This window comes from Dermacentor andersoni, chromosome 7 (assembly GCF_023375885.2).
Source record: "Dermacentor andersoni chromosome 7, qqDerAnde1_hic_scaffold, whole genome shotgun sequence".
Lineage (NCBI taxonomy): Eukaryota > Metazoa > Arthropoda > Arachnida > Ixodida > Ixodidae > Dermacentor > Dermacentor andersoni.
This window is the reverse complement of record NC_092820.1, coordinates 131,424,523-131,496,611: the sequence shown is the minus strand read 5'-3', so window position 1 is coordinate 131,496,611 and position 72,089 is coordinate 131,424,523. Positions and strand designations below refer to the sequence as shown.

The window sequence follows — 72,089 nt, the reverse complement described above, 5'->3', positions numbered from 1 at the left end:
GCGATTCTCAATTGTGAGGACAGCATGATGATGAAGAGATGAGGACGATTAGACGACCGTATGACGACGCTGGTGTGACAACGATGGTATGTCGACAAGCGGAAGAAGCGCGAGCGACGACGATGACGCGACCAAGATGGCATGACGACGATGCTATGGACCACAGATACATGATAGCGTCCGCGATGGCATGATCATGGCTGCACAATTGCGATTGAGGGACGAGAGCATGATTACGATAGAATTTCCAACCAGGAATGACGTTAACCGGCGAAGGTGGTTCGATGATGGCATGACGACAACGGCATGACGACAGTCGGCTGTCGCAGTATAGCGATGATGGTGGCATGACCATATCCTGACGGCGGCATAACAATGACTGTATGGTATGATGACGACAGCGTGACAACGACATGAGGACAACCGGATGACGACGAGTGTATGATGACAATGGCGTGACAATTACTGTATCACAAAATCTGTATGACGACGACCCCATGACGAAACGGAAGTGACGATGATGACACGGCTACGTCGGCATTAAGACGACGGTCTGTCGATGGAGGCATGGCAAGGGTGGCATATTCAAGATTGAATGACGATATTATGATTACAATCATCATCATCATCATCATCATCATCATCATCATCATCATCATCATCATCATCATCAGTCTGGTTACGTCCACTGCAGGGCAAAGGCCTCTCTCATACTTCTCTAACTACCCCGGTTGCGTATTTTGCTTTTCGCGAATGATTCCACAACCGAGAGAGAAAAAAAGGAGGGCAAGAAGGACGCCGCAACTAACGCCCTTGCACACTATTGGTTCTCGCCATGGAGGAAGGAAACTGAGGAGAGGCCCTACCCCCTCTGCGCGCTGGGAGAAAAGTGTGGAGAAAGTGACGTAGTAGGTTCTCCTCTTTTTTGCTGATTTTTAATTTTTTGCCGTAGCGGCCACGCCTTTCGGGCCACAATGGCGGCTCTGTTTTGGTTCTGTGCGCTCACACGTATTGCTCCGTAGGTTTCGTACCGTGGCAAAGGCGTCGTGCGGGCAGGTTTGCGTTGGTCTCCGTGTTTTGTTGCGCTGCGTTATCTGCACCGTGCTCTCCCGGATGTTGCTATGGCCAGGTGGGACAGGAGGAACTAAAGTTCGTGAAATGAACGCGCATGCAATGCTGTACGAAATGTACCGCGCCACGGCAATGGCAACGGACGAAGTAATATCCGCGGGAAATGTTGCCCTCTTTGGCGGAATCATGCTAACGTCCTAACGATTGTTTAGTATTGCTGCGGAGCGCGCGCGTCCGAGCAGCCCGGTTGCGCGCAGCGCGGCGTGGTTTCGCGAGAAATGTAAACAAGAGAGGAGAGCTGGCCCGATAGGCGGAGCAACGCCATGAGCAACGCCAACTTCCGGCTTCACATTAGCTTTACAAAGAGTGACGTCAGGGCCTCTCCTGAGTTTCCTTCCTCCGTTGTTCTCGCCATGAGGTCACGTGTTGCCTGCGCGGCTCTTCCCATGACTGCCGGCAACCCCCTACAAAGCAGCTGACGCGCGCACGTGGTTTTCGCCGACGGCTTCACGCGCGCGCGTTTTATTTGAGAGTGCGGATGCTGGATGCCTTGTTTCGACGCCACCTGTTTCATACGCGCTGCTAGTGGATCAATAATACTTGCAGAACCGAGAAGTACCTTCCGCGTTTTTGTGTTTTCAGTGGAAAGCATTAGAAATATATTCGTTTCTATGACCAACGTGGTTCCGTCTGGCATGGCTGGCACCAGGGCATTCACGAGCCAGCTGGATGCCAGTTAGAACAGCCCAGCGAGCGTCAAGTGACTCCGTGTTGACCTCTGCACGGCTGAAGACGCGTACGAGTGGATCTTCAGCTACAGTCAGACTTCCAGTACGACATGGATTGTTGATCGACTGGGAAGAATATGCTGAATGAAAGTGAATGTTTTATTTTCTTGAAAGTGAACTAAGGAAATTTGCTTGAAAGTTCGAATATTCAACCAGCTAGCATGTCAGGCGACGTAAGTGTCGCATGGGCATCTGCCGTACGACTTAAGCAATATACACAGAACTTTAGAAGCAGCATGCTAAACCCTAGGCTGGCAACGCTATTTCACGTACCTAAGCCGCTTGCGATCGCGATTTTAAAGGAACATTGGCTGGAAAATGTTCGTACGCTGATCCCATTTCGTTATCGATCCCATTTACGGATTTTCATTAAGAACCACGCTTTAATGTTGAATATTCTAATGAACTGGGGTATATTATTTTGATATCGCACATGTGAGGCTGACGGTGGAGCCGTGCGAGCTGATAATATGGAACAAGTTTTATTCTTCCTATTCATGCTCCGCAGCATTCACGATCAGACAAGGCTGATTATTCCCCAGTGGTCTTCTAGCAGCATGGAATTCTTATGAGTTATAGCAATACGTTCTCCTTTTTCAGTTGAATTTGGGCCCGTGATGGCCAAATCATAATGGCGCTACTACAAATCAATTCTTGGCCGTGCTAATTGCACAGCAGTGCCGTGCACTGTACTCGTCTGAGCGACGTCGTCTAGCATGATAGGCTCGTTTCGGTCGTCAACTACCGAATGCGAGGTATGATCGCAAAGCGTCAAATTTATTAAACCCCCAAACTTAAAAAAATAACAGATTCCTCTCAGTATTACTCCCAGTTTCTGAACGCGCCTCTGTTATATGCAATACTAGTACACTGTACCTCGACAATGCATCGCTTCTTCATTCGCCGGTGTTGTGGACTCGAGCATACTTGCAGGCCGCAAAGACTGCACCATTCACGCACGTGGTACGGTGGCGTCCTTTCTTCGTCGGCGCGAACGCAGTAAGAGTCATCCGAATCGTGGCGCCAGTCAATGTACGAGGAACGACGTCGACGAAGTGCGCATCAGCGATTGGGAGTTGCTCAGGAGTGAAAATCCTGAAAACCTTACGGCGTTAAAATCACAGCTAGCACTCGGAGCGGCGCGAAGGAACACCAGTGGAAGCCACATAGGCGAAACACGACTAAATTGTGAATTAGCCTGGAGCAAGGCATTCGTCAAACTGGAATATACACCACTCACGCGTCGCGTAACGTAGAGGGCACTTTTTGAAGAGTTGCATTCATCGCACACAAGAAGTAGCGAGAAGAGCGTACCTTAATGCGTTTTAAGACTGGTAGAGTGCAACACATAAGGGAAGAAACAAGCCGAGCCGGCGCTGTAAATCAGCTTTAGAATGCAATACCAACTCGCCCAATCCTCAACCCTAGGGAACTTCCCTAAGTGAAAGTTTATGCTGCTGCTATCGCGACTTCTTGCCTGCGACTTCTTGGACGTCAGTGCGCGGCGCGCCCTGACGTCCGCAAACCACGTGGGCGCGACAGCTACTTAGTAGAGGGGTGCCGACAGTATTGCGAAGAGCCGCGCAGGCAATACGTGACCCCATGGCGAGAACCAACAGCATGCAAGGGCGTGCGGCGGGAGTTGCGCCGTCCTCCTCACCCTCCTTTTTTTCTCTCTCGTGCGTGGAATCATCCGCGGAGAGCAAAATACGCACCCCGGTCATGTACTAATTGTGGCCATGTTGTCCCTGCAAACTTCCTAATCTCATCCGCCCCCCTAACTTTCTGCCGCCCTCTGCTACACTTCCCTTCCCTTGGAATCCAGTCCGTAACCCTTAATGACAATCGGTTATCTTTCCTCTTTATTACATGTCCTGCCCATGTCCATTTGTTTTTCTTGATTTCCCCTAAGATGTCATTAACTCGCGTTTGTTCCCTCACCCAATATGCTCTTTTCTTATCCCTTAACGTTATACCCATCATTCTTCTTTCCATAGCCCGTTGCGTCGCCCTCAATTTAAGTAGTACCCTTTTCGTAAGCCTCCAGGTTTCTGCCCCGTACGTGAGTACTGGTAAGACACAGCTGTTATACACTTTTCTCTTGAGGGATAATGGTAACCTGCTGTTCATGATCTGAGAATGCCTGCCAAACGCAACCCAGCCCATTGTTATTCTTCTGATTATTTCACTCTCATGATCCGGATCTGCGGTTACTACCTGTCCTAAGTAGATCTATTCCCTTAACACTTCCAGTGCTTCGCTACCTATCGTAAACTGCTGTTCTCTTCCGAGACTGTTAAACATTACTTTAGTTTTGTGCAGATTAATTTTTAGACCCACCCTTCTGCTTTGCCTCTCCAGGTCAGTGAGCATGCATTGCAATTGGTCCACTGAGTTACTAAGCAAGGCAATATCATCAGCGAATCGCAAGTTACTAAGGTATTCTCTATTAACTCTTATCACCAATTCTTCCCAATCCAGGTCTCTGAATACCTTCTGCAAACACGCTGTGAATAGCATTGGAGAGATCGTATCTCCCTCCCTACAAGAAACTTTAGTTGGTCCTAAGGTACTACGTTGTCGTAGTCGCGGGCCGCACCCGCGCCGGGAGCGGACGACCGTGATCTTCAGCCCTGTCGCAGGCCCTTTGGACAGCCCGAAGCTGGACTTGAAGGTCGTCGCTCTTGACGGCTTCATCCCAGTCTTCTTGTCTGTTGAAAGGTGAGTGGCGCAACGCAGAACATTGCCACAGCATGTGATTCAAGGTGAACCGTTCCTCGCCGCAGTCTGGGCAACGGGCATCCACATCCGGAGTGTAGTGGCTCAGCTTTGAGCGAGACGGAAGGGAGCGCGTCTGCAGCATGAACAAAAACATTTTACGGACATGCATAAGTCTTTTCCTGCTCTCTATCACGCATATAATCGCATATAAAGTGTTTGTCAGAACATAAACGTGATGCCTGTAAGTGCAAAGTCTAAGTATCTGTCCCGCTCAGACTCCGAAAGTGGTGGCGTACGCGCATGTACTTCGAAGGCCAGAACGAGCTATACTGTAATGGACGAAGATTACATTATGTAGCACGCATCGCATAGTCATTCTCCTCGACAGGAGGACGTTGCGTTGGCGTGCCATTCTTTTTTCGTCGTGCCGCCTTTCGAAACAGCGTCAGCGACACAAATGAAGCATACATGACGGACGCACAATAGAGGATCCCCCGAGAATCGGGCGGAGGGTGGAAAACAACTTCGAAAGCATCTATGGCGTCAGTGACCACAGCAACGTATAGAAGGCATAACGGCCCGTTGCTTATACATTAGACCAGAGGAATCACCTATGCCTAGGGCTACTACAAGTCCTCTCATATCGGACTCTCGGAGCCTGGAAAGCAAGAAGCTTTAAGCACGGCAACTATTTCATCCCCGATGGTTTGAGTCAGGCACGTACCCAGGATTTTTTTTCGGGGGGGGCCCACCACCTCCATCATCATCATCATCATCATCATCAGCCTGCTTTATGTCCACTGTACGACGAAGGCCTCTCCCTGCGATCTCCAATTACCCCTGTCCTGCACCAACCGATTCCAACTAGCGCCCGTGAATTTCCTAATTTCATCGCTCCACCTAGTGTTTTGTCGTCCTCGATTGCGTTTCCCTTCTCTTGGTACCCATTCTGTAACCCTAATGGTCCAACGGTTATCTAACCGGCGCATTACATGACCTGCCCAGCTACATTTTTTTTTCCTCTTGATGTCTATTAGAATATCGTCTATACCCGTTCGCTCTCTGATCCAAACCGCTCTCTTTCTCTCCTAACGTTATGCTTAGCAACCTTCGTTCGATCGCTCTTTGCGCGGTCCTTAACTTGCTCTCAAGTCCCTGCCCCATATGCCAGCACTGGCAAAATGCACTGATTGCACGCCTTACTTTTCAATAATAATGGTAAGCTTCCAGTCAGGAACTGGCAATGTCTGCCGTATGCGATCCAAGCTATTTTTATTCTTCTGTGAATTCCCTTCTCATGATCAGGGTTCCCTGTGATTAATTGACCTAGGTAAACGTACTCCTTCACAGTCTCTAGTGGCCGACTGGCGATCCTGATCTCTTGTTCCTTTGCCCGGCTATTTATCATTATCTTCATCTTCTGCATATTAATATTCTACCCCACTCTAACACTCTATCTGTTAAGGTCTCCAATCATTTGTTGTAACTGGTCTGCATTGTTGTTGAATAGAACAATGTCATCGGCAAACCGAAGGTTGCTGAGATATTTGCCGTCGATCTTTACTCCTAAGCCTTCCCAGTTTAATAGCTTGAATTCTTCTAAGCACGCAGTGAATAGCTTTGGAGAAATTGTGTCTCCCTGTCTGACCCCTTCCTCTATAGGTATCACCCTGCTTTTCTGATAACCTGATTGATGACATGGATGTGATCCATTGTAGAGCATCCCTTCCTGAAGCCAGCCTGTTCCCTTGGTTGACTAAAGTCCAGTGTTTGGAGATTATTTTGGTAAATATTTTATATAATACAGGGAGTAAGCTAATGGTCCCATAATTTTTCAATTCTTTAACGTCTCCTTTTTTGTGGATTAGTATAATGTCTGCTTTCTTCCAGTTTTCTGGGACCCTTGCAGTCGATAGACACTTCGTATAAAGAGCCGCCAGTTTTCCAAGCAATATGTCTCCTCCACCTTTGATTAAATCGACTGTTATTCCACCTTCTCCTCCCACTCTTCATCGTTTCATGTCTTGCAGGGCCCTTCTGACCTCATCGCTAGTTATAGGAGAGTTTCTGTATCCTGTTCATTACTGCTTCTAAGTGAGGTATCGTGACTCCTCTGGGTACTGTATACAGGTCAGCTTAGAATTTTTCCGCTGCTTTTACTATATCTTCGAGATTACTGATGATATTATTCTTCGTATCTTTTAGTGCATACATCATGGTTTGTCCTATGCCAGGTTTCTTTTTTATTGATTTCAGGCAGCGTTCATTTTTGCGGCTTCTTCAGTCTTTCTCATGTTATAGTTTCGAATATCAGTTACTTTTGCCTTGTTGATCAGTTTTTACAGTTCCGCGAATTGCGTAACGCTGTGCGGGCGCCAGTCCCATACAACCGCGTAGAGCGCAGGACTCTGCGATTCTAGACGTACTGCGCTCACCGCAAAAGGTTAGAAAAACACCCACATAAGCACAGCAGAGAAGTGGCTACGTGAGGCGGTTCGACCGATAACTGTAGAAGCGTCATTCAAAACAAGTATTGTTCTCCACTTCCGGCGGCGTTTTCTCTACTTCCTTTTTAAGTAAACAGATGTTGATCCATAAATATGCTCATAAACAACGGTTAACTTCTTTATTATTCGCTTTTGCGTGCAGTTTGGTTGTTGCCTTGGCTCTCTCCCTTAGTAGATCACTTAATTTCTCAACTCCTTGCGATTTTTGTTTCCAGTTGCCAATTTTGCACGAAAAGTGCTTTACAATTAGGGAAAAACAGACGAGGTAACGGGCGACAGTCATCTTGCTTATGGGTTTAAGGGTTATTGCAGGGTTTCATGATGGACGCTCTTTCACATTATTTTATTTCCCACCTTATCTAACCCATATCACGTGTATATGGTTCCGGGCATCTGCCAGCGTCGCGGCGAGCCGTAACTCAAGGAAATAATGAAGCAAAGGGATAATTTAAACGCAATTGGCGTTTTCTCCCGCCGCAACTTGTTCCATGAGAGTACAGACCAGCTGAGTAACAGCCGCATCCCTCTCCTGGTCCCAGGATCAGCCTAAACAAAGGAGGTTGAACTAACAAAAGCAACAGCTATGCGCGTGACGGTTGAATAGATGGTGACAACTGAACGCACCTCGAGTTAATCGCGCGGGTGCGGAATCTATGAGAAAACTGTCCTTCACATTACAAGAGATGCCGATAACTACCGCCATATAAAGGAGTGAAAAAGGCAGCATAATGCTGACCGATGAACAGCTGCCAACTCTCAACATTGATCTGGCGGCGTTTTAGGAATGTGTGAAAAGTGGTGGCGTGGGTGGGGGGGGGGGGGGAGGGGGTATGCCACTTGATTTCGGGGGGGGCCCGGGCCCCCCCGGGCCCCCCCTTGGGTACGTGCCTGGTTTGAGTATTGATTTATACAAACACTGTATCTCAATATGGTGTAAGGGAGGGTTATGCGTTAAAGGTCATCTCAATTTACGCGCCGCTGAAGCGTCGGACAGGTAGGTGATTGGACGTTTCCTTACTGCATGGTGGAAAGAGAGAGAGCACTCAACACAATTATTAAAAAATTTAACGCTGACCACAGCGCAACCTCTTCATAGCACACAAAGGAAACGAAAATAAGCACGACGAGCCAGGCTCATTCAGCCAGGAGCGGTGCATCAGCATAGAAGTGAAGGAGGCGAAAGGAAGTCCTTCGACCTTCGAACCGCATCGATGTGCCCTGGGAACTACGGCCAGCCGCTTGAATGACAGACCGCTCTCGGAGGAAAAGAAGTTGGGACCTTGGGCTTACGTATTCTCGCGTTCACAAGCCTACAGAAGCCGTATTGCATTTCTTGAAGGCGAACAGAATACACGGAGGTTTGTGAGTGTTAGTGAATTTCTGTCTGTGGATGCGTTCCCAATGACTGCCTCTTTATTGCTTGTCCTATCTTTCCAGCTATTTTATTCTTACCACTCCCCAAGTGTATTGTAGCCAACTATAGGCTCGTCATTGGTTAACTTCTCTGCCTTTCCCTCTTCAATTTTTTTCATCTCTCTCTACATCTGCTAAACATGTTTTAATGTCCAGACACACCTGAATTCTTTATAGTCTTTATATTCCTTTTTTATTTATTTTTCTATCTTTGAATTCCATTTGCAGAATGTCTTAAATGACTTACTGCCGAATTTGCCGCTGAAACGCTTTGAAGATGAGTAACATAGACGTGTTGCGAGGTAAGATGTGTGTAGTTTTATTTTTTCAGGGAAATGAAAAGAAAAAAGCGACGTCCAACGACCGCGTAATGGTGATGGCTACTGCTGTTCACATAATGATAGCAATAATGAAAAAAAAAATTCTAAAATAAGAAGAAACAACGCCATAGGTTGAAAAAAATTTAGAGGGTATAGTCCTGCAGACACATGACCATACAGAAACGAAAGACGAGGACGAGTCCCACCACAATGAGTCGCTACATATGAACGTACGCAGAGTTCCAAACAGAAGACCGCGATGCAGTTTTGAGATGAGCAGTTGCACAGATGAGAGAAATACAGATGTGAAATAATGCACGCAAAGATATACGACAGTCAAAATTGAGCTTCCTCACATAAGAAGACAAAAAAGGAGTATTGCATGCACAATACACAAACGCACTTAAATACATGCAATGAAAGCTGTTTGAGGTTACAGTGCAGACGCCATTCAGTGTAGCAGCTAATACACGTTAACTATGTCTGTGGCCTCCAAGAAATTTTCGAGCTCGCGTTCAATGCTTTACGCTGTGTTGTTTCGATTTTACTCTGTTTGACTCTGCTTTGTCCAGACGTAGATTTCCTATGTCTCGACGCATCTGGCCTTGTACAGTCGACCGATTACTTAACAGTATACCGCGCGGGCGGCGACTGGCCGTACTGTTAGCGCCTTCCAACGACGCGAAGCAACCAACGAGCTCATTAGCAAGTGTAGCGCATGCGCACCAACTTCACTGGAAGCCGTCATCTCCGATAAGCCAGGGAACTTGCACTGAGCTAATCGTGCCCGGGACTGTGTCGTGCTGGTGGAAGCATACGAAACTCGCACTTCTATAGTGAAGTTGGTACTTTCTTTGAGTACCCAATCCGTCCCTACTAAGTTTTACTGCGGCAGCTATCTAAGGCCTGCAAGCTGTGTTTCCCTCGTCTGGGCATTCCATAAGGCCGGCGACGGTCGTCACCCACGTCGACGTTACTTTTTCGTCGCGAGTCCTTCTCCATAAACCGGGCTTCACCCGTAGCCGTAGGGGCGAACAAAAAGAAAACCCTTTCCACAACCGTCGCTATACTGGGAATCAAGCTCATGCCACTGAAGCGACATCCAGTGAGAAAGAGGGGAGGGGGAAGCCTGATGGCCATAGAGTTTCTCACTATAACACCTAGAGGGTAATCTGGCGCCACCGTCTATGGGAGTTTCTCAAGGGGGCACCGTGCCGTCATGGGAATGACGGTATATGTGTCTGCGAGGCTCGTGTTGGCTGGTGTTGTAAGAGGCTTCGTCTAAAACGTGGATATGGCTACGCAAATAACGCGTTCTCAAAGTAAAATCTTCATAATATGTTTCCATTCACGCATATTACATCTTTACTCACCCACGATGCATGACCAAGCGAAGGAAAGCAAGAACAGAGGACCAACTGTTTCAAAGCGAGCGCGAACCTTGTCGTCTGTCCTCTAACTTTAGCGGCCCGCTGATACTTTTTACGTAACATGTAGTCGTACACACAATAACAAGTTCTTATAGTTAAACAAAACGCGTTTTCGTGTAATAATAAAGCTAAAACAGCTTTTCACGTGCTGTTTTAGTAGAAAATGAATTATTGTGACAGACGGAACGGTACTTGCAAAGCGCGTCTTCAAGGTGTCCTGTCTCTACGAGAACGATGCCAATCCGAATCCACAATATACCGGCATTCCCATGCATACCACAGCGCAGCAGCGCCAGATTTCCCTCTAGGTAATGTAGTGAGAAACTCTATGCTGATGGCCTTATAGCTGCGATGGTGCACAGTTCGGGAAATGGTTAACTGAGGCCATTTTCATATCTGCCATTAAAGATCGTGCCATCAGAATTTTGCGTACTTTTACTACAATACAACGTAGTGGTTCTGATGTGGTATGTTCTGGACGTTATATTTAATGGGCCCCTCACCAGGCCCCAGAGCAAATCTTGGTTATACGCTGTAAATTGTTACGCATCCTCTAGGGAGCGTTCTGCCGCAAAAATTTTTCAAATCGACTCATTAATAGCCGAGATAGAATATTTCAGTACCGCGAACCTATGATTTCAGCAGGCGGGCTCCACTGCCAAGCAAGACGCTCTCTCCACTCGCCCTGTTCAGCCTTCGCAAGTGGAATTCCTTCCCTGCGTTCTCCCATACCAGACCTCGAGGATCGCGTGACGCATACGTCTCAGGCCCCACATTCATTTTTTTTTCGCTTCGCTTTTTTTTCCGGCGCTACGAATTTTTGCTGACGGCGTCTCGCGCGAGCTGTTGTCCCGTTCGTGCAGCGCACGATGTCTAGCAGCATGTCTAGCAAACATGTCTAGCAGTATAATTGAGTGCTACACGAATACTGAGGCAGAACAAGCGGATCGCGGAGCGTGATCACGCGCTTGAGCACGGTAGAAAGTAGGATAGTTTCGGTATTTACACACGTGACCGCACAACCGTGGGAACAAGCAGACGAAGCGGAAGTACATCTCCCTTCCTTCGGTGCGAAAAAAAAAAAAAAAAAAAACGCGGACATTCCGTTTGCGTGTTTTATTATTTCTCTAAACTTCAATTCGTCAATTGAAGCAACAAATCGCGCAAATAACAGATGTCTGGAATAATTCATGAAGTGACTGTCACCACGAGCGACGTCACACTGCGGACACGACTACGTAGGCGCAGGGGCACGACTACGTGACCGTCCGGCTTGGAGCTGCTTTGAGAGCGGGGGCCGCGAGGAGGAGGAAAAACGACGTTCGGTTTGAAATTTCAGGTCTTTCCGCGGCGCGTAACGATGTAATACTTTGCAGGTACGATCGTTATCGCGCAATGTATGCTCTGCGCTTGTCAGCTCAAAATGGCCAAACCTCGTGAGGGGTCCTTTAAAGAGGCAGTGGTACATATCCCGCAGCCAAAGCTGTTCTGTTCATTTTTTTCTCTTGCAGTTTATCTAAAACAATTCCCACGATGCTCGCACATAGACGGAATTAGGTGCCTATAATTTTGCACACCTTTTCTTCTTTTCTTTTTAATGACCCTCTGAACGTTCTAGGCACATTGCATATATTTTCCCAGATATATATCGAAAGTTACGTCAGACGTATAAACGCAAACTTATTAACATGTGTCCAACGTACCGAGATGATCAATTCGCAGATAGGATGTGCCCGTAAGGAGAAAGCTTTTCCGTGAAGTCAAATACGACGAAGCTTCCTGCTTCCTTCCAAGGGTGGTCAGAAAGCGTGCAGAAGAGTCGATCATACACGTATACCTTGCCGAATCATGAACTTGCGCTCGGCAGAGTTTCGCACAAAGAGCACAATCTACGTGCAGTTGGTCACTTCAATGACATTCAGTGCGAGTGCGGCTAACGGCTTGCTTTCAGATAGAAATTGGCGTCGAAGAGTGGGTCCAGGCCTTAAATAAGTTATAAATAAAAGTTTGGAGTATAGTTACGCACTGCAACCAACATTTCGCGTTCGGAAACACCGAAACGAACAAATGTTAAGCGGCACAAACAGTTTACAATAATTGGTTGCGGCTGTCCGTATACTTCGCAATTACGAACATGTCGAAGTCCAAACTGCCATTTACAAGTCGCGATTACAATCCACAATCTGCGATCCACTTACCTTCCGCGGTATAGTTAGCCTGCAACAGGTAAGTGGAACTCTTCATCAAACACTGACCTCCACTGGCCGCTCTAAAGGATGCCTTCAGTTTTCGTTCGCGAACAGGCGCTAGTGACCCTTGTCGTACGTATTGCGTTGTCACTCACGACAGCTTCCTTCTTGACGCTTCTCTGGCAGAGTGTGTTTTAACCATGCCGCTATGCATACCGCTAATATTATGCTGGAAATTCGTAGCTCGTCGATTCGGGGGGCATGGTATTAGACGTGGTCCTTCTTCGTACGCTTGAAGGCATTCTCGGCTGTTTTCCGTACTCACTTGAACTTTCATGCTGTTTCGTCTACTTAAAGAAAGCGAATGCTCCAAGTCTGGTTTTGCGCGAACTATTTATTTATCTTCACTATTGCTGCCTTTACTTGAGAGCATAGCAGGTGGGCATACAATGTTATAAAAGGCGAAAATGTGTCACGAAGTGGTATCGTACATTCAAATAAAATCAAATGAAAAGAAAAGTTGAAAAAGAAATGGAAAAAGCTTTTGTCAGTTTTTAATGGGCAACATTTTCGGCCAACAAACATTGGATACCTCGTTAAAGACAATTCATTTCTACGCCTATCAATTTCGGCACAGCACACTTGAATTTGCCGAAGAAAGGTGGGCATTCAGTGACTCAAAAAGTGCAAAATGTGTCACTAAAGGGGGCAACGTACAACTAAACCAAGTCCAATGAACAAAACGCAAAAAAAAGTCTAAATCTTAAAGGAATCGCGAAACGTTTCAAGTGACAAACTTTGAAGACATAATTAAAGATATTACATTTTTATGCGAATCCAGTTTGGCGCTGTGCCCTTGCATTTACAGCACACAGGGTTTTATTGCAGTAAAGTACACTGAAACTCCACATTGCACAATTTAGCAAATCAAACCCAGGAATTACGGACATTGCCCCCTTCGGCAACTTGAACTTCTGCAATGGAAGATTCTGCAATGGAAGCCTATCGAAACGACGAAAATTTGTGCTCGATTTCCGAGACAAAAACGTCACCTGTGATAAAACTACGGCGTCTATCGTAAAAGTCACTGCAGCGTATGTAGTCCGGCGACTCAGCTTTCGATTGATGTCTGTCTGACTTTCTACACATGGCGCAACACTGTTCCCGAAAGCAATTTTTGAAATGCAGTCGTGCAAGTTCACGTGGTATCTATAAAAACCCGTCCGTATCATTCGCTGAAACGTTGGAAGCCGTGGCCGAGTCGTTTAATCGCTCGCACCTATCGTTCTGCGTCGTGCTGGCTGTGGTCCCGTGCCAAGCTGCGTGATACTCTCTTCCTTCAACGCCACGTAGGACTCAGTTCGACAGTCTTCCACCAGATGGCCGTAACACAAAATTGTGTGTGTGTGTGTGTGTGTGTGTGAGCACTTTCCCGCCTACGCCTACTCTCCGGGATGAATGGGATATGTTTATTTAAACCCGTATTTAAATCTACGAGACAAGAACGAATTACTCTACATTTATAGCACACTCTCTTTCTGAAAGCGAAATCAAGACAAAAAGGAAAAAAAAAAGACACCTGCGCCGTCGATATCGCCGCCCCAGATTTCGTCACGATGGCACCGTCCCCATTGGCACGGCTCCGTGAACCGCTACCTAGCTGCTCGCCTTCGTAATATTCCTTCCCACGGCGGCCGCTCACTGTCTTCAAGCCAGCGTCGCGCTAAACCTGCACCATCATTGCATCATGCGTCGCTTCTACGACCAAGCAAGCTTTCGGCGGTACACGTTCGCTGACATATTGATATTAAAACTGTGAACTGCTTGCCTTGGAACAAGCAGCGTTAAGAGGAAGCTTTTTAGCTCGGGTGCTCTATCCTAAATACATGTAAAAGGAGAACTCGTTTTTCTGGGCAACCACTGCACCGAATTTGCCGAGGTTTGTTGTATTTAAAAGGAAGATTTAAAATCTAATGGCTGTTGGTTTCGAACTTGCGATTTAGGCCGTCAATATTTTATTAAGAAGTGCCAAGAATCAGAAATTTTCAGAAAACGAAACTATGAAGTTTACAACGCTGTAACTCAGCAACGAGAAATGATTAACAATTATGTGAATTGCATCTAATAGTACATCTAAAGTGGAGAAAAATGATTTGTTACACTCGAATCTAAAAAAAAAAATTAATGACATGTAAATACAGCCTTTGCGGAACCCTTTTACACAACGTAAGAAATTCTCGTAAGATGTTAAATGACATATCAAATTTGTCCGCTTTAATTGACCTATAGTGGATACCGTTTTTAGAACCGCGATATCTGTTCTTGTCGCAGAGCCATTAATTAATAAAATTCGTGCTTCTAAGTTTTTCAAACTTTCGAAATTTTGAGAATTCTTTTCACAAAATTCAGGCCCTAAATCGAAATTCCGCTTCAAGCAGTCACTAGAATTTAACTTTCTCTCTAAAATGCAACAAATTTCATTAAAATTGGTCCAGGGGTTATCTCAGAAAAACGTTTTTGCGCTTTACATGTATCTGAAAAGGCCGCGTCGGAGTTGGGACCGAGCTAAAGCTTCCTCTTAATAAAGATCGAAAGCGAACTGTCCACCAGGGACACGCTTACGGAGCCATATTATTGGCATCACAAAGGCTACGTGCGGTCAGGTTGACTTTACAGACTTTCTTTATCTGCGTCAGTTACGTTTTCCGAGACCGCTTAATTGGAAAATTAATGCATTCTAAAACTTGCACAGCGCAACATAGAAAAGAAGAAACAGTCAGAAGTCAGCGCTCTGTTCCTGTATCTGGCCGGCTCGGCTTGTGTCTTGCTTTCTATGTTGCGCTATACAAGTTTTAGAGTGTGAAAGCATGGACAGGTTTTCTTGGCGCAAATCAAGTTCTTGAGCTTAAACGCACGTGTCCAGCCGTGCACTTCTGCCTTTACAATGGATTCTTCAACATTAAACAAAAAACTCCTTAGCGCTACGGCACATCACAGAAGATGTGCAAGAACATTATGTGCGCTCCCGATTACATTTCCGAGCGTTGCTGACATCAGGCTCGATTTCCTGGTGTCATTACGAATAAAAAGCTGGGGAACACTTTAGCTTTGCCTTTAAGAGTGGAACGCGATAGCATTCAAAGATCCGAGACTGCTTCTCACGCTTCCCGGCAACTGCAGCTTATGTAACAGTAATGTTTACCGGAAAACGCTGGCGGTAAACGCTATGAACGAAGGCGAGTGTTCTGGTAGAAACGCGGCCTCTTGCGTGGGCCGATCCCGGAGGTAGCGCACAGCCGCGCAAGGAAAATAGCATTATTTTGAGATTTTGAGGTTTTTAACGTTCTTTCGCACTTTTAATATTTCAGCTTTAGGAGAAAGGAAGGAAAAAAGGAAGCAGAAGGCAGGGAGGTTAACCGGAATAATGTCCGTTTGGCTATCCCACACCGGGGGAATCGGAAACGGTAAAACAAAGATGACAGGGAGCGAGACGAGGGAAGGAAAGAAGCAAATTAGCGGTGACTTCGCTGATGCGTGTGGTCAAATAGTAATTGCACTAATAGTCACAGAGGTTCACCCAAGCCCGTCGTCCTCAAGAAGCACAAAAGTGCCTTCACCGCTTTATGGGCCGATGAGCGCTGGGGGCGGTGTTCCACCAGCACTTGCACGGAAAGCGGCCGATTGTCCAGTTTTTGGAGAGCGTTAGCAAGTTCTTGTCTTTCTGAGGCATATCGTGGACAGTAGCACAGCAGGTAGTCGATGTTTTCTTCGGTGCCGCAGACCTCGCATGCTGCACTGTCGGTCACTCCAGTTAATGTAGACTTTGTGAAGGCAGCTCCTGACCAATGGCGTCAGAGAAGCATAGCTACACGTCGAGGAAGTCCGAGTGGAGGTCGGAGTTGCAGGGAGGGGTTTAGTCGATGCAGTCGTGTAAGTCTTAAGTTTGGCAAGTTCCACTCGGTGAGTGAGAGACTGCGTGCCAGGTGTAGAAGCTGCCTAGCAGCGTCTGTCCTCGAAAGCGGAATTGGAACGATGTGCTCTTCTTGAAATGATCTGCGAGCAGCGTTATCGGCGGAATCATTGCCACTGATTCCACAATGGCCAGGTACCCATTGAAAAACGACTTCGTGACCTTTTTGTTGGACGTGATGGTGAAGTTTCACGATTCCGTATGTCAGCTGTTCATGACAAGCGCGTCGGAGAACTGACTGCGTGCACTGTATGCCTGTTTTGAGTAAGAAAACACAGCCCGTTTTCTCAGTTTTAAAATATTTAACATAAAAGATATGCGCTGTTGATCTAGCAAGGCATATGGCATATACATATGACGAAATATGTGCGAAAATGTTTTCTCACTGACAACACGAGCCGACACGAGATTTTCTGAGACACGGGCTGCCTGGGAGAAAGTATTGTATATTTTCTTCAGTACTTTGCAACAGATGGAGCAGCGCGCACATGTACGTACGTTAGAATTAAAAGTACTAGTGTATTAGGATGAGTGTTTTCGGCATATATTTTGGATGTCTAATGTTAAGACCTAAAAAAGTAAATACCGTGATTTTGTGACAGTTATAGCTGACATATGTAAAGCAACGTGAAATATGAGCTCCGACACAGTGGCCGTTACGCAACTGGCTCCTGGACTACAGGGCTTCATTGACACGCGAAATACTGGGTTAATAACTACCAGTAATCTGAAAGTGTTTAGCTCTGGAATTTTCGGTATGTCTGCGCCGCTGTGCAGTCTTGGGGGCCCCTTTTACTACGCGTAATATATTTCAGCTAATATTTGAAGCAACAGTACATTATTATCTTTTTTTTTACGGGTGAACTTCCTTTAGCGTCTCAGCACCGTTCGAATGTTATCGCCTAGCTCAAGACGCGCCTGCATGTATTTCAAGTATCCAGAATGTCGTCACGGGATCAATAGCGAAATAGAGTTATCGAATCAGATTGCGCGTGTGAAGCGAATACTGGCGTCGTATACATTCTCGATCACATTTCAGCGCCCACGGTTGCTCTGTAATGTACGACCATTCCAATCTGATGAGCCGATGCCTTGATTCTTAGATAAAATTCAGAGGATGCACTATTTTGCGCACCATCGTTGTGCTTTGATTGTTATTTTCTGTTCCAGCGCAAGCTCGCCTTATAATGAGTTATATTCGTGACTCACTCTTTAGAAACAGCCTTGTTCTTCACATCCCTACAACTTCATAGTGTAGACGTGCTAAATCTTCTTTGAGTGAATACTGAGAAATGGACTAGCATTATTGTTGCGTGTGCGTTTACTCATTTGTACAAATAATTTATTATTTACAACGGACTTCTTAATCTGAGAAGTTATAAATGACAGCAACCTGGACGTCACAGAAGGTCTCAAAAATAAGAGAGAGAACTAAACTTTTATTTTCCGAAACGCGAAACCGAGTCAGAACCAGGTTCAATGATAACGAAAATTTAAATACTTCATAGTCTGATTTCGCTTGATGGCAAGGAAGGAAACTTCAATAAAAACATCCTTAGGACAATTAAAAGCCTATCCACTTGAACACGTTTCATCTGAGTTCCCCCTTTGTAAGCTGATACCCACTTGAATATGTTTCGTATTGTGGGTCCTTTACGTACGTCCAACCTTCGAACAAAGGGTGATTCCTAATTTTTCATTTCGGGAAGGCGTGTTACCCTCCTGCCTTTCACTCCGGTTCACAACCACGCAAAAGACAAAAGTTCTGCGGGAATAGCGTAACTCTCCTCGCTTGTATCGCTGTCATTTAGGCTTGGATATGAAACGTATATTTTAAATCGACGCATCAGGAATCCGAAAAAAGCTGCCCTCTACTAGCACAGCTAAGTTTCTTTCATTTTGTACTTCGTGCTGTAAGAGACGAGGCAGGCCACCGACAAAAGCAATGTGCAACATACTAAAGAAAAGGGCAAATAATGGAAGTGCGAAAGGCAAGGAGTTTAACCACGGACATGCCCGAGTGGCTACCGTACATATCAGAAGGGAAAAAAATGAATGGTAATTTTGCGGTAGGTACGAGAGAAATGAGGAAGGCATTGCGTCGCAGCTCTGTGAGGTCCCGGATGCATGATTTCTGCCAAGTTTACTGAATTGCAGTGTTGTTCAGTACCTCACCCGACACACCTCCTGTCTCTTCTAGGAGCGAAGTGTAACCGACGGTGGGGTCTTGAGCATACCACCATGCATATATATATATATATATATATATAGGAAAGGAGCGAGGTACAAAAAGAGAAAGAAAGATATAGATTCCAGGCTTACCAGTGCTCACGTACGGGGCAGAAACCTGGAGGCTTACGAAAAGGGTTCTACTTAAATTGAGGACGACGCAACGAGCTATGGAAAGAAGAATGATAGGTGTAACATTAAGGGATAAGAAAAGAGCAGATTGGGTGAGGGAACAAACGCGCGTTAATGACATCTTAGTTGAAATCAAGAAAAAGAAATGGGCATGGGCAGGACATGTAATGAGGAGGGAAGATAACCGATGGTCATTAAGGGTTACGGACTGGGTTCCGAGGGAAGGGAAGCGCAGCAGGGGGCGACAGAAAGTTAGGTGGGCAGATGAGATTAGGAAGTTTGGAGGGTCAACATGGCCACAATTAGTACATGACCGGGGCAGTTGGAGAAGTATGGGAGAGGCCTTTGCCCTGCAGTGGGCGTAACCAGGCTGCTGATGATGATGATGAGATTCCAGGCGGCAGGCGAAGTTGTAGTTAAGGGTCGAGAGAATATAAGCGGGAATTTCTGACACTAGTTTAATTTCAGTGTAGATGTGTGATGTAGCGAGCAAATGATTGGAGTCACCGTCCAGTATCCATCCTTTGCGGTAGTATAAGCACCCGCCGTTCTTGGTAATTAACGTTTACCAAATACAAATATTGGCAGTTACTTATTCATAGGCCATACCTCACCGTGTATCCCTTAGTGACAGGCTCTGTGAACTACAGCTGCGCTGTCGTGACCACTTACGACTATAGTGTGATTCTTGCGGTTACGGTTGCCATACTCGTGACCCTTGCGTTTGCAGGAATACTATAAACATCGGTTTACTGCACAGGTTAGAGATCAGACAGTTTAGAACAGCGTTTCTCGCCTTACATCCGCTCAACGTAAGCACCTTTGCAGTATATTCGGTGCGCGTCCCTTCAAGACAAAAGTGAGTTATAGCTCAGCGAGCCAGCATGCCAGCGTGCCTAGTGGGCTAGCGTAGACGCCAGTGCGCATGCGTGGTACAACATGCGCAGTGGCGTCTACGCTGGCCCGCTGTGCCCGGTGGATCAAAGACGCGAACGCAAACATAAGATCGCGTTAGAAGACAGGGTGCCGTCTTGGCCCTCATGCCAAACATATCCAAGCTAACAATCTATTAGCAACCATGCTGTCGTTTCTATGCAAGGAGATTATATACTTAAACTTCTGGAGTGTCAGTCCCAGCCGCCGCGTACGGGAGTGCGTGAAGCCGCCGGGGGCCATATTGCTAGAAAAAAAGCGCGGCTCCAGCATATATGTGGCCGCGGTGTAAGCGCGGCGCACACTGCACTTGCGGTTCCGCAATGAAAACTAAAATTAACCCTTTAAGAAGTATATAAGAAGTAGTCAAGAAGTATATGATCAATAAATATTAGTCCGCCGCTGTGCGTCGCCGTTGTAGAAAAAAAAGATGTGTCATGGTGGCGGGTGCATTGTGTTTGATAAGTTGCGAGAACTGAAAAGCAGTCATATTTTCGGTTTTCATCATTCAGTAAGCTGCTGCGTGCACCGGCAGTGGGATGCCTTTTCGTCGATACGTGGTGCCGGCCCGTATTGGCAGCGACAAGACCTCTATATATAGTATGCTTATCCCATTTCTTAAAAAAATCGCGATTTGTTTAAACGAGTGTTAAAGTCGCTGATTATGAAGCTGTTGCTCCTGTAAAGTTTGGAATGAGTGTTTTTGATTTGAACCTAGAAAATGAGCAAAAAAATCTATGGGCACCTTGCTGAGCTAAACTGCAATAGCTGAAAGCCTATCTATGACTGCCTCTGTTGCTACTGTCTGAACTGTTCTGCGAACGGACGCTGCCATGGCCGCGAGCATGGGACCGTGGTGGGAAACTCCCCGACTTCGGTGGCAGAGGTAATTGGCGTCATCTATGAGGAGGGCGAAGGGGGGGGGGGCGAAAATCTTTCCCTTGCATGGCCTCGTAGACCGTAGCGCACACGCGCGCCGATCCAGGTGACCGAGCCCTCACACCTCCCAACTCGTCTCCCCTCGCCCTCCCTCATAACTCCCTCGCAACTCCCTCAGCTTCGACATTCTCCGCGCGCGCGCCGTGCGGCCCCGCCGGCCCGGCGCCAGCTTAGCCCGCTGCATGAGGTTTCATGTTTCGTTATCTGCTGTTATCGGGAAGCGTGCGCTGCTGTGCGTTGACCGACGTGGGTAGTTTCGTCAGTTTCGTCGTCCTCGGTAGCTGTGCGCTTGGGCTCCGCGATGTTTCACCCGTTTCACAAGTCATACCGCTCGTGCATCGTGCAGTGGGGCACGAATACCTCAAAAACAAACCCTGCAAGGTTGTTCCGGGTGCCTAAAGACAACAGGTGGGCGCGCAGACCCAAGGTCATCAGAAGGCGCATGTACACGAACACAGCCCTGTCCATGTTTGTGCTCCATGAGCCTCCGGACGTCGTTGCGCCTCGATTGTGCTACACTTCCCTCTTTCTGGTAGAAAAGCTGACAAATTGATGTTCCTCCTCATTGTCACCTGATCTATGACGTTTTTTTCTGTGCCAAGCCTCATTCTGCGACTTCAGCAACTTGCCCAGCTTTCCATTCTGCCCTCAGCGCTTATTCTGTGTGTCACGTTCTACAAACGTACTAACAGGTGAAAAATTACTGTTCGTGTTTGTGTATTATCTCAGTAATCGCTGGTGGGAAAACTGCGCGAGAAACCTTCATGTCTAGGCATGATACGCTTTCTCTTTCTTTTGGAAAGCATAAGCATTGCAAGTGTCCTAGACGCACATTTTTGCAGTTCGTGTTTACTATACATAGGAGTGCCCAATAGGTACGACTTAGTGCCTTAAGTAACGTAATTTTACTGCTAAGCATTACATTCGGGGCGAAGGAAAAGTCGTGTTGTTGGCTTATTTTACCTGGTCTTTGATTGAGGAATAGGCCTTTCTGCCAATGTTTTCTATGTGCTGCTGCAACAGCCGATTACCTTCTGTTTCCCCTTGCCACCGTTACTCAAGTTGTGGGGAAATGCAAAATAATGTGCTAATGTGTATTTCAGTCTTTAGTACAATGGTATTTTTGTTCAGCAATGTCTTTTTTATTTTACTCAGTAGTAATCAACATGTCAGGCATTTCATATACTTTCGTGCAGGTTTATAGGTAAGCTCTTTTTTTATTTGGCTGTCAATCAAACCCATGTTAGCGTTTTATTCTCTCTTTTACGTATTTTGCGTGCCATTGTTTTTGTCATTACCGGTGAGTTTTCCCTTTCTATACTTGTCAATGACTATGTCATACACGTCGTCCAGTTTTGTGCAATATCTTAGTGCATATATCAGAAGCTCGTCTACATTTCGATCTTGAGGGCGTTATAGAAATATCTTTTTTTTTTAAATGTGTGCGTACGTGAAACGGCCTTCGCGTTTTCTAGCGCTTTTTTGTTATTTCGCCGTGAGTAAACTTTTGTGTTTAGCACTCTTGTATATGTCATGCACCTTTAACTTTCGCTCCTTTTTTAGCGTGTATCACCACCACGTTATAAGAAAAATCTTTGTTTTCGGAAACGAAGTTAATAAAGCGATCCCAAAGATGTGTTGTGTTGGAAGTGGAATTTTTTGTCCCGGCACATGCTGGTATAATATAATTATGGGCAAGACTGCGTGCGTGCCAACGTATAGCCCACGGCGCACCACGCGCCAGCTCGCGAGCAATGCCAATGCCCGGCGTAGCGCGTGCATTGCTGGCGAGCTGGCGAGAAAAAAAGTGCCGCGAACAGGTAAAAACAAAAAAAAGTAAGCGCGCGCGCGGCATGGGGGAAGTGGGAAAGAGGCGGAGCGGGTCGGCATAATAAAAAGAAAAGAAAAACGCTTGAAAGAGGAGGCGCCGCGCGGCTGCTGTTCCTGTTGCCATGACAACGTAAACAATCGTGTGCGCAGCCATTTTGCTTCTGCATCGCCCTGCTGTTAGGGCCGTAACTGAAGGGGACCTTGGCGCTAGCGTCGAAAGAGCGTCTGCTCGAAAACAGCCAATGGCAGCTATTCGGAGATTCACCCCTGTGCCTCGGCGGCCTTGGCAAACGAGTGCCACAGCCAAGTGGGACGATATCATAGCATGCGCCATATAGACGGAGCAACAAAGGTCTTGTTAAATGAACGTGATTTCCGTGATATGGTTGGTTGCTACATTGCTTGACTGCTATTCCCATTAGCGACTCCAGTCATCGTAAGATGAGCATATGAGGCAAGTGCAGGGTGCGTCAAATATTGAATACGCTTTGGTTAACATCTACACCTAGTGGCAACCTACAGTCCTACTCACCATTCTGTTGGTCGCAACGCACGAAGGTCCTCGCGTATGCGTGCGTCTCGTTCTGGAGATGTCAAATAATGTTGAATTTTATGGGCGTGACTTTTATGACTGATCCAACAACGATTAGTTGAAGGCTTATTCTACCGCAGAAAGTGTAAGGGGTACCTTTAGGTACTAGAGCAAAGACAGGCTAATTTGTCAATCGTATTGATGTACAGACAACCACAAATGTTTAAGGACCACAGGATCTCAGATAACGTCCAATTTTCGAGCAGGCTTTATTAGTAGTCAGTAAAACCGAACATCACAATGTTGTTCCCATATACTGATAGAGGCTGTAAATGAGAATACTAGGCTGCGCTGTGTGGCTGCGCATATATTCAGCTTTATCGCAGATCTCGTGTTCCTTAAAATTTTCTGGTTGACTGTACTTCCGCTTTTGGGCGTCGAATTATCAGTCCTTTATGTTAAGCCCAGATTACAGACAAAAACAAGAATCATGATGAGACTGGAATAAAAGAAGTATGGAGCATGCTGGAAGCTGCGAATTCGTCACATTCCGCTGTCCCTGCAGCCGCAGCACATGACCTCATCAACATATACTTTGCCTTGTTATATCCCGTCATAAAGTCACTTATGAACTCATGCTCTGCTATTTACATCACTCTCTAATGATAATGCTACGCCTTTCGCAAATGACGGCTTCATTTGGCAAAGGTTTTGTGTAGATCACTAGAAAAAATTTGTGCTAACACGCACATATCTTTCTGAAAACAAACACAAATAAACATCAAGATTCATTTGAAAAGAAACCGACACAAACAAAACCTTAAAAATTTATTCCGAAAATCTGTTTTCTGGGGATTGAGACTATACGCTTTGTACACTGTGTATTCAACCACATTTTTGCGAGAGAGCTGAATGTGTTAGAAGCTATGAAAAAGCTCTGAAATAACCGTTATCATTGCTCAGTATGCTACGTTGCGTTAAGCGTTGTTGAATGACTGTTCGGCTGTTGTTTTCACTTCCCACGAGAAGGCTGCGGATTTAGATGACTGCTGTACTTCAGGCCACCTCTAAATTTGATAATGAGAAATGACTTATGAGCACGACAATATAGATGAAATCACCACATTTCGGAGCGAATTAAAGAATGAGTGCCATTACACCAAAAGCACTATCACGTGTCGCTGAATGACTTTCGAGAGACTCTCTGAAATGGTCACACCAAGATCCCCCCATATTTCAAGCCAGGTGAGCGGCCGCGTTTGTGTGGCTGATCAGTGTAGCTTTCTTGGCGTTCCGGTAAAATCTCATGCCAAATTCTCAAACGGAGAAATGAAGTTCGTTTTATTCGTGAACATAGAGGAGGGTGGGGGGAGGGCTGGCGCCGGAGGTCGGTGGGCAGCGCCCGCCTCAGTGCCCGGCAGGAGGTCTGAATCGCTAAGTTGCTCTGAACATTTCGACAAATTGTGTGGCAGCATATCTAAGCTGGCGATTCCCATCAGAGAAAACCAGTGTCGTCCTTACTGCCTTCACCTGCACCATTAGAATGCATTATAAGGGCACTATTTTATTTACACTGCACCACTGGCGATGGTTTTGGCGATGGCAGGAGTCCCAGGAGCACCGTGACCAAACCGCGTACAGAGCAGCGGGCGTCCTAAGGCATCAGTATTGCCAGAAGTCCCCAACAAATCATGGCCAGGACCAAGTACCAGGACCAGCGCAGGACGTTGAGCCTGAGAAACATACAAATTTGCAATGTAGTATATCAATCATAAGCCAAAATTTTCTGCACTGTCTTGTCGCGCCATGGTGATTTCGACATCATCTTATGACTGTATAGCTAATTACAACGCTTCTACAACCATAATTCAAATGCAATTCCAATACAATTCAAAATGCGACCAGACTTCTTTGTGAATTGAATGTGTGATGTTTATTGGCGCAAGGGTCAGGAATGGCCAAAGAGCGCCATGCCAATGTTAAAGAGTTCGCAGTGGATTGATGAGTTCTGTGAAGTTGACGTGGCGTGGCTGTAAACGGGCCTAAAATAGTTGCTGTAAATTGCGTAAGATCTGCGATCGGATTATGGCAATGACTAATGACGTTTACTATGAGCATTAAAATTTATTGCGAAATAACGGTGTAATATACAAAACATATCTCATGCTAAAATTGGTCAGAGCACTACTGCCTCACCAGAGCTCTTGAAACACAAGGGCCTAGAGACATCTGCTATACAAAACAACCAGCATAGCGGCATCCTCTGGAAAGAGGATGCGCTACAAATTTGTTGCGCTTATAACATGTAGGACAACATCATTCAAGAAAGCGAGGACTGCTTTGGGGTCTTAAAAAGCGGTTCTTTGCCGGGAAACATAGCCGGATGAAGAGGGACACAATCGTGGTATGCAAGAGGAAAGTGCTTCTTCCTGCCTCTCTCAGCTTCCCGAGACTCCAGGAAGACGTGGAGGACGGTCACGTTGTCGCCACATCTACCATAGGTTGGAGGCTCGTTACCATTCGAGATAAAGTTACCAGTGCCAAATGGGTGTCCTGTTCTGAGTCTAGTGAATAGGACATCTGTTCTTCGTGTTTTCATAGTTCGGGGCCAAAACGCTAGCTTTGGCTTAATCACGCGAAGCTTAATGCTCGTTTCAGCATCCCACAAGCGTTGCAACGCTTGTGGCAATGCTTGTGGCAACGCGTGCCAAAAGCGCGCCTGACGGGATCTCCCGATACGGCACCAACAGCTGCGGCAGGAAAAAGAAAATTGTACCAGCCTAATAAATACAGCGCAAAAAATAACGTTTTATTCTTTAACCCTCATGTTTTCCCAAGAAAAGGGTAAGTCATTTATATGCTGAGAACCTTGTTTCAGATTATGTGTTTCATTCAGGGTGTGACGGCGAATAAACACGCTGTTCGCTCGGCTGCAGTCAAAGCCAACCGCAATATGCTACAGTGAGTGAAGTTCGCTTTCCCGCGGCGCGTCTCGGGCCGTCGGTCGCTGGCACCCCGCTCTTGCTTCTCTGCAAAGCAAGAGCGGACGCACTGGCGCCCCGCGGAGCGCGGCCACGGTGAGCCGTGTTCACCCTAAGAGTGGACGAGACGGTACATCCATCGTAACCACAGAGGGAACGGAAGCAGCTGAGGCAAGCAATGGACAGGTCACCACGTGGTCAAACATGGGAGCGCCCACGGCATCGCCGTGGAAAGGGTCAATACAGCTTCGCTGTAAAAATTTTTGGCGCCAACCGCGAAAATGAGCTAGTGCCACTGCTCGCACATTCGTCGTCCTCGCCTTCCACAGCTGGCTACGTTGTGCAAAAAACTATCATCATCAGCAATGCTCGAGCGTCGTCGTCATCCACAGCTGGTTCCGTTGCCGCTCATTATTCCGGCGCATAATTTTACTTCTGTCGTCGTAGTGGGGAGGCCGCTTTTACGGAGGTAGAGCCATTGCTTAATTGGGGTATGAGCTCAAGGCGGTTTCTTGTGGTCGGACCGCGAGTGTTTCGCCTACGCATCTATAGCTTCGCTGTAACAAAATGTATCGCAAATGTGTTCAGATTACCGCAAAGGCTCTTCACGGGTATGAAAAGATAACGTCCCCCTAAAAGGCAGTGAACAATGAAGAAACAGTACTACGGCCGCAATATTTTCGACCCACACGCGCTAGTAAGTGCAGCGTGTGCCGTACCTCCGGGACAAGCTGCCGCATGGCGTCGCCCTTTCGATGGCTTCACCTACGCCCAACCCGGGGAGCGGCAAAGCAGCACTCAGCAAAACGTACTAGGCGTCAGTGCTTGTAACACGGATGACGTGGTTTGAGCGAGGGCCTTAGCGTTGGACCCTGTGCTCTGACATTAGAATAACACAGAAATTCAAAATTGGCACCTAAACAAGAGCATCGCTGCATGTGTATTCCACCAAGGTGCGTTAAATCTGTCGCAATATCTTTATTATTACATATATGTCCCTGACATTTTCCTGGTTTGCAAAATTTTCTACCGCCGAGAGAGCGAGTCCTACATACAAACCAATGGACTACCGCGACGTGACGTCAGCGCAGGGGCGCGGCTGGGCCCTCGCCGAAATGGGCAGGGCCATGCGTATATCGTCGCCGGGGACGGGACAGAAAATCGCGTATAATTTACTCATAACTTATTTTTCATAAAAGTTACTCGCAGTTGGAATAAAGCAGTCGGCAAATCGTGTCTTTCGTGATATGCGGAGACAACTGTAAACGCTTTTATCACGTAGTACACAAGCTGCCGATGCGAGACATGTTCAACTCAGTACCAGAGTCGGGCCGCCGCACTGCCCTGGGAGATGGCTCGCTGCTTATGAGGCCGAGGATATCAACATGTCTTGCTTTACTATGTACAATTTTGATGAGGAGAAGGTTGAGCGATTTCAAATGCACGCCTTTTGGTACCGTCAGCGGTTGTCTCCGAAGCGCCGTTCACTATGTCTACAAAGCTAAAGTGACATAGGATTATAGGGCGCTGTCGGCCCCAAGACAGCCGGCCAGCCAAATACATCGCCAACGACAAAGACATCGCCTACAACTTATCTTGCAGGTGAATAATTCGTACACTCGCCCGAAGGCTCTTCTGTTGAAATTCAGAGGCCTATTTCTTCGCCATTCTGAGAGCTCGAATACGACTAAGCATGCAGTTAATATCATTAGGGAGATTGTCTCCATCCTTTGTCCCCCTTGTAATCGGTATCTTCGGCTTTTCTTTCGGAGGTTTGTAGAATAGGATAGTTAATAGCCGATAGTGGTAGAACTTTTAAATGTACTTGCTGAGACGATTCCGCATGTTTGCTCTGCGTCTTGATTGCGTAACGCCTCCATAAGTGCTCGTATGCAAATTTATTAAAAGCATTTTTCATCTGCGATAATTATAACTAGATGTTGTCGAAACTCTGCAGATTTCCCAAGTACCCACCTTGTGACACAGATGTGTTGTTGACTACTCATTCCTGAAGCTAGCTTGTCCTCCGAGTTTATTGAAATCAAGCGCCTTCCTGACGGAATTGACAATTACCTTAATGAATATATTGTACAATGCGGGAAGAACGCCAATGGCCCTATATTTGTTTTAGTTCTTTAACGCATCCGAACTATGTGTAAGTATGATGTTTGCGTTCTTGCGAGTCTATGGCAAACTTGATGTCACAAGTATTGATAATAGAGGGTCGCAAGCTTTTCGAGTGCAATATTCGCTCCATCTTTTGCGAAGTTGACAGTTATTGCTGTTTTTATCCTAATCATATCTGTTATGTGGTTGATGAGGCTTGTCAAGTTGTTAAAACTTCATTTTCCTCGCCGGTTTCTTTTGTAAAAAAACGAATTCTGCTGATTGATTGGCCTTGCGAGTTGCCCTTGTGATCGCTAGTTGTGCATGAAACTTCTATTTCCAGTTCATCATCACGTCCAGTCATAGTAACGTGGCAGTTCTCTGTTTTGGCGAAGCAGCGCACTTGAAAAAGCACGTTCACACAAACATTCAGGACGAGGGCATGCACAAGCACTGTGCACACGTATTGCACACGAGTATTGCACATTACAGTATAAAATTTTTTGCTGCCTTTGATATATTATCAGTATTGCCGCTGACATTGCCCTGCTTATTACCCGCCGTGGTTGCTCAGTGGCTATGGTGTATGTGTGCTGAGCACGAGGTCGTGGGATTGAATCCCGGCCATCGCGGCCGCATTTAGACGAAGGCGAAATGCGAAAACATCCGTGTACGTAGATTTAGGTGCACGTTAAAGATCGCCAGGTGGTAGAAATTTCCGGAGCCCTCCACTACGGCGTGCCTCATAATCAGAAAGTCGTTTTGGTACGTAAAATCCAGTAAATAAAATAATTGCCCTGCTTATCACTGACTACAATCATCGTGTTCCTTGCTACGTCAAGGTTCCTTATTCTCTGATTGATTTCACGTTCTCACTCTTTTTACTGGTACTACGTCTTCAGTATTTTCTATATCAATATTTAGAATATGACTTACTTTCTTCTTATCAATCAGCTTTCATTGTTCGGTCATTTTAATTTGCTATCTTGAGTTAGACATGTTCATGTTCGGTCATTTTGTTATTACATACTTTGTTACTAGGGAGAGCTTGCCTGTTTGGTGCCTTGTTGCCTTGCCTTGAACTTCGATTGTGATCTCTGAAATTATTTTAGTTAATGCTTCATTAATTCTTCTATGCTACTTCACTATCGTTTTTCAAAGCCTCCTAATTTTTGTGAGCAGAAGCTTGAATCCATCCGCTTTTCACCTGACTGGTGTTGGGCTGGCCCATTTCTTTCTAATTTTCCGATTTTTCCTGACAGCACAACCCTTGGCCGTCCAGCGAGCCGAGGGAGCCGCTTCGAGACAAGGTCTCGGAACCGCATCCGTAGTGGGTACCCAGACCCACTAAAGAGACCCCGGACTCGAATCTTGTTGATTTGAAAATAAAAGTTTACGCTCTCTCTTTTCCATTTCGGAGTAATTCTGTACCTTACCAATCCGTCATTTCTACCCTTCATCCTACCTAACACTTTTATATCGCTTACTATGGTGGGCTCAGCTGAAACAAGGTATACATTATTCTCAATCCTTTCTTTAACGCGATCCCTACCAACATATCTGCTTTACTATACTTCTACAGTCAATGCCAAAGCTGCTATATACCTCTTCCCCAGCCCGTGTTCTCCCCATATTCGCACTGAAGTAGCCCACGACTGTCGTCTTTCCCATCGCTCATTCAACATCTTCGTAGAACTCTGATACTTCGATCTTAATTATCACTAATGAGCGTTGAAGCGTGCATCATTACACAGTTTAATTATTAGCTCCTACTTAGCTTTATGTTAATGTCGGCTGCCCTTTCAATAAATTTGTAGAACTCGTCGCCGTTCCCGCATTATTTTGTTGAATGAGATATCCGGCCCCGTATTATCTCTTATGTATGGGAGAGCTCTGTAGGAGAGAACGTGCCCATTAGTCAGCACTGTATATGTCACAGCGGTTCTTTTGACCAAATTAAGCCCAGGGAAATCGTAGGCAATGTCTGACAATTCTGCAAGGAGCCCTCCTCAGTTAACATAACTTGAAAGGGTTCTCGTGTGGAACGTTGGCAGATGCAGTTTCCAATGGCGACCTATGCCAATTCAATTACTCTTAGCTAATGGTTACTATAGCCCACGTGTTGATTTCAATATTCGTTACGGAGATAGTGGGCCATATGTTGTGGCAGGAACGCCAATTTTTATTCTAGCAAGGGTGTGAGCCTTTCCTGAAGCGCATTGGGGCGTTTCTAATTTGGTTGCACCTCTATTAGCACAGCTGCACCGGCTCCCGACGGTCCTTTCTTTTTTTTTTTGCTTGATTTAGACGCCACTCTCAGCCCAGAAGGTGAAAATTGCCCTTCACCTTCATTCTATTCGTGTCAGGCAATTTTGCGAAAATGACACAGCTATTTTCCGAGTTGCCTAAACCACTTTTCTTTTTTCCCACCGACACCTACGAGACTTCATTCAGACTCCAGAAGGCATACTGGACATCCACAGCTTGCGTTTACAACTGGACTTACCGTCTAAGGCGTTTCCGTGCTTCGGGTAGTTCGGAATCTTCCGCTTTCAGCAGGTACTTGCGGATTCCCAACACGTAATTGCGTGAGTATTGATTTAAGTCGACACCCTGCAAGTAGAAGCTGAACAACTGCAAAGTAAAGAATCCCTGTTTACTGGCAATGTCAAGGCGCCCAGCTATGCTTTCTGCCACAGGTGATAAAATTCATATATGGCTTATCGACACCGCAATAGTGAAGTTCTGACATGATTTTATTGGTTAGGAAATTAACAAATGAAGCACTTTTATTTGAAAGATGGTAATGTCGTGCTTAAGAAGGGCACACAGAAATTGATCACTTTGAAGTTCGGTTTATTTGTAGCAATTTTAACTGCTTTCTATAGCAATAAAAAACACGAGGGGTAAGGTATGCTGCAACTTGAACCATACTTAATGATGAACCGTGCGTAACAAGACATCGACACTGGAAAGAGCTTTCATATCTTAGAAATTCTATACCGGGTATCCCAACTGACAATAGCAGATGGCATTTCTGATGCTTTGGAAGACAAAGAAGAAAAGAAATTGCCTTCCGGCCACAACTTACTATTAATTATTTTCCAACGTTTCGTTTAGGTCACCCAGTCAGAGGCGGTGGGCTGCTAGGAGCCGTTTTATCAAAATATGTGTCATAACGTAACTGTCACTTTTGAACACGCGGACTCAGACAGCAAAATTTCTGGATTAAATTTCGTACTACCTGGTTGGGCTACGTTTACAGCGGTGAATGCGTGCTTCCCGAATGGACTTAATTGCAATGATCACTTGGACTAATTCTGCCGAAACTGTTAAAATTCAATGCTCCTGGCAGGAGATTATAATTTTCGTCACACTTCTCGGGGAATTAAAACGGATGTTTGAGTAAAGAAGCTGTGACATTGGGTGCACGGCAACAACTTTTAATGTCACAATTCAGGTGGAATTACTTTTCTACGTGGGCTTTTCTCTTCTGCATTAGAGCTGACTTTTGCTTCTGCTCATATGACCATTTCAACTTGGGACACCTTTGATAATGGAAAAAAAAACAGCGATAACTTGCCTCTTACATTTGAAATTGTGCTTTCAGGTCAGGGTCCCCTTGTATGGCAAAGACGGCTCATTAATTATGAAACTTATAACTCAGCTACAAATTCAGGCTGAGCAGCGTTGGCCACTTGTGATGAATGAGGAACACTGCGATTTCGCTTTTAAATTCTGGTATCCACCCCGCTGGGTTTACGGTTACGTCTGGCAGCTCGCCGTCAGACTCATCTTGGTGGAATAGAGCATGCACACCGGATTATGGGCGAAGAAAAGCAGCGTGGAAAAGCCTCTACCATAATGATTCACCGAAAAAATTGGATAGAATATAAATTCCATGCGATAGCTAAAGACGAACAAAGATGGGCTGCATTTATTTTGTCAAAGCCTGAAAGAATATCGGCACATTTCTAGGTGTTATACGGAGCGAAAATTATTTTCAACAGTATGTATGGTCACATTCTGCTGCGAAGAAGCGCTGGATTAACTAAATGAGATTACGAAAGGGATTGAAGCCTGCTTTTCGTCGCAGGGTCCGAGACCTAGGAGGTTTAAATGTTCATGTGATTTTGTAGAAGTTACGAAGACAGACTTATCCAATGTCATAACTACACATGAGTCAGCTACTGGACCAGTCCGTATAAAAAGTGCTATGAATAGATCATTGTTTAACTATTTCCCAATTGAGCTCTTGAATATAGTGAAATATTCGCGACAATACACATGGGTCCGGACTTCTTACAAAATTGCAAAAATTGTAATTTCACTTAAATACCAGAACCGGCGACATGTCTTGGGCAACATTTGGCCAATTTCCGTCGCATCCAATCTAGTGAAAATTGCAGAAAACATAATTCATGGCCGGCTCTATGAATTCACTTCCTCTCAGGGTATTCTGCGCTCGATACAAATAGGATTTCGGCTTCGATGTTCCATACGGTCAGCTCACGTTGATATAGAAAGCCTGATTCTACTCGCAAGACTATCTGGAGATGTATCAGTGTTGGTAACATTAGATATTTCGAAATCATATGAGTGTCAAACATAGAATTTTAATTTTTAGATTAGCAAGCTCTACGGTTCCAGACTTTATAATGGCCTGGACACAAGAGTTCCTTTCTGATAGAGTCTGTGGTATAAAGTTTGTAAACAGGGATAATGCGCCTCAGAAAGGCTGGTCAACGTTTCAATAGGAGGACCTATCTTCGTGAAAGGCGGCTTCGTCATCCTCTGCATGCTAGTTTTAAAGGCTTAGTGCAGTGACGTTACGTGCGGTTGCTGTAGATGGTGGTTGGTTATAAATTGAGAGACTTCAGAGATAATGAGCGTTGTCGCCTGACGTATGAGAGCGTGGTTCCCAAGGCGAAGGGACAAGAGCGTGGAAAGGCCTTCTCACTCTCCCGTTCTTTTCCCCTAGTCTTGGGTACCGCGTTCACAGACGTCAGGTGACAGCGCTCATTATCTCTGAAGTCTCTCCGTTTATAACTAACCGCCACCCACAGCAACCACACGTGACGTCACTGAATCAACCCTTTAAAACTAACATGCCGAGGATTACGAGGCCGCCTTTGACGAAGATAGGTCCTCCTATCGAAACGTTGGCCAGCGTTTCTGAGGCACCTTATCCCTGTTTACAAACTTTATACCACAGTGTGCTATTCCATCTGTCAGCCCCTTTCTTGATTTTGGTTTCAAAGTCAGGGTGACATCGGGTACATATAAACAGACGAGAGGCGTACCACAGGGATCAGTTATTTCAGCACTTTTGTTTACTGTGTTCTAATTTTCTGTCCCAGTTCATCAGGATGTGCAACTTGATCTCTGTGCTGATGAAATTGCATTTTTCTCTTCATTACGGGATATCAATACGTTATACCAAATTCTGCAATCATATTTGTTTGAAGTCGAGTTCTCGCTTGACGGACTGTCTTTCTTGCTTAACGTCAAGAGATGCTCGTTACTTGCGTCTCCATTGTCACATCCCGTTTTTATTTCTCTTCATTATCGAAATGAGCTGATGCAGCAAATTGCATCTTTGAAGTACTTCGGGATAACTTATAATGGTAAGCTAATCCGGCAGTAGCAAATGGAATCAAATATTCGTAAAGGAGAACGTGCAATGGCATTTTTGCGCCAGTTCAGTATTAAGAACACAGGGGTGCGTACAGTTACGTTGCTAAACTTTACGTCCGCCCCTTCTGGAATTTGGCTCTGTTCTTTTTTGCCAGTTGCGCAGCATACAAGCTAAGACGCTTAATACATCAGGAAAGGCAAGCGCTGCGTCTCTGCCTTGGGCTGCCAAGTTTTGTCGCTAACAATGTTCTTTATCTGAAGACTGGACTCATTGCGCTTGAATTCAGACTTAAGCAACTTACTGTATTGACCTTTCAGAAGCTTTACGATCCATCCCTCTTCCATTTGCAAGGCGTTTTCGTCAATTCTCCCGAATAATTTTTCAGAACAGGTTGGCTGCTTTTCCGACGGCACAAATTGCTTTTGTTCAGGGGCTGTTATCAAAATTTGAAGTTCGTCTACCAAGCCTGATTCCTCCAAAACCTATTTAGTTCAAGGTAAAACTGATTCTTGTCGACATATTTCCAAAGCGCGCCAAAATTCCTGTGCGCATACTCCACAGTCGCCTTCAAGAACAACTTAGTCAATTTCCGTATCACTTGGTTATTTTGCGGACGCAGCACAAAATTCAGAGAAGGCCGGTGTTGGCACCTTTTGAAATCAGCTTCACTGGCCTATTGCTCTCCGTCTCCCTGACTACACCTCAGTGTTCCTTGCTGAATTTCGGGCAAATATTCCGGCCATCCGAAAATTGAGCCCACCGACATCTAAAGTAATAGTCATTACAGAGGCGCTTTCGTTCTGTACAAGTTTAACTTCTAATAAGCGGTCACACCGGTTGAGTATATTTTCGACTCTTGTCCCAGACTGTGTCCGCTTCGTCTGGGTGCTCGGACATAGTGGAATCTTTTTAAATGAAATCGCTGACTCGCTCGAATCGTCATGAGTAAATGGTCAGATCTTAAATGTTTTTCGTAGTTTCTCTTTTATAACAGCCGCTAGATTTAAACGCCTTTTATTGTTGAATCGTAATGAATCATCCATACTTCGCGCAGATAATTCTCGATATCTACAATTTTGGTGGAAAGCGAGCAAATGGCTTTCACGCCAGTGCGAGGTGACGTTATCAAGTTTCCGCTGTAGTGTTCCCCACCTAGATTTTTACCTCCATAGATTTGGTTTATCCATTAATAAACTCAGCTCTTTTTGTAATGAACTAGAAGCTATTGACCATTTCTTTATTTCTTGCCGCCGCTTCTCCTTTTTCCGCAGAATATTCTTCATATTTCCAACTGGCAAACTGGGATTAGCACTTACAACACGAAACATTTTGTCTTTTGGTTCCTGTCATTTAGGTACAATACATGGTTCGATGATTACTACTCCGCACAAGTTCATTGAAGCATCCGAAAGGTTAGGCTGCTAAGGTACCTGCTGTGGGATATTTTTTTAGTTTACTTTTATTTACGTTTTCTTTATTTACTTTATATATAGGCGCTCTCAAATTCAGTGTTATCAGTTATTTGCCGAACGCTTCGTTCTGAATGCTCGCCTTTACCCCCTTCTTATATGTTGTTGGATGTACGTTTAAATGCACCCAGTGTGGCTAATCCCCTTCGTGGGTACGAGCCGTGTTTTTGAGGCAACAGGAACAACAACTTGGAGGCAATTTTTGTTGTTCTTTCGTTGCTTAATGTTTTCTCTTGATTATTTGCCTCAACCCTCCTTTTCTTTTGTTCGGTGCACTTTTCATTAACTCCAGTGTGGCCAATCCCCCTTTTGGATAAGAACCATGTAGTTAGACAACTGCAACAAATTCAGAGAGGCCTTGGTGTGCCTGTCTGGGTCCTGCCTGCGCACCTCTTGCCACCCAAAGCGTCTCGCCCGAGCTCATGGCTCGGTGTAGTACCACCGTCAATATCCAGGACCACAGCTCTCGGCTCCCCGACGTCCACATCAAATAAACACCAAGTGCCAGAAGTTCGTAGGCCACATCATCGACCGTGTCATGCGCAAATATCGCGGACTCGCCACCGATAAATGTGTTTTGCTTGGTTCTCTGACAATACTGGAGACTGAATCATGTTAAAACACAGCCTGTTCTGCTCATGCATATAGTGCTTCAAGCTTCTGAGTGCATCTCCTGCGAGTATCTGGAACCTAGAAGGAACGTAACGATTTTTATGGTGACCTCTTCTGTCGTAGTTCTGTGCATCGAGTGCTCGTGCGTGTGTTATGCAATGAAGTTCATTAGTGTGGTTACAAACTCCTTGCGTCCGAAAGCTCATTCTCATGAGTGGAGCGACAGGCCAGACAGGATTGTTGAAATCAGACAGGATTGTTGAATGAAACGTTGAATTGCTTCCTTAAAAGCCGGTTATAATGATCTGCGCACAAGACAATTTCCAACTATGAGGTAAAGCTATGCTTTATCGCTGATAGGCTTAGACGTCGAGGTGTTCAAAAATGAACATGTTAGGCTCATTCGGCTCCAGGTCATTATTTTGATTGCGTGGTTAGCGTTCAGAAATACATTAGCGCGTTGATCAAGGAATCGAAGATTAACCATCGTTCCACAAACTATTGTTAGTGATCCTCTGTGCTTTTTGACATCCAACTTATTCCGTGTATGCAAAATGCATGTTATATCATTTTGAAGCAGACATACTTACGGGCCTCCCGAGGAAACCACGACAGTGACATTTTTTTTTCCCTGTTTCCGCTTCGTACAACAATATTTCCAAAGTGACTTGAAAACTTGGCCATGGTTTATTAATCCTTTCGACGCAGAAAATTCAAGCCACAAACTTAGATCAAATACTTTCCGCTAGCACGAAATGTCATAGCAGCGGCAGCACCATCACCCCTTCATGGCGCTGGTTTGTATATTATACTCGCCTGAGCATCCGTGGGAGAGAGTTCTTGGTGAAGTCGCAAGCCATTGTCGGGCCGGAACAGCCATTCGTGAGTCATGAAGTACTGAAGGCAATTCATTCCTTTGCAAATCTTCTGGTAGAGGTGTAAGAGCCTGTAATAAAGCATTTAAAGGTTGTTTCCAACAAAGTCTCCCGCCGCGTAAAAAGGCTGAGTTTCAGATATTTTAGGTAAGTTCAGACTCCGTGTAAAATAAATAACGTGTCAATTACGAGGAAAGCTTCGCAAAATTACACATTTCTGATACCAAAACTCAGACCTTAAAAAGAAAGCCGCCATTACCGCTTGCCTGAGGGCACGGATGACTCGCAACGCCCGGTTCTCCTGCAAGGCCTCCAAGATTATGCGGTGGCCCACGACTTGAGCAAGAATCTCCGAGGCTCATGTGCTGGGACTTGACACCTTTTGCGCGTACCACCAGATGAACGCGTCACCGGTTTAGACGTTATTTAGAAGCTTTTAATAATTAACTTACACAATTTCTTCCCTTGCTTATTTGCCAAGGTTCCTTCAGAAGCATGTCCTTCTAATTTATTGTGAATTTAAACGAATGGATGCGTCGTTACAGCTGGCCGTCAAAAAATGCAGAAAATTGATTATTTTATAGTAAATAGCCGCGTGCTCGTATTTAATCCGTGGGTTCAGGCCAGCTGTACTGCACTAAGTTAAAAAACATGGATTACAGGAAGGGATGTAATGACAGCGAATGGGGAGAGCATGACATACCGCAGCCAACGAGATCTAATCGCTGCATGCATCAAAAATTTTCAGACGTCTTTCCATACTCGATCCTTTCTGTATTCAGTGTGCCTTTTTAGAGCACACAGATTTTTTTTTCATAGAATAAGCTTGAGCGCTGCGAAGGTGGCATTTTTTAAATGTAGATTCTAGGCGAGGTTGCCACACGTTTCCGCTTAGGACCCCCAAGAGCTTCATAACACTTATTATGCAAAATATAGTTAATGACATCTTTGTTGTGCTTTGGGAGCAATTGTTGAAACGGCAAATCTGGAGGCCCTCACATATTCATTCACCTACATTTCTTAAATATCTTCAAACTCCCACCTAAGTAGAGATCATCATCGAATTTCAAAGCTCAATCGAGACAATATTTAAATGTAATGTATCTCGGTATCTCGCAGCTACGTCAGGTGAGAAAGCGCCATCAAGCAGTGCGTGACGGTATTTGAATGACGGCATGTCGCGACACATCGACACAGCACACAGCCACACAACTTTCGAGGCAAACGTTGGTGTATCACTATCTGCCTCGAGTAGTCGAAACGTTCAGTTGCAAACTTCGCCGCGAGGCGTTTCGTATAAATATGATTGTGCGGCCACCTTTTCAAGCGACGTTTGTATCGGCTCTCAAGTGGCGTTGTCGTTAACACACACACACACACACAAAAAAAAAAAAACAGTTGCTCCCAGAGCACAGAAGCTGCGAGAAAGGGCGGTTTGATTAGTTGTCAGTTGCGCTGGCGCCGGAGCGGGGGTCATTAGCAAGGATTCCAGCTGCACAGGCGCGCGCTCACGCCACGCGCGTAAGCAATCAGAGTCGTTTCGCTTCCGACGGGGAGGGAATAGAGCAGGAAACGGTTTCGCGAGCGCTGTGCTGGCTTCGTTTCCCTTCAGTTCAGCCTCTGAAATCGGATGGGGCGGACACGCGTTGTGCGTTCCCCCGAGGAAAGGGCAGCCTTCGATGAGCGGCGGCGAGACCTAGCCCGCGAAAGGGCTTGCCGTCGGCGCTCCGATCCAACCGTTAGAACCGCCCGAGCCCAGGCAATCCGGCAGCAACGAGAAGAAGATCAGGAGCTAAGGGAGCGGGAGGTGGAAGCCACCTGGCGCCGTTACCTACAGGTTGCATAACCGTGACGAAGGTCAGGTGCACACAGGACAAGCTTCGCTAAGCTCCTATCTTCCGGTAAGGGAGGGGTCGGTGATTTTTTGCGTTCCTGGCACGCTCGGTTCCGGCAGTGCCTAAATTTAACGTTGAAATTCGATTATGAATAACTGGAACTACATGTGCGCAATTTTAAGGACGCGTAAAAAGTGAGGGTGCATTAAGATGTGGTTAACTGGAAATTTTCTATCTACAGAACTGCGCCCAAGGCATAATATAAAGTTAAATATCGTTTTCTTTCTAATTTATTTTCTGAAAGTCAAGTTATTTGGGCAAAAGTACGTATGCCTCACCTAGGAAATAATCTGCAGAAACGCTGCGTTCGCTGCATTTGGGGCTTTATTTCTGGAAACTCTGTATGGTATAAAAAGCGCCCTATATACTCGCAGAATCTTTAAGACTGAGCAGTTACAAGAACAATTAACAACTATACACATTTGAAACTGTCAAGCACAATAGGACGCTTTTGCATGCAACGAGCACACGCCTAAAGATACTCTAGTGCAAGCAAACGGAGGCTGTATTTGGCGCAAGGACCCGCACTGGGAGCTATAAGCTGTAAGCTGTGAGAGAGATCGAATGACCGTGGAGACGGGGAGTGGAGAAGGAAGACGACCTTCGGCTGGCTGCCTCTACCGGTTCCGAAAAACGCGAACCGTCCCGATTGATCTGCCTTGCATTATTAAGTAAACGCTCCGCGCGTCAATATATATATATATATATATATATATATATATATATATATATATATATATATATATATATATATATATATATATATATGTATATATATATATATATATATATATATATATATATATATATATATATATATATATATTGTAAATGACGGTAGTCTGCTGGGGTTTATGGAGGTTTCTCCTTTGGTGAAAACGTTTGCCGTGGTGCCTCAGGCAAACCAGACATGACCAGGCGGCACGATGCGCTTCTTAAGCAGTTTGGTAAACTCACATCCACAGTGGTGGCTTAGTGCCTGTGGCCTTGTGCTCCTAAGCACGAAGGTCGCGTGATCGAACCCCGGCCGCGGCGGCCTCATTTTGAAGGGGGCGTAAAGCAAAAACGTGTCCGTCATCTCTTGGTATTAGCACGTGAAACCCCAAATTTTAACACCGGTGCGCTGATTCCGATGGCGTTGCATAGCACGAGTAATAAAACTTAAGGAAACCGCTGCAAACGTTTATCCACCAACACTATTTTCTGGCGAGTTAGGTAACGAAAATACTCGCAGAAAGGTATGCTGATAACGGTGACTTATGTCACGTGCGTGCACGGCCAAATGTAACGACGTGACTCAACCGAACAGCAGCCATCCTACTCCTCTCTCTGGTTTTGCAATTGCTTAGCGATTACAATATTGTTGATCAGCAGGCAATCCCGCTAACGCTAGTCAGAAAGATGATCGTTATGATTGTTTACACTGCTGCAGCTTGCAGGATGGCACAAATCGCAGAAAAAATTAAATGTCGAAAAACATCTAACGATATAGGAGGAGAAAGTTGATAAGGCGGAAGCCTTTAGTGGCTCATGAGTTTCCGGGCGCCATCCTTGGTGGACGCAGGAAAGCGGTGATCACCGGCGAGGGGAGCAAGGAGAGGAGGCGCCATGCCAGTAGCTCTGTGCGAGTGGGCGCGTGGCAGAGCGCGGACATGCGCGCGGGGGTGCACGCACATCGGCGACAAACCTTGCAGCCCCACGCTCGCGGCCACGGCGGCGTCAGTTCGCAGAACAGTTCGCACAACAGCTACAGAGGCGTTTTTAGATGGGCTTTCGCCTATCGTAGTCTAGCTCAGCAAAGTGCCCATGCATTTTTGTTAGCTGCAAGCCGTCGGATAAGTAATTGCCATTACGCACTTCACTTGCCTTTATCGGCGAAGATCTGCTAAGGTTGCTGGTCTTTTAGTCAAGGGAAGATATTTCAATATAGTTACGTAATCATAAAACAATACTGCCTGCCTGATGCGAGGCGATCGCAGAAGGAACGCGCACCAAAGCACGCCATGTAAAGGCACAAAGTTTATTGAAAGGAAGAAAAACAAACCAACCAATAATACGCAGTTCATCAAACGAAACAGAATAAAATGCAGAGCATTGAAATTGAAATGTATTGGTAACATCAACAATATCAACTATAGCCATTCGAGCTACATAATATTTGCATCTTTTACGAGCAAATGTATAGAAAATGGTATATTCTGTAACCTCAAACTAGTACATAAACAGGAGAGTAAACACATTACGGATACATGCCGTGAATGCAATTTGTTACCACAAACGAAAACGAAAGTGCGCATACCGTGCGCACCGCAAGTACTCTGCGTGGAGATTAGTGTTGAGGACGGGGTATATAATGGCCCGGTAACGAAAAAAACATCCTAATTTAATTTTATTTCCAAGAGTTAGTAAATAGATAGTACAGGAGTTATTGTTATCATGATACGTGTAACTCTTTTTAGTAAACCAAAGCAAAAAGGAGGTTTGCAGGAAGATAAATGCCTGAAAAAACACTGCTAAGAGCGAACATTTATTTTCGAAATGTTAGCTCAAGTGACATTCACTGTTCGACCACTGTTCCTTTTTTTTTCTAGTATAGATACCAGAGTTTATAAAGACGTAGCGGGAGTGACAGCTTTGTCAAACTGATTACTTTCCATACAAAATTATAGTATTTAGGGCAGTTTGAGACCGCCGAATGTTCGTAAAGTGTTCTGGAGTGTTTCTGCCACGGTGGTCCGGCTTAGTTGCGCTACTTTCGATATGTTTTATGCAGCTAACGGTGCAGCTTTATTTAGCAATTTGCGAACATGTTTTTTTTATAATGAGAAAACCAAGCGATGATAGCATATTCTACGTTTTTCGTAAGCGCCCAAAAGGTTTCTTCTTTTTAATGTGGTTGGCATGTTGTATATACGTTAGTTTTCAGCCTGATATTCTATGAAAGTGGTAATCTCAAATACTTGCGTTCTTTAAGGCTTGTTATCACAATGCTTTATACTAGAGTATATGAAGACGTAGTGTTAGTGATAGCTTTTTCAGACTTATTACTTTACAGACAAAAATAAAGTATAAAGTATTATGAAGTTGTCTGTTTTTAAGTTATTCGTAAGAGCTCTTGATCTTTCATATTAATATTTCTTTGCCATCGCTCATACCCCATATGTACGCAATTTATTGCTTCACGTAATGTCTCCTCATCCACCGGTGAGTTGCGTTTGCTATACAAAATACAACTGTCGAAAAAAATTCATGTATCCACATATTCATTGGATGTAAGAACATTATTATACAAAAGCAATAACGCTGACCTCAGAACGCTACCTTGGTATACTCCTGGGTAACAGGTGCTAATCAATATAGGCTGCGCTGTGAATTTATACAAACTGTAAGGGGTAAGATGAGTAATACTGAACCCGCTGAACATTGACATATCACATAATTTAGAACAAATTTATTTGGATAAATTTTTCTGGAACACATGGTCGGTCGCTCAAATAAAAATTTTAGTATCTGGTGTACTCGTTTCGGCTCCCAACTGTTAGCGACACCGGGCAACTTTAGCTGTCTTCCACTCACGGAGAACCAAGCTGGATTTTGATCACTGGCCAAATACTGAGCACGAGTAATTTTTACCACTGTAAGGCTATTTCGCGTTCCATCTGGTCTCGCAGCTGGTCCCGTAAAATAATAAGCGCAGCGATTCTGTTCATTTAAAAGACGAACCTGTGACTAACATTTTTTTTTACGAAGGACAGGGCAATCAAACTCGCCGCAGCCATTTAGCTGTAGTGACAGTCAAGCCGATGTACGACGCCTGTCTGGCTGATCGTGTTTGCCGCGACACTCCATTTGCCCATCCTGACTATGCAGGAATGTCGGTGGTACCAACCTCGGTTTCTGTCCGCAGAGTTGCAAGGCCAGGTCTGCGAGGCACGCTGGCACATAGTGGAGGCACCACAGGTTGATGCTGTGCCACAGCTGGCTGTTGGTAATGTGGAAGTTGGGGAAACGAATCGTATTTGGCAATGGGTATTGCAAAAAAGCTCGCTGCATCAGGTCGGCCACACCCATCCAGGTCTGCGGCATCAGGGTGCCACTCGCGCAGTGGTACACTTCGATGTGTTCAGGTCTGCGAGACATGTCTCATGTCAAAGTGAAGCACATAAACTAGGACACCTTCGCAAGTGCAATCACAAGCACAACAAAAATTCTAAGAGATATAAAAAGGGGTGTCATCAAGGAACAGCAAAAACGGGCGGCACACTAATTTTGGCGAAGTTTTAGTATAAGGCTGCCATGCTAATAAGGAAACGATTGTGAGCGTGGAATAACAACGCGCTGCAGTGTGAACTGGAAATGCCTGGGTGTCATGATATTACGATTGCTTTGGCAGGGTGGTCATGTCTCTCGTTCACTGGTAAGCCAGCACTGTTCAAGCAGCAGTGTCATCCTAAGCTTGGCTTCCGGTACTATTTTTCTTCTCGTCATAATATATTATGCAGAAATCAACCACCTGTTCGGATATCAGACCATGGTAGAAAAAGAAAAACTGAACAGCAGGCTTCGGTCATTCTTCGGCTCTGATTTCGATCAATGACACAGGCAGCATTCTTCCACATTGAATACGACTAGTATTTTTTTCTTGCCTACTTTTAATGCCATTAACGTTTTTTGGATACTTCACAAACTTTTATAGGACTGATTCATCATCTATATACTTCTCTAACCGCTTCTCCGCCAACCTCCGTCACGGGTGGTCCATGGTGGAATGAGTAGAGCGTCGGCCTGCTCTGCTGGAGAAAACATCGCACCGACATGAGCCACTAAGCACACCGCGTTCGATATGTGGCACCTGGCTATGCACCGCCCTTCAATAAACCCCTTTTGCGCCAACTTGCAGCACTGGCTAACTGCCACTCGCTCTGGGGTGCTTTTTAACGAACCTCTTCGATATCAGCATGGATTACTGGGCTTGTTTCAGTAGATGTGGAGCGCTTATAAATGAACATCTTTCACGCCGAATTAGATAATCAGGTATATGTCGCTGGGTACATGCAGCTCTGCCATGACAAAAATTACCCTTTTTATTACTCCGACTTTCAGAGGAATCGAACCCGCACCACGCATAGTCCTTCAGGCAGTGCCGCTAGATGTCCCATGAAATATTTTTGTTTATTAAGTACAACGGTCACAATATTATTAATAAAGCAATTTTTGTGTTTATGCACTGCATTCTTCACGCGATATGCTGAAACGCAAACTCTGATGCAGACGAATTCAGCGTGTGAACGCATACACAGCGATGTCACGTGGACAAAGGCGACATATGATGCTTTTTGAGGGAAGTCTTGGGATGACCGGTGTATGCACAGAAAAGTAGGGCATGGAAAAATAAAGGAAATGAAATGATGTTGGATATATGATTGACCATTCTAATAATAGAATTCAATTGAATTGAGTTGTTTCCGCAAAAACAAGGCTGCGAGAATGACCAGTCAAAAGGCTGCAAGTAGCAGCTTGAGGGAAATCTGGCCACCTCACACACATGAAAGCTTCATAGCTGCCCTGTGGATAATAAACCGGCGTGCTTCAGAAACATGTGTGAGCCGACATCAAATGTTCAAGTTTTAAACAAGAATCGTTGTGAGACTTGCCCATTCTAGAAGATTGGTCAAAAGCGGGCATACACCCAGTGGCAAATACTGAGTGCCTAAATAAAAAGAAATAAAATAAATCAAGCAATCCGTCAAGCATAAATTACTATTTCTATAATGTATCGGTGCGCTGTAGAGATGCCTGTGTGCCGACACGTTCAGATGTTATGTTGCGCAGGTCAGAATTGTGCGTGCTTGGTCAGCAGACAATCGTTGTGTAAGAAATTCTAATGCTTATGCACTGTATCCTTCAGAAGCTATGACCAAACGCAAATTTCAATTCAAGCGGATGCACGTTGTGAGACACCGTGCTGTCAAAAGAACAAAGAGAATTTATGATGCCTGTTGATGGAACAATTGTGATTACAGGTGTATGCACAAATATTTATCCACCAACATAGCAATTGACCCAACTGTACCGAGCAACCAGGCAACCACCCAAAATCCTGGAAAGTCGACAAAGTAAACGCAGTCAATATCAGGTATTTTTTGTTTCTGGTTGTCATCGGTTAGCGATATGACATTCGCTGGTTGGGTTACTGCTGAGCACATTTCATAAAATTCATATAGACATGGAGGTAGAATGCACATTTTTTCAATGTGTCTTTCAAAAGTAAATGCCTTAAGAGCTTGCATGTGTTCCAAATCAAGGAAACATGACTATAGTTTGAAACCTAACTCTTACATCTCACTCTGTGCAAGGGGATGACTTTATATAGCTTCCATTCGAGAAGAACACAGCAGCAGTTTAATAACTTGTTATCCATTAAGCACAGGTATTCTAACATCCATTGTGCATACCACCGTAAAATATTTGTGCGTTATGTGGTGGCGCATCTGGACATTTATTTAGTTCAGATGTATAGGTTTATGAATGCATTAAAAACTTTATCCAAAATCTAATGTTGCCACAGGCTGATATATTTGGCGACTGTCGCATCTTTCAATGGATACTATCACACTTGGGTATCTCAGGAAACGAGGCAGCTGATGCTCTGGCGGCATCAGCCCATATTCTTTACTGGCGAGAACTTATGCAGGGTGTCCCAGCTAACTTCAGCCAGAGTTTAAAAATATGCGAATGGCACGTAGCTGGAAAGAACCAAGGTAATGTTATTTGCTGTCGCTTGTAGATACTCAAATTATTTTTTTCTTTCCGCCTAATTCAATAATTAGTCTTGTTATTATTCAACTTCTCAAGTATTATAATTAATTTAAAAGTGCGAGTAAGAAAATTGTAGAGCGACATGAAAAACTCCCGGTACAGCTTTCTGTTGCTCAATACGTGCTACATAGAAGTGTTTCTTCGAGCGTGAAATAGCTCGCAAATGCAAGCAAAAAGCTCGCAAATGCAGACTGGCCGCTCTAGAGATTTTGTGTGCATTTGCGGGCTATTTTCACGCTCGGAAAAAAACTTTTATACAGCACGGATTGGTATACTTCATACGGATGGGTAAACCAATTACAGCGCTACATAATAATCATAGAGAAATTCCCAAAGATCTGGCGGAAGGATATCACAGTCATGCCTGTTCCAAGGAATGTTCCCCCCATTCATAATGTGGGCAGAAGGCAAGCTAGAACCAAATTCTTACTAGAGAAAGCAAGAAAAAATCAGGCTGAAGAAAGCTCGTTTGTCGACACGGCTTTCTTGTCAAATACATGAGCCTTCACAGTGGTTCTTTTGAAGGGGAAAGGTGAAGTCATCAACTCAGCATCCACGTACACCACTGAACCAGAAATTGTAGAACAGGTAGCCATCGCATTAGCACTTTTAGACCCAATGAGATGCAGGATCCACAGCGATTCTAGGGGCAGCCGTCTGGGCATTTGCCAAACGAGACATCTCTAGACAGTCCCTGGCAATTCTCGACGGAAAGGTCGTCAAACCCCAGAAGATCATCTGGTTTCCTGCTCACATGGGAGAAATCACCGGTGCTCCCGCGAACCTCAACCAATCTACCCACATTGCTACACGAAGACTTGCCAACCTTGCAGCCACAAGGCAAGAAGTGTCGGAGGTTCCAGATTGCAGGGACCACCTACTCACATACAACGAGCTAACCAAGCACTTCTACCTCGGGCGCAGGGTCTTACCACTCGCACAGTAAACTAAACAGAGCTCAGGCCAATACTCTAAGGCTCTTGCAAAGGAGAATCTATCCGAACCCGCTTCTAATCAACTAGATCTTTCCAGATAGGGACCGACTGTCGCACTCTTGGTGCATCTTGAGTTAATAAACCCGCGTTTATTGGCGAGCTGACTCCGGAGCCTCTTCCGCGCCGTGTCGGATTCGACCGACCCTGTCGTAGCTGAGCGCCGTTCTGCGGAGTAGAGGAGCGTCGTGCGCTTTCCACACCGGCGCTTGTGCGGTAAGCCTCGCGCGAACTCATCTCTGGTACCTGTAAGCAGACGTGAATAATGCGGTGGGCCTAGTGCTCTCATAACACAGAAACTAATACACAATATGGTTTGGGCTGCAATGCTGCACGAGGACTTGCCAACCGTGCAGCCACAAGGCAAGAAGTTGCGGAGGTTCCAGATTGCAGGGACCACCTACTCACATACAACGAGCTAACGAAGCACTTCTATCTAGGGTGCAGTGTCTTCCCCCCTCCGCACAGTAAACTAAACAGATCTTAGGCCATTACGCTAAGGCTCTTGCAAACAAGAACCTATCCGAACGCGCTTCTAATCAACAAGATCTATCCGGAGTTCTCTACACCTACAACATGCGATAAATGTAACTACAATATAGATCTTAGTCATATGCTCTGGCGTTGCTCCGTGTTACGCCGCGAAAAGGACAACACTGAATAGCAGTTGGACGCAGCTCTACGAAGTCTTACGTTCGAAGAACAGCTATGGGCAGTCCAACGGGCCCGCGAAGCGGCCGTAAAGCTTCGCCTTTCGGTCCCAACGTGGGAGCGGCCCACTTCAGGCTTGGAAACTATTGCGACCTAATGGATCGTCATAAAGTTTTTCCATCCGTCCATCCATGGTAACTTCCGTTTTGTTGTGATAGCGCAACAATACAGGGAGAGTGATGTGATTTAGGGGCAGCGTTGCCGGTTCTCGCAACAAATAGGGGTTACAAAAACGGAAAGGTATCTACACATTTTGAGGATCGAGATGTCTCCGCGCGCTTCATCCTCCTGCCCCAGCTTGTGCATGGCAACGTCCATCGCCACGCTAGATGTCGAGCTGCCATCGGAACGGCGACGTGGCGGACACAGCTAAAGCCCCAGAGCTAAAGCCCCAGAGCTAAAGCCCCAGAGCTAAAGCCCCAGAGCCGTGCAAACTGTGCTTTTCCCTCCCGACGTCAACTCACACACGCAAGAACACATCACTTGGGCGCGCCCAAACTGACCTCCCAATGACCGGCCCAGGACGCCCTCTCTCCAGAGCTCTGTACCGCTGAGCACTTCCTCGCCGCGGCAGATGTCAATGCGCCTGCGACGATTTGCTTGCGTCCCCAGACCTTTGCTCCCGCTACCCAGTTAGCTTAGCGCAGCGGACGGGCAGACTCGATCGGCCTTTGGCCAAAAGTCGTGACTGACTGTCGCATTGAGGGGTATCTTGGTTTATGCAACCCGCGTTTATTGGCGAGCTGACTCCGGACCCTCGTCCACGCAATGTTGGAGTCGACCGACCCTGTTGTAGCTTAGCGCCTTTCTGCGGAGTAGAGGAGCATCATGCGCTTTCCACACCGGCGCTTGTGCGGTAAGCCTCGCGCAAACGCATCTCCGCTACCTGTAAGCAGACGTAAACAATGTGGTGGGCCTAGCGCTCTCATCAAAAAGGAACTAATAAATAATATGATTTGGGCTGTTGTACCAAGACGTGTTCAGTTATCTACGCTGCAAAGGAAAGCTGTTTCTGTCTTGACGAAGGCAAGTCTCCTTGTCAAAAATTTATTTCCAGCGAAATCGCATGTTCAACCATGGTTTATAACTTTGTACAACGCTGCTTATGATTATCTCAAGTATCTTTATAATGACCTGTCGGTCACCAAAACAAACGGCATTTTAATTAAACGGCATTTGCGGTAATCCACATCTGTGCAAGGTGTACCAATGCGCAAAGCAACGTAATCGCCACCGCTTTGGAATAGCGTCAGGGGGCAAAATGTATCAGCACACTGCATGCAGCACATTATAATGCTCACCTTGTCTCGGCAGTGTGCCAGGCAGCGCATATTAGCATATTGGCCACAATATCCACCGGAACGCCATCCAGTACATAATTCTTTTCCGCCAAAACTGATTGCAGTATCCCCAGCCCTACCTGAAAATGTTTACAAAAGAACATATCTCGAAGTCGCAGTTACCAGGACGTCCACAAGGTCGGCACAGCACGCATCGTTTCTATGGAATGCCGGAGCATAAGTTACGCTCTTGATCACGAGAAACAGGGGAATGTCTGGTCAGTACTCACCACAACAAGCATTCCAGTGGAGCCGTTATAATTGTCTACCCAGCCCTTGAAATAAAGAAGAGGGGAAATATCAGGTCAATAATTAGGGCTGCGATATCGTATAATAAAGCTTTGAAAAAGCTTTGCTCATCCTTACGTGAAAACAATGCCTATAAATACAGACGCTTAATTTACTGCTTGAACTATCAGCCACGTCACTGACAGTCATTCGACAAAACCGGTCAGATGGCAGAGGCGTTTTGGCTATACGCTAACGCTTGCTCCTATCACGCGCAAACACCACGTTTCCCTCACCAGAAAGAAACATGTGCCACTAAATACTTAACAATATAAACATCTACCTAACGATGTAACTACAGGTTACGATTTTTTAACAATTATAAATGATGCTCTAGCCAACTCGTCACCACTGTGGAGGAAGGCAGAGACTATTGGCCAAATAGTATGCTAACGTCACAGCTGTTCATCTATCCGCAATGCCATTGACTTCGAAGTATTTGTCCAACAAGACAAGATTCGCAAACGCGTATCAGTTGCGCACTTTTTCCACGCAAAAATTACATATATGACGTGGAGGCCTATCCCAAGCCCTCATAAACCATGTGGAGGTAATTGGAATTGACTGCTACATTTATGTGGCTACTATATAACCCGCCGGTTCGTTTTTGTACAAATCGAATCGGGATCAACACGTGCAGTGATATCTCTCAAGGTGAACGGCTAAGCCAAACTTAGATTTGTAACACCCTGCTTGTTGTCTCTGAAGTTTTACCTAAGACACTTTATTGCACCATATATGTAACATTTGCCTTTGAACTTCTGCGTTTTCCGTTTTCAGTTGCGTATGCGAATGCAGCGGCCAGCAGCTATAATGTCAGCCTACCTTCGAGCACATGTTCTGAGTGAGTCCAAGAGAATCGCGCGATAATTCCCTTCACACGCAAACCCATAACGCCATACCAAGTCTTCTTCAACAGAGTGATTATAATTTGTGAAAAAAGAAGTGTAATAGAATCTAGAGTACAATGATCTTAAGGAGCCCTTCATGCAGACACTGCAGCCCCCCCCCCCCCCCCTTCTTTTTCATGTGTAAACGAGAGCCTGTGGCCGATTGAGAATACAGTCAAATTCATCTGAGAGAAATCCTGGGACACATTCGTACATTTCTTGCTGCGTTGGCACAAATCCTTGGTTGTGGAATTTTTTACGCTACATGCTATCCACTTTTGTCCAATGTGTCCAAGCTCAATGTTCGCCCATTGGAGACATTACAAGGCTGGATTCTGTGTACGTGTTCTAGTCTTCCTCGAAGGGTTTCAACTTTTGCAGCGATTGTGCCTGCCAGAGATCATTCAACATGAACATAAATCTTTGTTGATTGTCTTAGGGCGGACATATGTCATGTTTTTTGCATTCCGGATCACCGCTTCTTGCCCTCAGACCTCGTTTCACTTTCAAAACTTATTGTCCCCAACCGCCGTTGTCTTCCCTCAGGATATATAAGCACACAAGTAGCAAGACATTCACCTCCCTCTTAGTGCCTCCAACAGTCCTAGAAAAGAAGAGAGAGAGAGAAGTGACACGAGAAAGGTAGGGAGGGTAATCAGGCTCAGCTATGTTCGCTACCTTGCACACGAGAATGATGACCGAAGGACGAGCAACAAAGACGGAATGTCACAATGAGCTCGGACACATAGGCGCTGATCGTTGATTCTGCTACAAACAGTGCATCTCAACAAGCGCAGCAGTGCTTTTGTGGTGTTGCACATCGCAGACACATGAAGCCACAATCCCAGTATCTTCTCTTTTGTATAAGGCCGGTGATCTAATTGACCTGAAGCTGTCCGAAGGGTCCCGTGCACCGTAGTGTTCCAGGGAGGACACAGAAAGGGGTTCAACCAAAAATCGCTCTAGAACAGACAACACTGTTTTACTGATTGAGACATCCGGAACCAAATGCTCATCTGTATCGATGGCCCAGCCTCGTCCACCAGTTATACAGTTGCCGTTGTCAGCCCGGCTACGGTAATCACAATTCTGTTTCAACTGTCCAACACATCAGTATCAACGCCGACAGCGCTTTCTGCCCCGCTTGCTCCTGTAGAATATGGCCTGCAAAAGCGACTCCACAAATGTCTATTTTTCAACTTGAGAGTACGAAATTACTCCTACACCACCGGACTCATGAAACGGTGGTACAGGAGACAAGCTTTGATCACCATCCATTTCTCGCTAAAGGACACGACATAACATTTTTATTTCGATAGCAATTATATGGACCCTCCAGGCGCATTTCCGTCGTCGTCGTCGTCGTCGTCGTCACCGTGATATTCCATATAAAGACCAAGTGCGATAACATCGTGGTCGCAAGCCGTATGCTGTGTGTGCGAGTTAAAGCGTCCAAGTGTGGGCAGAGGAGGGTGGCTTGATTCCACCGGGCGCAATGCACCTGTGATGGGGGGTGTTACTCCGGCGGCGGCTGCGCATGGCATGGCCGCGCGTGCCCTGGGTTAAAAGCGATCTGTGATGCGGACAGAGTCAAGGTGCACCGAGGTCTGATAGGTACACTATTTTCTAGCCGCATAGTTCGCATTGAACCGAGAGGCAGCACGAACGTCAATACGATCGATGCTGCTGCTGCGCTCCCTCGGGCCAGCGTTCTGACAGGGAGTATCCGTGGTCATCGAGGAAGATGTGTTCATGTTGGTCCGTGCGCACGTGACATCATACTTGTTAATTTAGTTAGCAAGCGAATGTTTATAGGTTGATACGGCTGATGAAACTACCATCCTTCCTTCGTACAGCAGTCTAATTGCACCTATGGCAATGGATGATTCGCCTTTCGGGTGAGCATGCCTCTCCAGAAGAGCTGGGAGGTATTCTAATACAAAATACAGGACTTGGCCAACAAATTCATTCCTAAAATTACTTTCCGTGAGAATCACCAAAAGCCATGGTACACTAAGACACTTAAAACATTAGAAGGCAGAAAAAAGCGCTTCTTTCGTGCTGCTAAGATAAGAGCCTCGTCTAACGCGTGGCAGCGGTACTATACTGCCGAGAATGCCTACCTGATTGCTGTGAAAAATGTTAAGTTCAAATTTTTCAACAACGATTTGACAAAATTGTTAAATGATAACGCGATAAAATTTTGGAAGGTCATCAACCCTATCGAATCGCGCGCTGTCACTCTGACCAACGAATTGGGAGAAACCGTCGGGGACCTCGAATGCGCTGACACCTTCAACATTGCTTTTAGCACAGTTTTCACAAAAGAACCCAGTACACCTCTGCTTACGACACCAGCTGAAGCTTTGTCTACTATGCCTGCTATCACAATAACTCATGATGGAATTTTATCATTGTTAGATAACATTAAGCTTTCTTCATCGACAGGCGTCGACGAAATCAATTCCAAGCTATTAAAGAACACCAGACATACCATTACTGCGTATCTGTGTATTTTGTTTTCTCATTCACTATCTGTAGGTCACTTGCCAAGTGATTGGAAAGTGGGGAAGGTTGTTCCTGTCTACAAATCTGGTAAAAAAGATTCCCCACTAAATTACCGCCCCATATCATTAACAAGCGTCCCGTGCAAAATCATGGAGCATGTCATTTATTCGAATATCATGGCATTTCTCGATAAAAATAACTTTTTTCATCCATCTCAGCATGGCTTCCGAAAGGGCTTCTCATGCGAGACCCAACTGGCCATTTTCATTCATGACTTGCATGTTAACCTCGACACCAACATAATAACTGATGCCATTTTCTTAGATTACGCAAAAGCGTTTGATAAAGTGCCGCATCAACGATTACTTTTTAAACTAAACCAGTTAAACCTGGACCACAACGTTCTGACTTGGATCAAAGAATTCTTGTCTAACCGGTCCCAACACGTCCTTGTTAATAATCATACCTCTGACCCTATTCCTGTAACATCCGGTGTACCCCAAGGCTCTGTTCTCGGTCCTCTCCTATTTCTAATATATATTAACGACTTGCCTCAACACTTATCTTGCCAAATCCGAATGTTCGCTGACGACTGTGTAATTTACCGATCAGTTTCTAATCATTGCCACGCAGCAAAACTTCAGCATGATCTAGACCGTGTCCAGGAAGGGTGCGACCGCTGGCTAATGACCCTTAATCCGACTAAATGTAAACTTCTTTCCATTACTCGCCAAAAGCACCCCGTTACATTCCCGTACATAATTGCTAACGAACCTATACAAGCAATAACATCATTTAAATACTTAGGCGTTACTTTGTCCAATGATCTCTCATGGCATGCACATACTACAAACATCATATCATCGGCAAATAGAACTCTCGGTTTTCTGAAACGTCACCTTCGTAACGCTCCCCGACATGTTAAATTACTAGCCTATAAGTCACTTATCCGTTCAAAACTAGAGTATGCGTCACCCATATGGTCCCCACATCAAGCATGCGTCGTAGATGACCTTGAAGCGGTACAAAATCGTGCCGCCAGATTCATTCACTCATCTTATTCTCACGAAATCAGTGTTACTGCCCTCAAAGCGGAATCTGGGCTGCAAGCTTTATCCCTCCGCCGACGCATAGCTACACTTTGCCTATTCTATAAGCTTTACCATTCATCTCTTAACAGTGCCCCTTACATAACACCACCCGCATACATATCTCCTCGCACTGGCCACCAACTGCAAGTTTCCCGTACACGTACGAGAACTGTTAATTTTTCAGCATCTTTTTTTCCTCGTGCAGCCAAAGACTGGAACGGCCTTCCTCGCAATATCGTCGTTCTCACCTGTCCATCATCTTTTTCTACCAATGTGACTGAGTACCTGTTGTCACAAATTTGAGTGTTATATTTTTTATGTACACCCACCCCTTATGTAATACCCCCTAGTGGGGTCTTTAAGGTAAATAAATGTAATGAAATGAAATTGCGACATTTTCTAAGTTTTTGGTCTGACATATCGATATTGTTGGTCATGACGTCGTGGGTGAGGCTGTCTTGTCCGACCATGAAGGAACCAGAGTGGTTCACTCCCTTGTCCGGAACCGACCTCACCGAACCGACTTCATCTTCGGAATCGAACCGCGACGTACACTTATTGGTCGTCTCCTAGCCTCTGGAAGTGTCGTTACATAAGACGGATTTTAACTTAAGGATGCAACAACCGTCATGAAATTGCAGCTCTGGCGCGACAATTTTGTGACGCCTCTGGCTGGCGATAACGTTTACAGAGGCCTAATTTGTCCGCACCGGAATGGGTGACACGTCTAGGAAAGAAATGACTAGTGAACATCTGGTGTGCCTTCGTCTACGTTTTGAAGTTAATCGCCGACCTTTCCGGACAGCGTCACAAAGGTTAGACTCACTATCGTTTTCAGAAGCGAATATCCCTCTTTTGTGCATCGTTGGCACAGAAAGCGACGAGAGCGTTACTGGAGTTCCTCAAATTGACAGCTCTCTGCGACTGCTTAGAGATTGGGTGCGTACATTGCGGGCGCGTACAGCTATTGTTATTTCGCTCCATTCCACCTCTACTTTCGCTTCTTTAACAGCCTCGCCGAGAAGAGGGTAGCAAATCAGACGTGGATCCTGTTAACCTCCCGGTCTTTCCTTACTTTCTCTCTTTTCAAATAGACAGAGATGTCTCTCTCTCACCGGAAGTGGCTCTCTTATCGCAGCAGTGACGATGGAAGGCCGCACAATGGCGACCGGAATGTCTCCCCGCTCTTCGAGCAGCAGTGATTCGGTTACTCTCTTGGTCAGTGTGTACGCATTCGGCAGCCCAAACAAGCAGTCTTCCTTAGGGCCTGTCGCATCTTTGTTTGCGGACCTGAGGACGATCAATGAGTACGAATAATAAATAAAACATTGATTAAATGCCGTATAGACGCAATTTTCTTCATTGCGGCACGAATGCTAACGCGAACGACATTTTCAAGCGCATATTAAGGGGTTTGTCGAGCAAGGATGCGTTTCAGTAACAGCCCAATTAATCAGAACAAGTCTCTCTTAGCCCGCCGTGGTGCTGTAGTTACTTTGGCGTTGCGGTGAAAAATCCGAGGGCGCGGATTCAAATCGAAAATGCAAAATCGCCCGTGTACCGTGTATGCTGTGCATGTGATAAACCCTAAGTGATGAAAATTAACCTGGAGTCCTCCGCTACGTCGTGCATGATAATCATATCGCACATCTGGCGCGTAAAACTCCGGAATTTAATTTTTAATTTTTTTTTTAATAATAGTGTTTCCTGGAGTACGTCGCCTTCAAAAACAAAACACCTTCCATATTCTAAATGTGTAACTTTGAAAAGCTCGAATCAAACGAGGAGGGCGATATCATGCTTACTTACTGAGTAGCTGCGATAAGCTCTTCGGCGCTTACAGGCGATGGGTATATCACCTCACATACGTCTCGCTTATCACAGTTGCAATATGCCGTTGATACATGGACAAAAACCTGGAAGAAAAATTCAAATATTTATGCAAACAAATAAAAGTGTTTCACGGACTTAAGACTCTTCCCAAGAGTAGCTGATCTGACCAATAAAATATGTATAGAAGACGTTCAAGTAGGAACTATGGCAGCATCGCTAAAGTAAGAAGAAGACCAATGTGTCCTGCAACTTACACAAATATTTGGCATGTTTTTGCAGAGATCCAGAACTCGCCTCGTACCCAAAACGTTGAGCTCAACCGCTTCTCTGAAATTAAAACATTTCACTAAGCTGACACACTCGCACACACGCACATACTCACGATCACACAAATGCGTATTTTTAACAACAGGCGGGACATAATTATTGCATTACCACGGGACAGGATAGTTGACACTTGAAATTGTAACGAGAGGTCTAGGGTACACCGGCTGCAATTATAAAAGACCGGACAACTCCAGAGTGACTGTGTATTGCTATAGAGAGCAAGGTTACCTGGCACAGTAAGTCCTCAACGAAGAATAATTAATGAGAAGTATTTCATCAGTTCCAAAATAAACCAGAAGCCACGTAAAGGTAATATCGTGTCCCTTTGTGAATGTGTGATTAAACCTCCCTATTATTTCCGACACCATCTGCTGGAGTGTCCTGTCTCGCAGAGTAGTTTGGAGGCTCTGCAGAGTAGTTTTTATTAGTTACATTTCTGAACTGTTTCTTCAAAAACTCACTTCAGCTAGTAACAGAGGACTGGAATTTATTTTGCCGTGTATGGTATGTTTGACGCTTTGAAGTTAATTGTGGCCTGTCTCGCTGTGATGTTAACAGCAGCTAACGAAATTGTAGGTGAAGTCCACCGTCAATGCAAATTGAGGGGTGGTCTCGACACGTCTCGCAGAACAGTAGCAGCGTCTAACGCTTCAAAGACAGTGACAAAAAAGCATCCCTCTACGTGATTCCCACATACGCTTGTGGTTACAGTACAATGCAGCACAGAGGAGATTGTGGTATAGCCCTTGGTATACAATTTTATGAGATTTGATGCAGTCAATATGAGTGGTTTTCGGTCACAAAAATGTGGCTTGACGTCTCTGTACTGGTGAAAAATGGTCACGATGCTTGAAAAGTGGCGAATGCGTGCTACGAGGTATGCGTTCAAATCCAATTTTCCCCTAGCGACGACAACTGCTACTAAATCGGAGTAAGTTTACGTAGTGCCCGACATATGCACAGCAGGGCTTGACTCTGTGTATGCTCTCCAGAAGGTCAATATTAGCTTTACGCGTGTTAAATATTACTAGCCGTCTGTAACGCAACAAATAGAGGAACATCACTCTACACACTTGAAGTGTAGATTGCTCAGGTGTATCGCATGTTGTCCGACATGGAAATTTGAACATCTGAGCACTGGGAAAAGGTGTTCTCTTTAAATAGATGCAACGGGGGCACCACGAGAGGCCGTAATCGAACCCCACGCAGCACCAATCCACAGACAGACAGACAGACAGACAGACAGACAGACAGACAGACAGACAGACAGACAGACAGACAGACAGACAGACAGACAGACAGACAGACAGACGGACGGACGGACAGACAGACAGACAGACGGACGGACGGACAGACAGACAGACAGACAGACAGACAGACGGACGGACGGACGGACGGACGGACGGACGGACGGACGGACGGACGGACGGACGGACGGACGGACGGACAGACAGACAGACAGACAGACAGACAGACAGACAGACAGACAGACAGACAGACAGACAGACAGACAGACAGACGGACGGACGGACGGACGGACGGACGGACGGACGGACGGACGGACGGACGGACGGACGGACGGACAGACAGACAGACAGACAGACAGACAGACAGACATACAGACAGACAGACAGACAGACAGACAGACAGACAGACAGACAGACAGACAGACAGACAGATAGATAGATAGATAGATAGATAGATAGATCCCGAACTACGCAAAGGATGCCAATCACAAAAAATACGGATTACCCTTCACTTGCCTCAAAGGTTCATCAAATCTGACAGTGGCGCCCGAGTGAAAGACGACGGAGACACTATCCACCAAGGCGGCTTGGTCAAATGCACTTAGTCCCAAATTTGGCTCTCTCAGGTCTCCTGCCAGCGCTGTCACTTTTGCAAAAGCATCCGGCTGCTCTTGCCTGAGGCGCTCGAACATCTGCAACATAAGTTTTTAGGCTCAAGTTTAGGTGCGTGGATCACTTATTACTTTATCGCATACTAAGCAGTGGCAAGGTTGAAAGGTGGGCGAGTTGAAAAGGATTCATACTTATTAATCAGCGCGAAAACAACGGAAGACACAGAGTTAGAAGAAAACAGCACGAGCGCTCGCTCTGTGTTCTAGCTCTGCGTCCTCCGTTGTTTTCACGCTGATTAGTAAGTAAGCAGTACCGTACCAAGTATTTCTCCGAGCTCGATGGCGCAAGTCGCAAAAGGATAGTTAGCCAGCGCCACCACTCACAAACCTTGGCTGCGGATGTGAAGTCGAAAGGTTTCGTTTTTGCTCGACTCTGCGCACTCGACTCTGCGCCGCGCGCGCTTTGGAGTTTCAGTTGTTTCGTTATCGCGTCATGCTGCGTTGCTTCTGCTGGCTCGCGAAACTTGAATTTGGAACAAGCAGCGAGAATGCCACGTCCATGTGATGTCGTAGAATGCGTGAACGGTCCGCAGAACTTGGCCAAGGGCAGTTGCAGCGGCGAATCCAACGTTACTTTTCACTTTGTGCCAACGAGAGAACCTCTGCGTTAGAAGTGGTTAAGTGCCGTACGTCTGCCAGAGCGCGTTGGCAAAGAGCCGAAAGCTCGCATAGTGTGCTCGCTGCACTTTCGTTCAGATGATTACGAGTTCAACGCCGACTTACTGAAGTCTTGCGGATTGCCTTTCATTGCAATGCTTTCCCGTAGCGCTATTCCGTCGGTCTTTCCTGCATTCTCCGAAGCGCAAGAACAACTGCAGGTCGAAGACGAGGCGGTGAGTGCGGTATTTGGTTTTCAGGAAGGAAAAGCTACAATTGCGCGAATATGTACAGCCATGACATACAGTTGCCGTCGTAGTAGTACGCGACGACGCCGGCAGGGCGAGCCCTCAGCAGCAGCTCACGTTCATCAGTGCTTAAATCGCTGAAGTCGAGCCCAGCATCGCGAGCCAATGTGTCGTTGTCAGGGTCGTTCATTGCAACGAGCGTCAACTTTTGCGCCATAAAATAAAGAACCAACTTATCGTCGTGCGCTTTCCCTTCCGCTAGCCACCATAGTTCCGCTTTCGCGCTGCTGTCGGCTCTGTCTTGGCTGTATCTGGCCGCGTGGTTGCGTTTTGCGCAGAAAAGCCGTAGCGCCCTCTGTGGGCGCCGTTTTACTCACCGACGGCGCAACGTCACTATGAGACCATGATGTCACCACTCCTCGATCGGAGGGCGGGCGATTTGAACTGCGCTATAGGTACGCGGACGCTTCAGAACGCATTTTCTCTTAAAATAAGTATCTTCTTCGCATGAAACAAGCGTTTCGAGGTTTCTGGGATGGTATTTCAACTGTCCATGTTGATTAATATTAACATTTAATGTCCCTTTAAATGATACAATTTTGACATATTGGTATTTATGCTTAGTCCATTTTCATGACCTAAGTATTATGTTACCTTGACTTGTAACCTCGTCGGTAGAAGTATCATTTAAGAAAGAGACGGGCGTCACCGGCATAGAGTATGAATATTGATTCGGTGGCAATTTTGATGATGTCTTTGATGTAAACATTCAGGTCCTAAGAGCCTACATTCAGGAACACCACACAGGATCACGTCTATGGGTGGATTTTCTTTTGTCGATGAAGACTACTTGCATCCGTTGTGATAAATAAAAGTGCAAAAGCTGGAGACAAAGACGTCGGACGCCATATCTTACTCATCTTAAAGCTCATATTTCGTGTTTCAGGAGGCCAAACACTTTAGTAAAACGAATAATTGCACCTAATGTTATTTCCTTCATTTCAATGTAATGCAGTATAATTTTTCTGCAAGCCTGTGGCTGATTCTGTTCATCTACCTTTCCGAAACCCGAACTGAGTACCGTATATCCAGAATGCTCATCAAAAATGTATCTGCTCTTTTGAGTAATACTTTTTCGAATGCTTTCGAGAATAGAGGTAAAATAGAAATTGTTTTATAATTGATAAGGCAGTTCTTATCACCACCCATGAATATGACATGTTCTCTAGCTACTAACGGGTCCTTTAGCGGTTATTTTTCCTGCTAAAGTCAGCGCCTTGAAGTTCAAGACATCCCATCAGACTGCATCGACGACCACTGAGCTTGCTGGTCTTCGTAGCGCACTTCGGATAACTCGAGAAGAACAATATCAGAAATGAAGCATTTTCGGTGACTCTAAGGTAGATAGCTGTACATTGCTTTGCTTGCTTTCCGCCTTATGCCATGGACCCTAGGAAGGACTTCTGCTAGAAATCCGAGAGTTCTTTCATCGCCTCGTCGAGCAAGGACACGACATCACGTTTCAGCGGGTCTCCAGCCGCTGTGGCATAATGGACAATGAACTTGCCGATGAAGCTACTCGATCAGCTCCCGAAGATGGCGCGCATGAACCAATCCCACTGTCAAGAACAGATGCAGCTGCAAAACTCCGAATGCTCGTTCTGTCAGAGGAATAAAAAATAAAAAAAAAGTATTGACAATAAAATTGTCTCATATACAGTAAACTCTCAGTTGTACGAACGTCGGTTTAACGAATATTTCAAAATAACGAAGTTTTAAAAAATCCCCGGCAGTTTTATTATAGATTCTATGCAAAAAAGTTTCACTTAAACGAATTTCGGAACAGTCAATATTTCAGTTTAACAAACTCGCTCAGAGGACTAAGGCTTGCACTGGACTGCACTGCGAGTGCAACCGATGCCCGCCCTCATCAAACCACCGCTCCACCGGCAATGTAACTTCGCTGGCGCCCCTGGGGCAAAGCGGCGGTGCGGAAAACGAATGGCAACGAGGCATGGCCTCCGAGATCGCCCGCACAAAACGAGCAAGCATGTAATCCATGAACCATGAACAAAGTAACATCGCTGGTGCTTACTACACCGCCAGAGCAAAGCGGTGATCTGTCACACCACAAACCACGTGGTGTGTGTTTCTTTCCGACCGGCTAGTCGTGGCATCGTCGTCGTCTCTTTCTTTCCAGTCTCATCGGTTCCGTGTGTGCACGCAAACGACCCACGTGGTGTGTTTCTCATTGATATGTACAAATTCCATTTGACACATTTCTAACACTATGGATGCCATGTCTTTTGCTCCATGAATTGCAGTTCAAGCTTTTGACTCTGTATGCCATGTCTTATGTTGGTCTAGTGAATATTCAGTTTAGTGAACTTTCAGTTAAGCGAACTATTTCCTTCGGTCCGTTGAAGTTCACTCAAGTGAGAGTTCACTGTACTACAATATGATGAGATAACCCTTGTTGGGGTGGTAATTAAATCAATGTAATCATTTCTGTCAAAAAGAGGCTCAAAGGTGGAAGTATCAGAAGATGTTTCAGCAACTTAAAGCTTGAAGTCTCCACCAACAAGAGTAGAGTACTTTTCCATACACAATGAGTTCAGCACACCTCAAGAAACAAACGCAAAGAGCTTGTTTACATCCCCTCGTGGCGGTCTGTAGGGTACTGAAATAAATTTCTCTTCCATTTTTGTACTTAGTACTTCAGTGTGGGAGAAATGTAAGGTTCTAACTGAACATTTAACTGCTGTTTCACATAAGATGCGACACGACCTGCGTGCAACTTCCGGTTCAAGAAAAAATGCACTCGTAGCTAGGAAACTTCAAGAAATATGTTACACACACAGCCAGTAGGTTTCAGTTAATATTATCACATAAGATTTGTACTGGATATATCGAAATAAGTGATCAAAATAATCAGACTTATTGCGAATGCAACGGACATGATTAGTTGGAGCATGGAGGTGCCGTTTACTATTTACTATATGCCACCAAATGATTATTTTAATGCGATTATCAATGCTTACCTGCTTCAGACGTTTATAGCCTATCTATGTATCTAAATTCAGAACGCGAATTACTGGGACACAAGCTAAGGCACAAGAAAGGACAGGACATGGCGCGGCTTGGAACGGGAAGTTTATTGGGAAGGTTAGGTATTAAAGAAACATGTCATGTCCTATGTTGTCAAGCGTCATCAAGCGGCATAAAAGCAAAAATGAACAAAAGAAAAACAACAAAAAAGAAAAAAGAATAACTATTTATCGGTGTTAGCTTGCCAAAAATATGTTGGCCACATATGTGGACCAAACTGGCCGATGTCTTCATAATAGGCTGAAAAAGAGCATTCCAATACCACAAAAGGAATTGCACACACAGATCTTGCAATGTACGGAAGAGACTGCAATCCGCCAGGTAAATTCACTTCCAAGTGTGATAGTACTACAGTCCTTTATGAGCACAAAAATCCAACAAGACAAGTTGTAGAAGCCCAAGAGATAAAGAAAAAAGGGGGCAGGATGTGTCAGTCATACTCCTAAGTATATCGCTTCATGACATTGAAATATCCTTTCTAGACACGATCTAACGCGTGGAAATTTTTTGGCGAGCTAACAGCTATAAATATTTCTTTTTGTTTCTTTTTGTGGTTTGTTTTGCAGTTTTTTTTTTGCTCATTTACGCTTTTATGCCGTTTGATAAAGCTTGATGACATAGGACCTGCCGGGTTTATACAATATGTAACCTTCCGAATAAACATCCAGTTGCAAGTAGCGCCGTGTTCTGTCTTTTCTTGTGCCTTAGCTTGTGTCCTAGTAGTTCGCGCTGTGAATTTAGTCATGCTTCCATAAGAACTCGCCCATTTTTCACTTTTGATCCATTCATCCATCCGTCCGTCCGTCCGTCTATCTATCTATCTATCTATCTATCTATCTATCTATCTATCTATCTATCTATCTATCTATCTATCTATCTATCTATCTATCTATCTATCTATCTATCTATCTATCTATCTATCTATCTATCTATCTATCTATCTATCTATCTATCTATCTATCTATCTATCTATCTATCTATCTATCTATCTATCTATCTATCTATCTATCTATCTATCTATCTATCTATCTATCTATCTATCTATCTATCTATCTATCTATCTATCTATCTATCTATCTATCTATCTATCTATCTATCTATCTATCTATCTATCTATCTATCTATCTATCTATCTATCTATCTATCTATCTATCTATCTATCTATCTATCTATCTATCTATCTATCATGAGTACAAAGATAAGGAATCTGTGGATACCATGGCTGATCTAATTTGTGGACTTAATTTTCTTGGATTCAGCGGACTGCCATAATTTAGGGCACAAAGATGGGCATAAAATCTAGCAGTCAAAGAGAAAGGGTTAAGTAAACAACTGGGCTAAATATTCCTATACCTGGGTTTTATTCAAATAACTAATCATATGTCGCAATTACGATGTTTCACCCAATGCTCTGCACATCATCTTATGATAGACCATCTGAAGTACGATAGAGAAGTAATTTTTCATTGAGAAAAATGTGATCGATACGACTATCAATAGTGACAAAGCTGCCGTGAGTCAGAAGTACATCGCAGCTAGATGCACACGTCCAAAGGATCAAATAATTGTGAACACGGGGAAAACTATTTGGGCACGTTGATATCGATTCATTATAGCTATTTCAAGGCACCGAAGGACAACACACAAATATTCTGGCCAGAAGTAAAGATACGAAAGCTAGTTAAATAATGGAAGTGTTCAATATTAAGAAGAAAGGCAGGTTCTGTCTTAGTGAAAGGTCCAAATCATTGTTGTATAAATCAGAGAAAAAGTTTGTTGAAGTTTGCTTATCTTACCGGCACTTGATTCTTGAATGTGCTCGTCGCGCAGGCGCGGACTGAAGGTACAAATGTACGTGCCTTTCGTAAAAATAAGACAGCTGCGAGTGCGCTCTGTTCCGTTGTCCGAACTTATGTGCTGTGCGCTTTTCTTTGGCGTCTTAAAATAGTTTTAATGAATCTACGCAATTTGTTTGCCAAGATTGGCCGGGTTGCTTCGTGAGAGACTCTCCCGTATATTATGGTGATTTGGTTATGCAGTTTCAATGCGAGTCGTGTTAGCATCGTAGATCCAGAGTAAATGCGCAGGTAGCCCTAATCACCTGAGAGCTGAGCATCTTCTCCAGTCTCGCCTGTGGCTTCTCCCCGCGCTTGCTGCGCACGAGCAAGTAGACCCGCTTCAGGCCAGGACAAGATCGCAGCAGTTTCTCCAGCAAGACCTGAAACATGAGTGTCGAGAGGCCATGAGCAATTACTATTGACAGCCAGCCGTCTATATTCACGCAAGAAAACTAACTCTCATAGTTAAAAACGTTTCACGGAAGTACTATTTTTGTGTGTACGTCACGAGTCGAAAGCCACGCGCCTCCGATCTCCCGAGAAAGGACAGACAGCAGTGTAGTTAATAACGTCAAACCTTTGGGCTACTTGTCTCTGCGTGATTCGAAAGGCAATCGCGCGGCTTGGGACAAATGCCGAACACGAAGAGCAGAAAAATAGTGCTCGTATTTGTCTGTTTCTTTAACAGCGAAGCTGTTTGTGCAGTCCCTGTGCCATCGTTGTCCGACTTCGCTAAATCTATCATCATCACCAATGGCTACAGCGTCACTGTCTTCTTCTGCAGCTGGCTCGTTGGCACCCCTCGGTGCTACCGCGCGAACGTGCTCGTGCCACTGGTCCCGCGTTCGTCGCTGTCGTCGTCTTCTGTCACAGCTGGCTCCATTGCCACTCGTCATTCCAGCGTAGAGAGAGAGAAACAGAAAACATTTATTTCTAATGACGTCGGGTGACTTCCTCGTAGGGTGGAGCCTTTAGTTCAGGGCCCCATTGGCTCGCGCCAGTCCGCGTGACCGCTGGATCGGCCGTCGCTGCTCTTACGGGTCTAAGGGGGTCAGCGCAGGCTCCCAGGAGGAAGGTGAAGGAATAGGGGAGTGACCCGGAGGGTGTGGGTACTCCCAGGTGCAATGATATACTGTGGGCTTTGCTCCACAGTAGGGAAGAGCGTATAATTTCCCTTCTCTTCTGTTGTCGTAATGGGCGGGCCGGGTTTACGGGGGTATGAACCGTTGCTTAAGGGGTATGAGCATTCAATGTCTAACGTGACGGACAGATTTTCTTTTGAAGAAATTTAATTTTGAAGAATCGCAAGCGGCAATGCTGGGCAGATGCTACTATCGACGCCACCGAGCAAACTGAAGAGTTCGAACGCCAGCGACAACGGTGCACTGCGGTCATACCATCACTGACGTCATTCTCTGTCGCAGCCAAACATGTTTGTAACCTCATTAAGAAACACAAAGACGTCAAGCGTCAAACCAATTCAACTAATCGTCAAAACGATTGCATCGCCAGCATCTCTAGTGGTGGGCCTTGCACCCAATATACGGAGCTTTGGATTAGTGGTTCCGCACATTCCATTTCCGCTACAACTATGGGCAGACCACAAGTAGTGCGCATTCCTGAGGAAGAAGCTGCCTACCGCAAGCGTCAGTGAGAGTTGGCTCGTCAACGGGCTCGTCCTCATTGGGCCTGCCTCCCGCGCAAAAAAAAAGGCGCCCCTAAGGCATAGTCACCACGAAGCACGCAAACGCGAAAATGAAGTGAAATAATGGTGAAACAAAAGATTTACAATATAGACTGCTTGCGAAGTTTGAATTGCGCGGTGTAACACTCGGCGTAACTAACACACTACAGCTTCGCTGTTCGACCATCTTCACGGACTGCAATGGAGGGGCGGTCATATTTTGGTATTTGTTTTTGTCTCGATTCGCAATGTTAGAATTTGTAACAGACAGATGAATAGTCACGTTTCAAACTCTGGCATAAGAGTAGCGCACAGGTGCAAGATTTACATGCGTGCACCTGTACTGACAAGCTGTCTTTGCTAATGACTGCGAAAGAAGGGCTGGCGACCGCATCTGGACAGTAAATGACGCAAGTGTCAGTGCCGCGCTGTGATGTCGGTCTAAAATGTGCGCTCGTGATATCCGCTTCAGGCGCCAGTTAATTCTGTCCACTTCAAATTAACTTTCTCCAAAGTTCTTGAATCTTCAGAATCGTGAAAAGCGTAACAGAATACAGATCTTTATTTATTCGTTGTTTTGACAAGCTCACAAAAGGAACTCTGGAACTCACTATAGGAAGGTAAGCTATTTTATTTCTATAGCATACTCGCAAAGCACCAATCCGGCCACATAAAATAATGTGCGCCTGATGTAAGACATTGCGTGAAGAAACGGAAGAAGTGAACTCGCTACATGGCGTCGTAGTGATAGCGATAGCAAACACCCAGAAGTCTAGCTTCCAGCATTTGTTACTAAAACACTGTACACTTGTTATTCGGCATTTCAGCACAGGTCCAATCAGACGTGTTTTAAAGTACCGGTGACAGATTTTAAATATTATTGTAATCGGTGCTGTTGATTTTCGTGCACAAGCTTGGCACGCACAAAAATGTGCACAACATCTGACGCAACCAGGTTAGCAATGTAATTTTACGCAGAGCCTTTTGCAAAGTCAGCTTAGAATATTGTCCAATTATTCGTTCATCAAGAATCCCACTGAGAGACATAACGAGAGGGGTGGTCCTATGAAGGACGGGCTTGATGATGACAACGCTTAATGAATGAGTCGGAATACTCTATGGCACATCTGAAGCACGATTAGCATAGTATGCCTGGGAAAGCCGTTCCGTTCTCGGGAAATCGGAGAAAAAATATGGCCGCATGGAAGTAGAGTGCACCTTCTAATGCATGCTTTCAAAGCCAATACGCACATAGCAGCAAATACATTAGTTTTTGCTACATTCTTTAGGCTTATAGCCTCCGCTTCAATCTTGGGAAGCTTCTCTCTCTCTCTCTATCTCTCTCTCATGTCGTCGATGAGGGTAGCTATATGGGCTTACTAGCATGCCTTCTTATACTTTGTTGTGACGCAGACACCACAACCGGACACTCAGAAAGGCACACTGGGACCACTCAATGAGCTATGGTTGTCAAATTGGCCTTTCTGCCTGTCCGGTCGTTCTGCATGGGCTACAGCATAGTAAAAGCTACCGCGAGAAGCTGGCCACAAAGCCTGTGTCTTTGTCGCCAGCTTTGGTCCCATCTGCCTTCTACCACCACTTGCCTGCGGACGATGCCTGCGAAGGGCTTGTCTTTAATGGTTGTATAGGTGCCAATAACCAAATGCTTGCCTGACCTTCGGGAAACTTTCAGCCATAGCTTAGTTGACAACCATAGCTCACTGAGTGGTCTCAGTGTGCCTTTCTGTGTGTCCGGTTGTTCTGCCTGCGTCACAACAAAGTATAAGAAGTCATGCAAGGAAGCCCATATAGCCCAACAACACTCAACAACAGTGGTACACAACTCAAGCGATGGGTACTCGCCTTTCCAATGAATCCCGTCCCACCGGTGATGAACACAACTCGATCTTGATAGAACTGCGCCACCTGGGAGCCATCTTTCTGCTCGTCGACAGCAGTCGATGTTAGGCTTTGCTCTTGCTTGAGTACTTTGACCTTCATGGCGGGAATCTGACAGTCGACTAAAGTATAACAGAAGAAGATGACATGTAAGAGACGTACAAAGGCGCACACGCTGTGAAATTTCGAAGCCCATAGTACCCGGCCAGTCGACTTCGCTTTTTCTTTAAGAGAAAGCTTTAGCTCGGGCCCAACTCCGACGCGGCCTATTCAAATACATGTAAAACACCAAAACGTTTTTGTGCAACATATCCTCGACCAATTTTAATGAAATTTGTTGCATTTGATAGAGAAACTTAAATTCCAGTGACTGTTGGAAACATAATTTATACTTAAGACCTGAAGTTTCTTACAAGGATTTTCAAAAATTAAAAAATTTGAAAAACATAGAAGCACCAAGTTTATAAATTAATAGCTCTGTATCAAGAACAGATATCTTGGTTCTGTGTATGGAACCCAGTAAATAATTGAAATCGGACAAATTCCGTATGTCATTTCATATCTCATGTGAATTAGTTACGTTGTGTACAACGGTTCTGCAAGAACTGTATTTTTATAATACTAAATTTTCTTAAATTATAGCGTAACATATCCATTTTATCTGCTTTATATGTACTAAAAGATACAATTCACAGGATTCTGGTATCAATTTTCGTTGCTGAGTTACAGACTCGGTAATTTTATAGTTTCGTTTTCTTAACATGTTTGATTTTCGCCAATTTTTAATAAAAAATTATGACCGTAATCGAAATGTGAGACCAGCAGACACTATATTTTAAGCTTTTCCTTTAAATGCAACAAACCTCACCAATGGTTGCCAAGAAAAACAAATTCTCCTTTTACATGCATTTAGATAGGAGTAGCCAGAGCTAAAGATTCCTCTTGACTGTAAGTGCGCGTATTACTCACAAAAGACTGCATTTTGCTTCGGATGCCGAAATTTCTTACTGATTGAAGGATTTCACAGTAAAGCTTACTTCTCTATGCCTCAATATTGCCATGAGACTGGCGAAAAAAAAAAGATAGTAAGAGAATAAACAGTGTGCGCGAATTCAAACGACAGAGGGTCGCAAGCATAGAGAAATTCAACATGTGAGGACACTTGGCGAGAACTGGCAACAAGAAACACGTCAGGCTAGAATTAATGTCGACCGTTTGCTGCCGCAAGCATAGGGGGAAAAAAAGAAAGTGAAATGAAGTTAACAGACATTGTTCTTCTTTTTGAATTCTTTCCAGGCAAAACTAAATATATCTGCACGTACATTTAGTTTACTTTGCGACTTACTTGCGTTACCTAGCGACAGGCCAATGATGCGCCTGATGCATGCGTGATGCGTCAGGCACGCCGCCGAGGTCGGCTGCGCATGTGAGCGTTGGCCTGTTCGGCAACCCCTCTGCCTGTCTTTCTTTTTTTTTCTTTCTTTTCTGGATTTAGCCTGCTCTGTTGGGCTCCCGGTACATTCTTGCGTTCCTTATGCACTTCGGCACGCGGGCACCACTGCACTATTGGGCTACGGCAAAGTGAGAAATTTTGTTTGACAGTCTGCGACGCATTTAAAGCAATTAGCTTACGGCACAGAATCTAGACTTGTAACGCAGTTAGCGAAAAACAGCTCATCCGTCCTGGCCCAGTCAATTTGAGTTAATGACTGGTATTGGGGAATGTTTGCAACGCTTTCTATGAGCCTTAACATTACTATAATTTATTTCGATAGTTTTTGGGCACGCTCGCCGCACCCGGCTTTGTGACGCAGTTAGCGAAAAACACCTCAGTCATGTGACGCAGTGTTTCGGCGTGTACTGACTCTTCAGTAAACTGGTGGCATGGTAAACTCTTCAGTAAACTGGCATGGTGTTCCTTTGGCGTTTTCTGTGTCTAACAAGCTTTCAAAGCTATGCTCCCGCACCTGCGCAGAAAGCAGAGGAGGGTGCCAAATCCGGCATGGTGCCTCATACGTGTCGTGCGCTGTCGGCGTGGTTTATGGCATTCCACTCTCATGTGGTAAGACGCATGTTGGCCAGACAGGGTGCTGCGTCAATGAGCGACTCAGGGAACATGCGCACAAAGTAAACAAAAATGTAGATAGAGTAGCGCACCTTGTTGCGCACACAAACTCTTGCAGCAATTGTGAGGCGCATCTTGATCGGACGTTAATCCTTGGCAAAAGCAAGAACGAGCGTGCGCGGCTTGCCTTAGAGGCCTACCACATAAAAAGACAAGGCGATAATTGCATCAGTGACACATCTTTGTCCCTTCACCCATCTGAATTTGAATTCCTAAGTTTGCGTAAGTTGGTAGATCTCAGTAATGTAATCTGTGCGCCTGCGCGGTCGTGTGGCCTAGGGTTTATATATGCATCGACGACGAAGAAAGAAAAGTTGTTAGTCAGCGCCAGTGTGTGTCGTGTCTTCCTTTTGTGGTTCGTTTTAGGTGTTTGCGCTGTAAGTTTAAGTTCAGTACTGACTCTTACTGGGACAATTTCGTGACGCTTTTTCGGACCCACAACATGATTGCAATTAATTTTATTACATGTTGGGATAATTTTGAGGAACAATCACAGCGCCTGTCGTGACTCAGCGAACAGCAGCTCGATCGGCCGTGGTGACAAAGTTGGTTTGGCCTGTGTAGTATCTTAGTTTGACAAGTTTGTGACGCTTTTTATGGCTCCACGACAACATATACCTTCTTTTGCTACTCGAGCTTGTCGAAAACGCGACGAGGGATTGACAAGAATGATAACACGGGAGTGTGTTACTTGCGCCGGCAAAACGCGCAAAAGATAACTCCAAGGAGCTCAAACACCAGGAACTCGTAACTCGAAAATTCTGTCTCTTCAACGGCTCAAAACAAGCAGATCGAGTAGAAAGAATTCTGCGAGCGTCTAGCATGGTCTGGTTCAGAGCCTCTGTTGCGACAATCTCTGTGTATATGTGACGTACTGTCGCGTCGGTTGAAGCCAAGTTCTTTTGGAAACGCACAGTCGCCCGTGTATTTGCAATACTAAAGGGCAGGAAATAAGGCCGGGAATTGGGGGAATGCTTGGAAATCGTATGTTTTCGTGATATGTACTGTATTGTTTGGGATAAGTCGGATATTTTCTACGCCATGTATAGGTAAAAGGCAATTGCTTTTGTTAATAATGCCGCCATTCACCACTTTCACCCTTTTTGCCTCTACACGCATTATTTCTATAAGGTGTTAATACCAAAATGACACATGCTTCGACTTTACTTTCTTCAACTGACGTCGTCCGGTAGAGCTTCGTACGGAAACTACTGCTGTTTACATCGTGCCACAACTTGGGATGAATGCACAAAAAGCCCGCAACGAGCTTTTATATAGACCAAAATAAACATTTCCTCATTTCGCAAGACGTCTTGCGTCTTCTTTGTGAAATTACACGCGGCACATATTCAATGAAGGCTTGTAAAGATCGTTCGAAATAATGTTTACTTAATAATGAGACGGTTACGCACCAAGACAATGCGCGGTTTAGCAGTAGAATAAAAAAAAAATGAAAACAATAATTGCCGCGCCGATCAGCGCAGCCTGCGTAACGAGCTGCAGCTAGCATACAAAACGCGCCCACCCAATACTTCCTAAACCGGAAGTGCGGTTCAGGTATTATGTGGCTGCTTAGAGCGTTACAGTCGATTCGGCCGCTGGGCTCTATGGCAGTGTCCGCTCTTGTTGAGTTTCTTTCTCTATGCCGCAATTTTACTGCCTGCATCCACTCGCCATTTCATTTCGAAGTCTAGGCACTGAGCCAGAGAACAGAGTCTGAAACCGCATGATGATTGCAACAAAATTCAACAAATCCCCCCACCCCCCCACCCCTTTCCCGTGTGTACCAATCTACTACTATACATTCACAACCATTACTTGAATAAAATTGCATATCTTTAGCCACAGTTGCAGCAAAAAGCAAAATTTTGCAGATGTTTTTCTTTCTTTCTTTATTGAAACGAAAATAAAAGAAACAAATGTAGTCCCCTTATAATGGGGACGACTACTTCTTTTCGCATAGATCATGTAAGTTTGCGCTGTGCCTTTGTAATTTTAGAGTACTGCTCCCTCTATTTGCTAACTCAGTGGTGAAATGTGTCGTAAACACAGCTGCAAGTTTTAATGGTATCTGGTAATGTTAGCTGGTGGGTCATTCCACGTGAAACGTCCCTGACCCTAAAACCGTCCGTCGCCGATACTCTCGGGAAAAAGAATAGGCTCGTTGGTATTGTGTCAAGCAGGTTTCATTAACATATTTCTCGCGAAAGAACAACCTTTGGTGACGTAAGCACTCTTTAAAGTTTTCCCGAAAAAGCCAATGTTGGTCGTTGCCAGATGTGCAACAATTGTACGAAATCAGGCTGAATATTTGCGGTAGGCCTAGATAACAAATTCGTTCTGCGGTAGTGCACTAAGTGGAATCATAGGAGTAAAACTTTGTTGTCATCCACCTGACAATACGAAGCTACATACCAAGTAAATCCATATGGATTAATCAAAGAGGAAGCTTCCCACTCGAAGAAAAATTTTTCCTTGTGAGGGAGATCGAACCAGGGACGAACGCCTTTTCAGGGTTGTAGCACTACAATCTGTGCGCGACGGGAGGATAGCAGATCGCAAAGCGCGAGGCCCAATCAATGGGCAACTCGAAACACAGGGACAGTATATTTTTAAAAGGTTTTCCGGAAGCCCGCAAGTCGGAGAAAGATTTGCGAGGCAAAAATTGTCACCCTTCTAGCACGATTTGCAACTATGAAGCCGAAGTCGCCGAGGAAAGTTTGTGAACTGAGGGTTTCATTTATCATTGAATATTTTTATTACTGGGAGGTGCTGGTCTACTAATAAGTGTAATTTGTCTCGAAAGAGCAGCCAATTTCTTTCGACAGTGCTATTGTAAAGGGAAGAAAGAAATGCATTGTTAAACATAATTTCTAGGCCAGCAATAATGGTAGCATAGTCGTGTTATAGCGTGGAATTGATTTGTTTTGTCTACACATCTATATGGTAACGTAATTTTAAGAGTTAATTGCAGTAGATTACGCTAGCTAAAACCGTCCAAGTACGTTATTTGCTGAACTGTTGCAGGTTGGTTGTAAGTACTAAACCCAACATGTTTGAACCACGGGTGACATTCTTGACAATCTGCGAGAAGTTGATCCCTATAGGGTTAAATAATGAATTCGAATGTTACTCGACAGGTACACCCTAAAACAAAATTACAGCCTTTGGGCTGTATCTTGCTACACAACAATAAACGTCGTTTGTCTTGTCCGCATTTCCTTTCTTGAGCGCTGCGAGCCCGGTACTTCCCAGTAACGAACGGCATGCGCGTTATCAGCATGACAAGCATT

The 72,089-nt window shown here is 45.2% G+C and overlaps 1 protein-coding gene across 1 annotated transcript; it reads right to left on the bottom strand.

Moving 5' to 3' along the window:
- Nucleotides 1-36,094: 36,094 nt before the first annotated feature.
- On the bottom strand, nucleotides 36,095-66,773 carry LOC126534525 (putative fatty acyl-CoA reductase CG5065). Its single transcript, XM_072289524.1, has 11 exons — nucleotides 66,636-66,773; nucleotides 63,352-63,468; nucleotides 57,143-57,318; nucleotides 55,307-55,379; nucleotides 55,029-55,135; nucleotides 54,335-54,509; nucleotides 48,673-48,717; nucleotides 48,404-48,522; nucleotides 42,470-42,709; nucleotides 36,627-36,756; nucleotides 36,095-36,115 (listed from the first exon to the last, which is right to left on the bottom strand). Exons 1-11 carry the CDS (start codon nucleotides 66,771-66,773, stop codon nucleotides 36,095-36,097), a joined length of 1,341 nt encoding a protein of 446 aa, XP_072145625.1.
- Nucleotides 66,774-72,089: the final 5,316 nt, after the last annotated feature.

What these genes read in the sequence shown, in the direction of transcription:
- LOC126534525 (XM_072289524.1), bottom strand. Translation starts at nt 66,773, where the DNA reads ATGAAGGTCAAAGTACTCAAGCAAGAGCAAAGCCTAACATCGACTGCT. An exon ending in AAAACATGCCAAATATTTGT is followed by an intron (nt 55,136 to 55,306) that starts GTAAGTTGCAGG and finishes TTTTTCTTCCAG; the next exon opens with GTTTTTGTCCATGTATCAAC. An exon ending in GAGCTTATCGCAGCTACTCA is followed by an intron (nt 54,510 to 55,028) that starts GTAAGTAAGCAT and finishes GATCGTCCTCAG; the next exon opens with GTCCGCAAACAAAGATGCGA.